At 39.8% G+C, this 67,602-nt stretch overlaps 2 protein-coding genes across 3 annotated transcripts; one reads left to right on the forward strand and one right to left on the reverse strand.

Annotated features, from left to right (window-relative positions):
• The first annotated feature begins 11,320 nt into the window (after positions 1-11,320).
• Positions 11,321-30,453, forward strand: RAB4A (RAB4A, member RAS oncogene family). Its single transcript, XM_060753812.2, has 8 exons — positions 11,321-11,556; positions 18,223-18,303; positions 20,473-20,587; positions 21,090-21,152; positions 22,979-23,133; positions 24,405-24,500; positions 25,316-25,470; positions 26,108-30,453. The coding sequence occupies exons 1-7, from the start codon at positions 11,526-11,528 to the stop codon at positions 25,429-25,431; spliced, it is 657 nt and encodes a 218-aa protein (XP_060609795.1). The 5' UTR covers positions 11,321-11,525; the 3' UTR covers positions 25,432-25,470; positions 26,108-30,453.
• Positions 30,454-33,217: 2,764 nt separating this feature from the next.
• CCSAP (centriole, cilia and spindle associated protein) lies at positions 33,218-55,491 on the reverse strand. Of its 2 annotated transcripts, none has more exons than XM_067465363.1 (3): positions 54,262-55,491; positions 46,505-46,767; positions 33,218-37,729 (listed from the first exon to the last, which is right to left on the reverse strand). In XM_067465363.1, exons 1-3 carry the CDS (start codon positions 54,581-54,583, stop codon positions 37,556-37,558), a joined length of 759 nt encoding a protein of 252 aa, XP_067321464.1. In that variant the 5' UTR covers positions 54,584-55,491; the 3' UTR covers positions 33,218-37,555. The 2 variants fall into 2 exon arrangements, with proteins under 2 accessions (XP_067321464.1, XP_060609794.2); XM_060753811.2 differs by having other exon boundaries at positions 46,505-46,770; positions 54,262-55,489.
• Between the last annotated feature and the right edge of the window lie 12,111 nt (positions 55,492-67,602).

Below are 67,602 nucleotides of genomic sequence, written 5' to 3' on the forward strand. Positions count from 1 at the left end.
GCACAGTAAGCATGGTGATAGCACCACTGTGGTGACATGTTGCAAGAAAGAAGAATGAGCATTTTCAAATAAGATCAAGGCACAATGATGTCATTAAAGTGCCCCGGGGAAATGGCTCATTGCCCCTTGCTCCACAAAATATGTCCCCTTAAAACACTAATTTTATTAGCATCTCATTCCCCAAAGTGATCAGCTGATTTCCTTGCCCACTCTATTCACCTGCCCATTTCAATAATATATTATTTTTCCCTTCAGTGCAGGCAGCCCCCGAGTTACAGACCTCCGATTTACAAACAACTCATAGTTGTAATTCGTATTGGTCTCTCAAAAGTAGATGTGACACATGTTGTGTGGCTTCAAGTTGCGTCCAACTCATGGTGACCCTAAGACAAAACTATAATAACCATGGCAAGATTTGTTCAGGGGTGTATTGCCTTTCCATTCCTCTGAAGCTGAGAGATTGTGATGTGCCCAAGGTTACCCAGGGCCCTTTCACACAGCCCTATATCCCAAAGTATCAAGGCAGAAAATCCCACATTATCTGAAGGTGGACTCAGATAACTCACTTCAAAGCAGATATTGTGGGATTTTCTGGCTTGATACTTTGGGATATAGGGCTGTGTGCATTAAAAAGTTGGTAAGATGCTAGGAAAAATGCATCATGAAGAAAGGCGACTATGAAGAAAAATGACATAATTTGTTTATGAAATTCTTTAAAAAATAGAGTTCAGATAAATGTGGAAACCTTTTGAAGAACCCTCTAATTACATCTTCTACAAATGTGTATGCCAGTTGAAGAAAGTTGACAGGAAGAAAATCAACTGATTTGAAATGTGATGTTTGATACCATGGACTGCAGAAAAGACAAATCAGTCTTCAACTCTCTTTGTAAGTCAAGATGACACAGGGCCCTTCCACACAGCTATATAACCCAGAATATCAGGCAAATAATCCACAATATCTGCTTTGAACTGGGAGAACTTCCACACAGCCCTATATCCCAGAATATCAAGTCAGAAAATCCCACATTATCTGAGTGAGGACTCAGACAACCCAGTTCAAAGTATATATTGTCGGATTTTCTGCCTTGATATTCTAGGATATAGGGCTGTATGGAAGGGCCCTGGGTTATCTGGGTCCACACTGCCATATAATCCAGTTCAGTGTGGATTTTAAACAGAGCAGTCTGAAAGTATCATGTGACTGAAAATATGACTGTTGGAAAAGATGATAATGCTTAATAGATTGGATGGCAATCAGAAAAGTGGGAGACCTGATGGGAAGTCTGACTTGGCCACGGTGGTCCACGCTCTGGTTACATCCCATATAAACTACTGCAATGCTCTCTATGTGGGGTTGCCTCTGAAGACTACCCGGAAGCTACAATTAGTCTAACGAGCGGTAGCCAGATTACTAACAGGAGCGGGGTACAGGGAGCACACTACTCCTCTGTTGCGTCAGCTCCACTGGCTGCCAATGAGCTTCCGAGCACAATTCAAAGTGCTGGTGCTGACCTATAAATCCCTAAACGGCTCTGGCCCAGTTTACCTGTCCGAACGGATTCTCCCCTACGAACCCTCAAGGTTGTTAAGATCTTCTGTAGGGGCCCTGCTCTCGGTCCCACCACCTTCGCAATCGCGCCTGGTGGGGACGAGGGACAGGGCCTTCTCGGTGGTGGCCTCTCGGCTGTGGAACTCTCTCCCAATGGAGATTAGATCTGTCCCTTCCCTCCTGACTTTCAGAAAGCTAGTAAATCCTGGCTCTGGGACATAGCATTCTCAGAATGATTAGCGAGTCAACCACACTGGTGGATGGTGATGAATGTGATTTTATATTGACGATCTGGTTTTATGTATTTATTTGGTTTGTATTTTAATGTATTATGATGTTATTGTGTTATTAGTTTATTTGTGTATGGATTTTCTGTTGTTAGCCGGCCTGAGTCCCGCTTTGGAGGTTGAGAAGACTGGGTTATAAAAGTTCTAAATAAATAAATAAATAAGACCACCCAATGAAGAAACCCATAATCCTAATTTTGCAAGGTCTGAGCAAGGCAGTGATGACTGCGGACCTCAGGGATCTCTCATTCATAGGGTCACCATAAGTCAGTCAACTTGACAACAAATAACATCACATCAATTCAAGCACAAATAATCTTGCTGTTATCCTCTATCAGTTTGAATAGGCTTAGACTTTAGTTTATTGCCCCCATAACCATACTTACCTCCTGTTTTTGTATAAGTTTGCAAAAGGATGAGGTTATTCATGCATGAAGCATGCAAACTGAATGCTGCAAATCTAAGTAGACCCCCAGGGGCAGAATTTGGCTCAGAAAGGAAAAGATGCATATGTATGGAGAGGAGAAAAACAATAACTCCCAGCAGGGCTTTCCCAAAGCAACCATTTTTAAAAAAGGCTTTTTGCCCCTTCTTTGCCATAAACTAAAACAGCTGTTGACATTTTCCTATGGTGATAACAGACTGCAGTCTGTCAAGTTTGAAATTTAGCCAAGAACTTGCACTACGTAATGAGGGTAAGTAAACTGATGTCAGTGTAAAGGTCAAAAATCCCTCTTTCCTCCCTCTTCGTTGCACAGCAGTGTATCATGGGGCAGACATTACTTCATAATAATGGCCCCATCCACTTTACAAAGGACAAGACTTTATCTGAAGAGAGTTCTCAAAACATGTTTTCTGTCTGAATAGAAGTCCAGCAAGTCTGATTCAAATACGAAGACCCATAACAAGGGAGAAACGGGAACTGAAATTGCTCGTCTGCACGTAACCTCCAAAAAAACCAAAAAACTGGCGAGTACACATATATCCCGCTGGTCATTCTTCCTTACAATGGTGAAATGTATTGTATTTCTATTGAGACTGTAGTCATAATTTCTAATTTTCAACCTATGCTTCTAAATTAGAATATGTAAATTGCATGCTGATATGTACCTCTTGTCTTTTCTGGTGATTTATTTCCTTACTCTTTGTTTTGTTTTTCCTTTGGTGATGTTCAAATGACCATCTAATCCAGTGTTTCTTAACCTTCCTAATGCCGTGACCCCTTAGTATAGTTCCTCATGTTTTGGTGACCCCCAGCCATAACATTATTTTCAATGCTGTTTCATAACTGTAATTTTGCTACTGTTATGAATTGTAATGTAAATATCTAATATGCAGGATCAGGCATGTAGCCAGGGTGGGGGGGGGCTCGGGGGGCTTCAGCCCCCCCCCCCCCCGAAATTTTCATGGTGGTTCGCGAAAAGGCCTTATTGGTGCATTATTTAAACTGTTATGTTTATTCATATCATGATCTGATCACCCTACTCAATATATCCCATATGCATGGGGGTATTATTGGGGTAATGATACAAAAGGTTTGCTAGGCTAGACCCTCTTTCACTCAGACTCAGCCCCCCCCCCGAAACTCAGCCCCCCAAAACCCCCCCTGAAAAAAAATCAGCCCCCCCCCCGAAACGAAATCCTGGCTACGGGCCTGTGAAGGATGTATTTTCATTTACTGGACCAAATTTGGCACAAATACCCGATACGCCCAAATTTGAATACTGGTGGGGTTAGAGAGGGGATTGATTTTGTCATTTGGGAGTTGGAGTTGCTGAGATTTATAGTTCACCTACAATCAAAGAGCATTCTGAACTCCACCAATGATGAAATTGAACCAGTCTTGGCACACAGAACTCCCAAGACCAACAGGAAATACAGAAAGGGTTTGGTGGATATTGACCTTGAGTTTTGGAGTTGTAGTTCACTTGCATCCAGAGAGCACTGTGGATTCAAACAATGATGGATCTGGACCTAACGGCATAAATACTCAATATGCCCAAATGTCAACACTGGTGGAGTTTGAAGAAAATAGTCCTTGACATTTGAGAGTTGTAGTTGCAGGGATTTATCGTTCACCTACAATCAGTGTATTCTGAGCCGCACCAACGATAGAATTGTTGCCAAACTTCCCACACAAAACCCCCATGACCAATAGAAAATACTGAATTTTCTGATGGTCTTTGGCGATTCCTCTGGCACCCCACTTGTGCCCCCCCCCCCAGGGTCCCAACCCCCAGATTGAGAAATGCCGATCTAATCCTTCATCTATGTAACATCGTTTTATCAGAACAATCTTTTGCTGTGTAAGAGGACAAAGGCTTTTTGGAGAAAGGTGAGAAAAAACAACATTTTACATGTAAACGGGGTCCCAGCCAAAGGTCACACCTTGTCAGATATTAAGTCTGATTGAGGGGATGTTTTAAAACCATGAACATTGCCCTACAATATTAAGCCAATTTCACTTTACTATAAAAAAGTATTTTAAAAATTAAGATAGAGAAGTACACATTGGGGTTAGAGGCACAGGATCCCTATGAAAGTGAGAAAATTGCATACAACATTCCTTTAACCTGAAGAAATACCTCTCACATTTCGATCCTCCAGCACAATTCTACAGTCAACTTCCTCCCAAAGTGAACTACAGAAACATGTTGGAGAACCTTAAAATGCCTACATAAATGTTTTCTTTAGGAATCTAGTTTCCAGTACAAATTGTGTTTATTCCCTGACTCCATCCTCACTTGCCTATTTTAGGTACAACTTTGATAAAATCTTTTAAAATCTGAAAATGTGAAGGGAAAAAAGGGAGCAGCCCCACCTAGCTACTTTTTCCCTGCAGTCTATGTCTGACTTCAATCTTAACATTAGAGGAAGAGAACAAAATTGGGGGTTCTCTTCCTACTGATAATGTCTAGTTTAATCCTCCTGACATATATGGGTTGTCCAGCTGCATTTTAACCGGAGCACCTTCCAGAAGCAACCCTATGATGCCACCATCAGGATGGCCAGAGAAATGACTTGTGATAGAATTACAAAATCTGGGCTTGCCCACACAGCCCTATAACCCAGAATATCAAGGCAGAAAATCCCACAATATCTGAGTGTGGACTCAGATAACCCAGTTCAAAGCGATATTGTGAGATTTTCTGCCTTGATATTCTGGGATATAGGGCTGTGTGGAAGGGCCCTGGGTTACCTGAGTCCACACTGCCATATATCCCAGTCCAAAGAATAAAATGTGGGATTTTATTCAGCTGTATGGAAGAGACCTCAGACAGAAGTGTTGGTAAAAGTGTTGTTGTTAATAAAAGCCATTTTCATGTATGCTTTTCCAAGATATAGTAATTTATCTAAACTGGTGTTATATGTAGTCAGCCATATTTTCAAGCTATGGGGATTTCAATGACAATCAAGTGCTGGAGTTTAGCCCTGATGTGAAAATTATGTTTGGATGTGTTTTGCCTTCTGAAAATGTCAAGGCCAACCTCACATTGTGAACATATTGATTAATGTTGTTCTATCATTGCTGGGCTTGCAAAGTTAATTTTCCAACTGAGGCAGGAGTAGCAGAATTGTCGCTTTCAAAGGCACGTATTGACAACAACCAAAGCAAAAACTGGGCAGCATCCAATGAAATCCACAATAAGAGCAAGAGGGATGTCTAGGGATAGTCCAAAGATAGTCGTTTATGGGTAGAAAAGTCCAGTGCATTTCACCCTGTGTTCTAGAAGTCTTTCTCATGATGTATATAAAATAATAATAAAAACATAACTATATAGTATCACATTGTACAATCTGTTTTTTTACTTTAGCCTATGCATATTTTCCCATCATACTTAAGAAATTTCTGAACAAGAAATCCCTAAACTGTTTACTGGACATATGAAAACATGTGAACAAAGCCTGAAGGTCTTGTGAACAGGAAAAAATATAGATAACATTCAAGGGCAGATGGATTCAACTGAACCAAAGAGAAGGGGGTGATCTACAAATTCTAGAATATTTCACAAAAGTGGAAAGAGGTCAAGATTGTCATACAGTCCTCCAAGGACCTAAACTTTTAATTTTCTGATCCACATGTGGACAAGCAGCAGTTGTGGGATGAAATATGGACCACAAAGTAAGGACTAATCCCTCTCCCAAATGTAATTCAGCCAGAATGAATTGAACTCCAGACAAAAGACAACTCCTCTGGCAATGCCATGAGCAGCATCAGGACAGGAGACTCAGATTATACCTTAGAGAAGTGGGAGAGATTTTCACCATTCCCACTCCACCATAACCTGCAAGAATCTCAACACTAATAATAGCATCTCAGTGGGGAATCACTAAGCAGTGGAGGAGGTTTTCACCTCTCAAACAACAGAGACTTCTGTTTCCCTACTGCTAACAGTGGGAATCAGAAAGTGGGGGGAATAGTAATTAATTTATAGTAATGGTTTCCAACCTTTAGTCTTCCAGATATTTTGGACTTCAGCTCCCATAACTCCTAACAGCTGATAAACTGGCTAGGATTTCTGTGAGCTGAAATCCAAAACACCTGGAGGACATAAGACTGGGAACCACTGATTTATAGCATCAGTTTCTAAGATTTGTGTAAAAGAATACATGATTACAATCTGTACTCTTAAATAATTATTCTTTTTTTTTAACTTTGGGACTCAAAGCATTTTACAATAAGCTAAAAACATACACAGCTACAAATTCAAAAAATACTTATTAGTTTATAGCATCAGTGTCTAAGGTCTTTGTAAAATGGTACATGGTTGTGATCTACAGCCTAAAGATACATCTACAGAGACCATATAATGCAACTTGAATCTGGCTCAAAAATGCACCTCCAAACTATGGACCTGATCTTTCAGAGGCATGCTGCAAGTCGTCTCTGGTTGCTTCTGGATCGAGAGAATCAGCCGTCTACGAAGACATTGCCCAGGGGACGCCCGGATGTCTTGCAATCCTGCGAGGAGGCTTCTCTCATGTCCCCCTGGGCACACAGAAGACTGGGCGACTTGGAAGGCGCTGAACAGACTGCGCTCTGGCACCACGAGATGCAGAACCAATCTTAAGAAATGGGGCTACAGGGTGGAATCCACGGCATGCGAGTGCGGAGAAGAACAAGCCACAGACCACCTGCTGCAATGCACCCTGAGCCCTGCCACATGCACAATGGAGGACCTTCTTGCAGCAACACCAGAGGCACTCCAAGTGGCCAGATACTGGCCAAAGAACATTTAACCAACTACCAAGTTTGCAAAATCTGTGTGTGTGTGTTTTTTTGTTTTTTTTAATCTGTGTGTTTGTTTTGTTCTGTTAGAATTGTAATACAATGGTATGGTTGCTGATGACACGATAAACAAATAAATCTTTCAGAGAGAGAGCAACCCCTTACAGAGCAGACTATGTCTTAAGACTTACTATGGCAAGAATAAGAGGACATAAGAGCAGGCTTTCTTGGCGGCTGCTCCCAATTTCTGGAACTTGCTGATAGAAAATGAATTTCCTTCTGCAAACAAGAGACTGACTTTTTATTCAAGCATGCCTTTGGCATATAAACTAGTTTGCTGTTGAAGGAGTTCAATGGAATAGGTACTGGCTATGTCTTTCAATGTTCTATTTTAATGTTATGATTTTAATCAATACTTATTGTTAGCTGTATTGTCAAGGTGTCTTTGATGTACTTTTTACTTCCAAGGCAAGGCATGTATGAAATGAATACATTTGTAAATAACCTATTTGTGAATAGAGTTATCTATGTGATTGTGGTACAGTAGAGTCTCGCTTATCCAACATAAACGGACTGGCAGAAAGTTGGATAAGAGAAAATGTTGGATAATAAGGAGAGATTAAGGAAAAACCTATTAAATGTCAAATTGCGTTATGATTTTACAAATTAAACACCAAAACATCATGTCTTACAACAAACAGACAGAGAAAACAGTTCAATACACGGTAACATTATGTAGTAATTACTGTATTTACAAATTTAGCATTAAAACATCTCAATGTATTGAAACAGCTGCGGACCCAGGCAGGAGGGAGACTACGTTGGATGATACAGAATGTTGGATGAAAGAAGGTTGGATAACAGAGACTCTACTGTAATTGTAATACACAAGAAGAAACAATTCTATATCCTCCATATGATTTCATACTAGAAAAAGGTCAGCTCTCAGATCAGAGGTATTTCTTGAAGAAATATGGAACACAGATAGTAGCACTTTGCTGTGGAATAATCTCTGCCAAAAAAAAATGTTTTAGCCTATCCATTTAGTTGTTTGAATTTCACCAAAATAAAAGTATAGTGGTGGTGCTCCATGCCAGGACTTCTTAAAGTTTTGCTTCTCGTGACCTCTTTCCACCCAAATTATTTTATATGCTCCAGGAATATAGGTATATATAAGATAGGTATAAAATCAAACACTGATGATAATAAATCAGAATTTTCAAGGCTTGCTAAACAGGCCGATTTTTCTTTTTGTGACATACAGCTGAAGCATTTGCTTCAAAGTCCACTACAAACACTGCATGGTTTTGTTAAGATTGGTGCAAAAGTGTGGCATTCAGAAACCTTTCCCTTTTGACAACAATGAATCATGGGGACCCCATTTGGGGTTGGACTGACAGTTTAAGAAGCAGTGCTCTATACAGCACTAGGTTAAACCAGGAAGCTCTTAAACATCTTTATCTGCAACAGCTAATGCAGTCTACAAGTAGGACACAATGGCAACAGCTCTCTCCTGCAGTCGCTCTTTGAATTCTCTGTCCTACTGAACTATTTTCTTGTGCTGCCCCACATTTAATATTTTCATACTCCTCTTACAGTTGCAATTTTTATTTTATGCTCGACTCCATACAAAAAGTCATGGCTTTTTGGTAGACACTGACAATGCCTATAGCTATATCTGTGCCCAGAATATGGTCTGGAAGTAATATTTGTTAGGAAGCAAAGAACTAGTTGGAATTGGTAAGAAGGGAGTACCATGTATGCTGAAGTATAAGTTGAATACATGTATAAGCTGTGGACAGATTTCGGGGCCAAAATTATAGATTTTGAGATGACTAGTGAATAAGTCGTGGGTCATTCTGTGAAATGAGGAAAGTGCCACCTTGGCTAACATTTTACAACTCTGGCATTCAAAAGGCCCAGAAGATTAAAGGGGTTAGTGCTTGTTTTAGGTTCCTCCAGAATGGGCCACGCTCTTGCCTTTTGCCCCTCTACTCAGAAAGGACTAGTATTTTAATAAGAGTCAAGTAAGATATACAATAATTACATTGCCCTGTGGATGTGACCCAGATTTTGGGGTTGATTTTTACTGTCTGTGCCCCTGTTCAGAAGATTTCACCTCACTTTCTGTCCCTATGATAAATGGATTTTGAAAAATGTGGAGAATATAATTTTATGAATGGGTTAGTGTCTCAACTTGGGGACTAACAAGGCAGGGCTATCTGTTCCCTGAGGATTATTGTCTTTGTGATTACCCAGTGAATAACCCATCAGGTGGGTCTGGTGCCCATGCCCATTTCTGACCTTACAAATATGCTGTCCCGAATGATGGGATTAAAGAATCCATTACGGGGAAATGGCATTCAGGAAAAACAGTGGCAGAACCTTCCAAATGTGTTGTCGAAACATCAGGAGAGAATGCTTCTGGAACATGGCCATATAGCCCAAAAAACTTACAGCAACCTTCCAAATTTCAGGAAGGGTGCCAGGTGATCGCAAGTCCTTATGGCCACACAAAAGGTTAGCCCAATTCAGGGTCCGGTCATCCTTTGTGAAGTCTGGAATCAATAGAGATGGATTGATTCAGAAGATGATGGGTGCTTGAGTCCTTTGTTGAGGTGGAGACCAGGGAGACACAAGGGGAATCCCAGGTCAAGGCGTGCCAGTGAAAGGTCACCAATGTCATGGTGGTGGCTTCATGGATCCAAAGGTATTTTATGAAATTATAAAACACAAAATATTACAACAAACACACATAAGCAATCCTTTATTGCCTATTGCCTGGGTTTTTCGAGTATGAAGGCAGTGAATCCTCTGGAGCTGGCAGCTGTTGCAAGTCTTCCTCCAGCAAGCCATCGGGACTCAGGGGTTCAGTTGGTGATGTTTGAATCTCCTGCCATGGTCCAAATGAAGACTTTTGCTGAGGTGAGGGATGTCTTGGCTTGACATCAATACGGCAAAAATATTAAATATTTAATTAAACTGCGAATAACATTGTAAAAAAATGTGCTATATTAGGTATTACTCCTAACCATTTGCAATTTTCACCCCAGGTGTTCAGTATTTGTAAATATCTTGAAGTAGTCCTTGCCTTTGGCAGCAATTTCCATACAAAGGTCTATGTAAATATTAATATATGTGTAGGACTTGCTTCTGTTGCCAGCTGTGCTGTGGTTGCTTAGGGTGAAAGCAGAAGACATGGCAATCAATAATATAAAAATACAAAGAGGATGAACAGATACAGGAAACAAAGGACGAAAAGAGGATGTGCTGCATTTTAAAAGAATCAGTGCAGCCTTCAGAAGCAGTTGGGACCGCAGCCCTCAGCATTCCTATATTGGCTATGCTGGGTGCTCCGCAATGTTTGGAGATGTCCCAATAATTTTGATCTACAACCTGTGACATCTTCACGTATTTTTTTAATGTCAGGAATGATTTGAGAAACTGCAAGTCGCTTCTGGTGTGAGAGAATTGGCCATCTGCAAGGACGTTATCCAGGGGACACCCAGATGTTTGATGTTTACCATCCTTGTGAAAAGCTTCTCTCATGTCCCCACATGAGGAGCTGGAACTGACAGATGGAGCTCTACCTGCTCTCCCTGGATTTGAACCTCTGACCTATTGGTCATCAGTCCTGCCAACCCAAGGGTTTAACCCATTGAGCCACTACAATGATAATGTGGGATTTCTAGTTTCCCAAGGGCATCTAATCGTTTGCCTCCTCAGACGCATCTATAGTCTAACGTCACACCACTTTAACTGACATGGCTAGGGTTGTGCAATGGGTTAAACCCTTGTGCTGGCAGGACTGAAGACCGACAGGTTGGAGGTTTGAATTCAGGGAAGAGCACGGATAAGCTCCCTCTGTCAGCTCCAGCTCCCCATGTGGGGACATGAGAGAAGCCTCCCACAAAGATGGTAAATCATCTAAACATCCGTACATCCCCTGGGCAACATCCTTGCAGACAGCCAATTCTCTCATACTAGACGCGACTTGCAGCTTCTATGGTTTCTTCCAACTCTGCTTCCACTGCAGCGGGGGCACGAGCGGTCACGTGGTGCGGGGCCCACTCCCTCCCCGCAGCCCCGCCCCTTTCCAGCAGGGGGGGCGGGGGCAGGAGGAGGAACGCACTTCGGGTTTCAAAACCGGCGCGCACGTGCGTTTTGTTTTGGTGAGAGGGAGAAAGAGCCGTTGGCGGCCCGGCGCGCCTGCGCACCAAGGGAGGCCTGGGGCGGGGCCAAGCGCGAGGAGCTCCGTGCGCAGGCGTAGAGCGGCCCCTTCACGCGCTGCTGCTGGAGGCGCTCTTGGGCTCCTCCTTGCCAAGCTCCCTCCCTCTCTCCCTCCCTCCCTCCCTCCCCTCGCGCTCGGAGCGGGAGGCTTCTCGGGGTGCCCTGGGGCCGCGGCTGAGGCGCCCGAAGGCCCTGCGAACCCCAGCGGCCTCCTCCTCGCGCCCAAGATGTCGCAGACAGCCATGTCCGAGACTTACGGTAGGGAAGGGGAGAGAGGAGAGGAGGGGCTGGCCTTGGCCTCTTCTGAGGGAGGGAAGCAGGGCTGGCGAATGAATGTCTATCCCTCTCAGTGGCCCAGGAGCCCAGTCCTTTCTCTCTTCGCCAATAGTGACCAACCTTTCCCACATCCCTGGACCTGTGGTGGGAATAGGTACCTTTACCTTACAAAGGCCATGACACATCTTTCGCCCTCACGCAAAACAGCATGAAAGCCACAACAGAGCGAGGCCCTTCATGGTGACCTAAAACGCACCAAACGGCTTCGTTGGCTGAGGGGGGAAAGGAGAGGGCCTGAGGCTGTTAGGAATGGTGGGAGTTGAAGTCCAAAACACCCGGAGGGCCCACGTTTGCCCAGGCCTGCTCCAACCCAACTGAACATCATCTGGTACAAAATGCAGGCCCGTGGGCCCATCAACACTGTGGTGGAGGCTCCTCCTTTTGAGGCTTTTAAGCAAAGGCTGGATGGCCATCTGTCGGGAATGCTTTGAATGCAATTTTCCTACTTCTTGGCAAGGGGTTGGACTGGATGATCCATGAGATCTCATCCAATTAAATGATTCTTTATGTAATCCAGATTATGAGTTCCCACCTGTCAGCTCCAGCTTCCCATGTGGGGACATGAGAGAAGCCTCCCACAGGATAATAACACATCCAGGCATCCTCAGGGCACCAGAAGCGACTTGCGGTTTCTCAGGTCGCTTCTGACATGATTTTAAAAAACTGGATCATATGGCAGTGTAGACTGATATAATCCAGTTTTTTAAAATCATGTCAGAAGCGACCTGAGAAACCACAAGTCACTTCTGGTGCCCAGAGGATGCCTGGATGTGTTATTATCCTGTGGGAGGCTTCTCTCATGTCCCCACATGGGAAGCTGGAGCTGACAGGCAGGAACCCATCCCATCTCGCAGTTTAACCCATTGCTCCACCAAGGCTCCACTATATAATCCAGTTCAAAGCAGGTAATCTGGAAGTTTCATGACAGTGATGAGGCCCATGATTCAATACCAGGCATGGGAAAACATTGGCCCTCCAGGTGTTTTGGACTTCAACTCACACAATTCCTAACAACCAGTAGGAGTTGGGAGTCCAAAACATCTGGAGGGCTGAAGTTTGCCCATGCCTGAAACACCATCACTTTTCAATACTTTATAAACAATCTTGCCAATGGAGCCACTAAAAGTCTGCATGAGGTATTTTGTGTGTTATGGTTGGCCAATAAGAGTATTGCACTTTTGTTGATTTTGTTTTATTTTACTGCAAATCCACATTCTCAACAAAAAAGAGGGTGCATGATGTGTCGTGCAAGATTGCTTCCTCCTAAGAGGACCTTGCATATTGCTCCCTGTTCTTTTCCATATCTTTATTTCTGTGCTCTTTTTTAAGGGCTGCTTTTTTCCCCCTACTGGACCAGGAGTGGGAAAAGAGCAAGTAGGAGTGATGTGCATTGGGTTGTTGCTTGAAGAAGGAGTACATGAGAATTGCTTTTCCTGTGAAGCACAGAGCCCTTAAGGCAGGGGTCCTCAAACTTTTTTAACAGAGGGCCAGGTCACAGTTCCTCACACTATTGGAGGGCCGGATTATGATTTGAAAAAAAACCCAACATGAATTCCTATGCACACTGCACATATCTTATTTGTAGTGCAAAAAAAAAAAAACCTCACTTAAAACAATACAATAATTAAAATTAAGAACAATTTTAACAAATATAAACCTATTAGTACTTTAATGGGAAGTGTGGGCCTGCTTTTGCCTAATGAGATAGTATTGTTATTGTTGTTATTGTGTGCTTTCAAGTCGTTTCAGATTTAGGTTGACCCTGAGCGAGGGCCGGGTAGATGACCTTGGAGGGCCGTATCTGGCCCCCTGGCCTTAGTTTGAGGACCCCTGCCTTAAGGGCTTGTGTATCTGTGTATACATTCAGTTCACCTGCTAACTTACGGTGAACCCATCAAATTCATAGGGCTTTCTTTGGGGCAAGGAGTGCTCAGAAGTGGTTTTGCCAGTCCCTTTTTCTGAAATAACAGATAACAGTGCCAGAGTTTTGATGCCAGTCTCCCATCCAAGTACTATCCAAGCTGATCCTGCTTAGCTTCCAAGATCAGATAGACTAGTGCTTTTAGATTAGTTGGGTCCTATGGCATCCTTCATTAAATCAAGCTTATCAGTAATGTGGTCTTTCTCTTTCCCTACTTAGCTTCGAAGATCTCACAGGACAACGTGCCTTTAGTTTATGTAGATCCTTAAAGGACTGCATAATACATATTATTTCAGAAGTTTTTATATCATCCATACATGGTGGGCCAGACCCATAATAAATCTCAGTATTTCTCATCCTTGTTTTCTGGTTCAAGAATACTTTCAAAACAAATATGAGGGAAGGGAGCTTAGTAGTTGTTTATTCATTCAGTCACTTCTGATTCTTCATGACCTCGTAGACCAGCCCAGCTCCCTGTCAGCCGTTGCCACCCCCAGTTTCTTCAAGGTCAAGCCAGTCACTACAAGGATAACATCCATCCATCTTGCCCTTGATCTTCCTTTTTCCTTCCATTTTCTTTAGCATCTTCCCCAAGCTTTCCTGACTTTTCATTATGTGGCCAGAGTACTTCATCTTTGCCTCTAATATTCTTCCCTCCAGTGAGCAGTTGGGCATTATTTCCTGGAGTATGGACTGGTTTGATCTTCTTACAGTCCAAGGCACCACATATGTTATACCACATATGTATAGTATAGTGATAGTGCTGCTACTACAATCTATATCAGACTAGCAAGTGATCCATAATGTCAGAGAGTGTAGAGGCGAATGGTTGCAGCTGTTAAAAAGGTAACTGGCTCTTCTTTGTGGGAAGCTATACTTGAGATGGGAATTTCCTCTTTGTGGGCTTGGAGGTGTGGGCATTTTGAGAAACAAGTGTTACTATCTGCTTGTTTCAGAGTTTAAAAAGATAATATTTAATGAAAAATGTTGGATGTGTATAAGTAGTGTTTCTTCAAAGGGTTAATATTACTGGAAGTGCCCAGTATCTTTATATTTCTAACTATTTACATTACCAAATTGTTAATAGTTCTAATTTTCTTCTTGGTACACAGCATTATCAACTTTCACTTTTTCAGGAATCTCTTGCTAAAAACAATGATACTTTGCATCTGTTAAATGGTTTAGAAAATCTTTCCACTTATTATTTCTAAACCAAGTTAACTGTTTTGCATAAATTGGGTCTGAAGAACTAAAAAAGTGCCTGTATGCTGTACAGTCAAAGGAATAGAGATCCCCTTATTACTGTTTAAATAGTTTAATTTTATAATCCCCTCTATTTCATACTCATTGTAGAAAACTGACAGCAACCCCATTGTAGACAACAGACAGTTGTTTTTTTATTAATTCTATTTCGTCTGTTTTTTGGAGGGAGAACCCACTAGTGAAGTAACATTATTTAGTGAATTAATGTTAATGCTAAATTATTGCATTACTAGCATCATTTTATAGTAAAGTTTTACAACAGGCATCTTATAACATTCATCTCTGTGTTGCTAGGTTCCGTCTTCCAGACAAGTTTCCTAATGTTTCCAGACTGGCTGTGATAATAGTTCTGTTTGGTGGTCTGAGCTGCGTTTTCCTTTTTTAGTTATTCCTAGTAACAACTAGCTTCTCTAGGGTGAGAAACCAGACAGCTCAACAGAATCTTGCAGCTCAAGGGTTCTTTGTTGGTAGGGAAGAAAGAGAATACATCTTATAATGAAGTGCCTTTCAAAGCTTTGTTTTTGTTTGTTTTCTTCTGTAAAAAAGAAGCTGGGAGCAAAGTTGAATCATTTAAACAGCTGAAGAAATAACAGGCGTAAGAATTCCTTTCGCTTCACTATCCAAACAGTAAAATATATAAATCACTTTTCCCACAGTGATTTTGAACATAAGGACTACTTTGAAGCCACTGTAAAATTCATGTGAATTTGTGGCACATTGTAACACATGATATTTTTCTATTTTGTAAAGTTCTGTGTTGGCAGAATATGCAAGGAGACTGATATAATTGCCCTGCACTCAAATAAGATAGTCTTGTTTACAAACATGTCCATTATTTCAGCAACTTTCAGACATGAATAATTGACAGGTTTGTAAACTATATGTACTTCCCTTGGTAGGGGGATAGTATCTCAGTCATATGGCTGCAGCAGAATAGACATGCTATATCCTTAGGAATATTTTAGGTTCAGTATGTAATTCTTCAAGGAAAATAGATTTTTATAACACAGTCTGGCCTTCTGTATTAATTTTAGTACATCTAGTTCTTGTAACCAAAAAACAAATTGCTATTAAAATTGAGAAGTTTTGGAATTGAAGGATTTTACTACTTATGGAGTGAAAAATTGTCATATCCAAAAGATTGCAACCTCTGGTGTGGGGGGACGAGGGTACCAAATAGCAAATTCTATGTGCAGTTAGATCTACCACAGCACATTATTCTTCTATTCCTTACATTTATTATTATTGTTATTGTTATTATATTTATTTATACCCCACTTTATCTCCCCAAAGGGGACTCAAAGCGGCTTGACATAAAAGCATTAGCACATAATTTGAAAGATACAAATATACAAAAATTAAAACAGAATTAAATACAAACAGCAGTAAAAAATCAATTAAAATCCGTTCTCACCAACTGAGCTTGGGATGCAGGTGGAAATGAGAAAAGGACCTCTCGTGAAGATCTCAGGGCTCAGGCAGGTTCATAAAAGGGGATGCAGTTGGCCAAATAACATGGACCTGAACCATCAATGGCTCTAAAGGTCATAACCAGCAGTTTGAATTGTACCTGGTAGCTAACTGGCAGCCAGTGGAGCTGCTGCAACGAGGGTTGTTCCTGTAGCCAGCCCCAGTGAGCAATCAGGCTGCAGTTCTTTGGACCAGCTGAAATTTCTGAGCACTCTTCAGAGACAGCCCCCCAGTACCATGACATGCCTTGGTGATTACTAGTGGATGCTTGTCCTGCTTCCACGTTTTCTGGCGTTCTAGATCTGCCAGGGATTTTCGTTTCAGTGTGGATCTACTTGCTCGAAGATTAGAAATCCATACCAAAATCAGTTTCCAGTCTGGTACAGATGCATTTTGACCGAGCACGAAGCATGTATGTAACACTCTCTGTGTCGTTATCACAGACAGTTGTTCCTGTAATACGCTTGAACAACAAAGCTTTGATGTTCACTGGTCCAATTAATGATGGGTACTGAAAATGTCAGGACCTAACCTACTGAATTAGACCTACCCTACCTCTTTACCCATCAGAATATGGGAGATCTTTTTGTTCCATCCTGTATATATAAAGTAGGCCCCCTATGTGATAAGGTAGTCAACTATTCATGAAAGGATAGGTGGTGTAAAGTCTGCAGATCAGGAAGCTTCACTCAGACATCTATGGACACAGACCATACATTTGGAATGAAGAAAATGTGAACTTCTAGATTTTGGACTGCAGTTCCTTTCATTTCTAGTTACCAAGCATCTTGTAAAGGATGATGGGAATTGTAATTCAGGAAATTTTAGAATGCTGTTAGACTATACAAATATCTCTTCCTGGAATGATTTTGGAATTAAGAATTTTTATTCTTTGACAAGGTACTTCCCCCTATGTTTTATGTTTAATTCCTGGCAAACCTAAAATAGTAAAATCACCAAATGTGATAATCCGTGTTATTTTTACTTTTCTTGGAATGACAATGATCTTGTATCTTATATGTATGTATTGTGGAGAAAACCTATTTGATCCTTTGTTTCCTTTAAAAATAATGTCTTGTGAAGAACACATCTTCAAACTAAAAAGTTTGTGTGCTGCTGCCCTAAAATAGTACAAATACTATTAGTATACTCATGCTTCTTGGCAGAGGGTTGGACTGGATGGTCCATGAGGTTTCTTCCAACTCTGATTCTATAATACTTGATTGTTAAAATACTAAAAATTGGGCTAAAGAAGTTAAAATTTCTAAATGCTGCATTTTATATTAGACGCCTACTTGCGTGACCGCATTTCTGTGTACAAACCCACACGATCTCTACGTTCATCTGGGGAGGCCCTGCTCTCGCTCCCACCTCCCTCACAGGTGTGATTAGTGGGGACGAGGGAGAGGTCCTTCTCCATGGTTGCCCCTCGACTCTGGAACTCCCTCCCCAAGGATATCATCAAGCCCCCACATTGGCAGTCTTTAGGAGGAGTCTGAAAACGTGGCTGTTCCAGTGTGCCTTCCCTGGATAAAGGAAACAATCCCCTGCAAATACTCTGAGAAGCACATTAATTACCTGTTGGGTTGCTCTTTACTTTTGATTTAAAACCCTCCAAATAGAGACATCCTCTGTTCATGTCCATCATTTATTTTTAAAGTTTTAACTATTACATTTGGCCCAGCCATAGGTTTTTAAATTCTTGTGTTTATTTTCTACTTGTGAGTCATATTAATTGTATTGTTTATTTTGTTTATTGCTTGTTATTTTATTACTCCTTGTTGTTTTTGATGTGTTGTTAGGCATGGCCTCATGTAAGCCGCTCCGAGTCTCTTGGGGAGATAGTGGCGGGGTATAAATAAAGATTTATTTATTATTTATGTATGTGTTGAATATACAAAAACACGTTTATCTACTTTTGTTCTTGTTTTCAGATTTCCTGTTTAAGTTTTTGGTAATTGGAAATGCTGGAACAGGCAAATCTTGTTTGCTTCATCAGTTTATTGAAAAGAAATGTAAGTACAATCTAAGAGCTACTTTTCTTCAAGAGAAGTATGGTTCAAACTGATCTTTAACAAAAACCATGGCTAGCAGCAGTTTTGACTCTGTATAACCTAAATTTTCTCTTAAATAATTTGCAAATGAATAAGAATTCATGTTCTGAGGCCCTTTAAATGTTTAATCATCACGTTCAAGCATGGATTTGTCAGTCTGTACATACGATCAGAGTAGTAATACATTAGAGTAACTACAGATCTACTACACAATATCCCAGAGTACTTGTAAGATATCAGTACAAACACAAAACAATCTATGCGTAATGTCAAAGTGTATTATCAAGAAAACATAAAATATTCTATTTACCAAAATCCCCAGTACAAAGCTCAATTCAGTGGTACACAGAAATCAAAAGGAGCAACCGCTCTCAAACATAACAGTTCTGGGTTTGGATAGGGATTCCACTGTGTATAGGCTTCAGGGATATATTCAATGCAAAAAGTCATATAAACAAAGTCAGTATAGAGTCATGAGGCTATATGTAAGCTGAAGACAATAATGGATATGAAGCGTCACTCTCAAAACAATCTTCATGGAAAAGATCCAACTCAAGTCCAGTGAAAAATGGAGCACTGCTTCTCAAATTAAGTCTTCAAAGAAAAGTCCCAATGGCATTCAACAGGGGTGCCCGGGTATTTTTGTACCCTGTTTCGGGGAAAGCAATCCCCTTCCTCAGGAGTTGATAAATTCAGCAACTCTAGACTCTTATCTATAACAAAACATAACATCACATAGAGTAACAAGTATTTTCCAGCACAATTACAGCAGTGAAAATAATGGATACATCAAACATATAACATATACTCACATCATGCCAAGTAGCTAATACAAAAAGTGACTCTGCTAGGAGTAAATTCACACTGCGAGTAGTTCTGAAGGGTCATTCACAGGTTTATAAAGAGTAATCAGAAACTTAAAGGAAACAGCTAGAATTAAGTGACTCGTTAAGTCCTTGAGGGGAAAGGGTTTTCAACTTAAAGATCCAGAACATTTCCCTTTGGGATAATAGTTCTTCCAAATTCATATGGGGTTTTGGTGTGATGCATTCCAGAGCACAAAATTTGAGAGAATTGGATGAATGTTTGTATTGTGTAAAGTGTGAATATAGGAGGGACTCCATAGATAAACATTTAATTCTAGATTTATGTTCAGAAATTCTAATTCTCAGAGGTCTTGTTGTTTTTCCAATATACCATAAACCACAGTCACATGTTATCTACCTTCTAACATGTGACTGTGGTTTATGGTATATTGGAAAAACAACAAGACCTCTGAGAATTAGAATTTCTGAACATAAATCTAGAATTAAATGTTTATCTATGGAGTCCCTCCTATATTCACACTTTACACAATACAAACATTCATCCAATTCAATTGTCTTCAGCTTACATATAGCCTCATGACTCTATACTGACTTTGTTTATATGACTTTTTGCATTGAATATATCCCTGAAGCCTATACACAGTGGAATCCCTATCCAAACCCAGAACTGTTATGTTTGAGAGCGGTTGCTCCTTTTGATTTCTGTGTACCACTGAATTGAGCTTTGTACTGGGGATTTTGGTAAATAGAATATTTTATGTTTTCTTGATAATACACTTTGACATTACGCATAGATTGTTTTGTGTTTGTACTGATAACTACAGATCTACACACTTCATCAGTTTCTTAATAAAATAGCAATGTTTGGTTCTAATTGTAATACAAACAGGTTAACTGGGAGTTTAAACATGGATATAGCATGTGTTGAGCCAAGAGGATGTGGATGGCAGAAAAGGGGAATATACTGCTGTCACAATATTAATACATGACATAGTACTTGTGCATAATCCTTATTGCAAAATTGGTCAGAAATACGGCAAGGTATGTAATGGGTTGAAAATGTATAATGAGTTCCATTTACATATGTTGACAGTTTAGAAGATATACCGAATTATACTTATGTATTTGATGTGTTCCAGTACGTTTAAATTTATGTTACCTGAAGTGAGCAAACAAATTCACTTTTTGACTCTAATAACAATATGAATACTGAATACTGAATGTATTTGTACTTCTAATATACAGAAGTATTCTGTGTGTTTTAGTTATATTTGAATATTTAATCCTGGACTTTTTATTCTAGTTAAGGACGACTCAAATCATACCATAGGAGTTGAGTTTGGCTCAAAAATCATAAATGTAGGGGGCAAATACGTAAAACTACAGATATGGGATACAGCTGGACAAGAACGTTTCAGGTATAGTTTTATTTGATTTACATTTAACAGCATGTGGTGGTTTGTCTGGATACATTGGGTTAAATTTTGGTCGTGTCAGGAGCAACCGCTCTTGTTGTGAGAGAATTGACCGTCTGCAAGGACGTTGCCCAGGGGACGCCTGGATGATTTTTGATGTTAAATAAAGCAGCACACATCGGAGTTTGGTGTGATTTGTGGGAAGAGTCTGTAAGCCATATTGAAAAAGCCTTAAGCTTTAAAATGGATTTAAAATATCCTATATGAAGGGCATTTCCCATAATAACTGCTTCTAGTTATTGTGTGACATCCAAGTGTGTTGCAAACCTAGTTGGAAGAAATTAGTTTACAATTATTTCTTTAAACTTTATAGCTACTCAATTTTGGCCTCATTGTGTTATGTAGTCTTATCAAATCAGCACAGTAAATTTGGTGTTTGTAATTTTATCCTGGTGTAGTACTCAACTTTCTGCCATATTTCAGTGATGTCAACTTTGATTTGTAGGTCTGTAACACGAAGCTATTACAGAGGTGCTGCAGGTGCCTTGCTTGTTTATGATATTACCAGGTAAAACGATATTGACAGCATTGTATTCTCAAGTATGGAGATATGTCTTCTGTTCTTCCTGAGGGTGGACATGTTATCTTTTGCAACTACTGAGAGGCCAGATTCAGCCTTTATAGCCTTTTCCCTCCTCTCTGAGTTAACATAACAAACCTACCATATTTTCTCAAGTCCAGTGCACCATCGAATCTAATGTGCACCCCAGTTTTCAAAACCCTAAAACCCCAAAATATTTGCTGGTGAATAATGTGCAGGGACAAAAAGTGCATGCTTTGTTATTTGGCCAAAAAAGTGTATGTTACAATTATGTCTGCTTAGAATTCTTTCTTTAAAAGCTGAAATAGTAGGACACCAAATCTTCCAGCAATTGAAAGGAAAACCAGAGAAACAGGAAACCTTTCCCTCAAGGAGCCTCTACTGTTTATCATGCCTCAGCTTCCTTGGGTGAAGCTGTGCTGTAGAATAAAAGAATGTTGGTTGCTCACTTAACTACAACTCCCAGGAATACATAGTACTGAGCCATGGCAATTAAAAGTGGCTTCAAACTGCAGTAATTCTGCAGTAAAGATGCATCATAGGAGAGCTATGCTGGAAACCTAAACTTTAGCCTGCAAATCTACTTAGAGCTGCAAACGGGAACCACCAGCAAATCTCATGGAAAATTCCCCAGACTTCCTGGAAGTAATTATGGGGAATAAGTATTCCAAAGACATTCTGCTTACCCTTCATTTTCCCGCCCCCCTGGCTTGCTTGCCTGCTCAAGCCCTGACCCCAGCCCCCCCCCCCCCCCCCAATGGTGGACACTTGGTTTCTAAAAAGTTTACCATTGCTGTCCTAGATGATGTATAAATCATATTTTCTTTATTTCCAAGCTTATATTTCATGTTAACAACAAATACAATTGGTACACATAAACAAAATAGTTCATGATTCTAGAGTTTTCTCAATCATATCTGGATATAAAAAATACCGAAACTGTGATATTTTCACCAGTAAAGATAATGAATTTTGTACTTATAAAGAGGATGAAGATTGCCTTGGAACCATGCATCACTTGCTTCTGAAAATTCATCATTGTCAATATGTTGGATCACCAGTGATTTCTTCCCAGAAGCTTCCTGTGCTCTTAGATGTCAGTTTCATTAGAAAAGTGGTCATGGAATCTATGTTTCAGAACAAGCTCCTCCTCTTTCCATCCATAACTGATCTTGAAAGGAGATCCTCAATGCACCTTAAATAAAATTTTAATCTGCAAATAAATACCAACATAATTTCCTGAATAATTTGCTCCCTTGTCTCAGGAGGTGGTTTTTCTTGAACTTACCTTTAGCAAGTGCACTAAACCAAGTCCAAATGTTAAACTAGTACTAGATAGCTCAGGTACAGTGGCTAGAATTTGGGGACCTTCCATGGGTGCCAAAATCTATCGATGCTCAAGTCCCATTATATACAGTGGCATAGTAAAAAAGTGTGCCTTATTAAAATGTATATGTACATTAAAAGATTTTTCAAGTTGTGAATGGTTGCATCCAAGGATACAGAATTGGTGTATATGGAGTGCTAATTGTATTGTCTCATTGTCGTCTACAAAACTGTTATGCCTCCTCAGCCAATTTCCCTAATTGTGCATTAGCTCTTTTTTAGGTTTTACTTACTGGCAGAAGAAAGCACAACATGTTTTTCTATAGTTGTGTTGATCTGTCGAACTGTGCTTGAATTTATATTGCAGAATTTCATGCTGTTAGCTATAGTCACAGAACTAGTATAATGTATATCTCTGTTTGGAGGCAAGATGTCATTAATGTAACAATACATTTTTTGTAATTCAGTCGAGAAACCTACAATGCTCTTACTAATTGGCTGACTGATGCAAGAATGCTGGCAAGTCAAAATATTGTAATAATACTGTGTGGGAATAAAAAAGATCTTGATGGAGATCGGGAAGTCACTTTCTTGGAAGCATCTAGGTTTGCTCAAGAAAATGGTGAGTATTTTTCATGCTATCTTATCTTTAGGTTTGCCTTTAGTTGGGCTTCCTGAATGTTGTACCCTCCAGATGACTGGTAACCACATTCCAGATGGGACCCTATTGGTCTCATTATCCATCGGCTTTTTCCCAGTTCTTTCTCCCCTTCCCTTCTCCCTCTAGGCATGAATTATAGGGATTCCTGGAAATGTATTGGGCAGATAATGCAGCTTGAACCATCATGGAAATTCTCCCTGAGCTAGTTGCAATGTATAGACTATATTACCAATACCTATCCTAAGCTGTGGGTTGCATATTTGATTAAATAAAGGGGTGGACTGAATTATCATCTGTAAAAATATTCAGTATGTTATAGAGGATTGAGAAGGAAGCTTAAGAAATCTTTCAGCAAAGTTTTCTTAATTCTGCCTGTTCTCAGATTCTTCGGTGCCACTTTTAAAAAAAAACAAACAAGTGGTTTGGAAACTGCAGACATCAGATATTATTACAAGATGACTCTGCAAAACCAAATCAGCTCAAGGGCAGAGTCAGTCAATCAGTCAGTCTATATCTATATCTATATATATTATGGTCATCTCTTTCATAGAGACTTCTATGCTCTATCTTGGAAAGCTTTTTCTGACTTTTTTCTGGTTACAGTTGTTTTTCTGTTTTGTTTAATTTTACCCGTGTTCTTCCTTTTCTACTAACAAGTACCATTCAGACAAGTGAATTAGATACAAAAAGGGATATTCCTTGCATTTGTTTGGTTGATTTATGTGTTACATTCCAATTGTTGTTTTTAAGAGTGGTTTGTTTGTTCTTTTATTAAACTGTCAACTCCCTAAGATTATTAAATTATTTCCCAAAAAAATCTATCCATATATTTTATTGGTATTCATTAGAAGGTCTATTTTTTAAAAAAATGTAAAACGTATTGGCTTCAGTAAAAAAAATTCACAAGCAAAGACTACTTGGGTACTGAACCCTGCTGTCTACATCAGTCCCCTGAAAAAGTGTCCTGGTCCTTTGAGGTCTGTCGTGGAATGGACATATGGAAAAAATAAGTTGGTTATCTTGTGTGAGTAGTGTGTATTATTGCTTATATGTTAATGGTATTGCCAAGAAGTTGCTATATAGTTTGCAAGCAGTTCCCATTAAGTAAAATAGAGAAGATCAGAGTTGCTTGGCTTCAGAAGCACTGCTACATTAGCTGTACCTTGATCATTCTCCTGCTGTCATTTTGAATAATGATGATCTGCCTCCTTTGTCTTTTCTGTCTATTGCAGAGCTGATGTTCTTGGAAACAAGTGCATTGACAGGGGAAAATGTTGAAGAGGCCTTTGTACAGTGTGCAAGAAAAATACTTAATAAAATTGAGTCAGGTACTTAATCACAATTGCACGCTTGAGTAACTTGAGTTAAGCTAATAATAATACCAGATACAGTAGAATATGTGGAATGATGAAGCAGTCCTAGACTAAATGTGTTTTTCCCCATTGCCATAAAATTGCATCAAATTATCAATTTCACCTAAGAGTGTCTTATCAAATATAATAAAATAAGTTCATCCAAACACAAAGGAATCCACTAAAACATATAAGTAGAGCGATTTAGTAACATTTTATTTAATTAGCTGTTATCAGGATGTTTCCCTATTACATTGGTTTTTCATTGTAGATGTAGAAGATACAATGGAACAATGTAAAGCTTTGCATAAAAGAGACAAGAAAGTCTCAGAGAAAAGACAATCAGAAAAAAATAATTCTTAAAATCTTTGTATGCTACATTTCAAATAATGCTAAAAGGTAGGCAATTGCATACTGTTACATGACACTTAAGTATATACTACAGTGTGTGTGTTTAGCATCCTTTGTGGGTCTGCCAACTGCTCCTTTTTAGTATTATAGAAATACTAACATTAGGCATCTTTTAAAGGACTCTTTAACATAATATTCTAAACTTGAGTAAAATTGGAAGATATAGGCAGTAACACAGATGTCTTTAGCCTTTGGCTTGCATTATTACTCTTTATTTCTGCTTCATATATGTTTCAGCTGAGTGAGAAAGTATGTCACAGTAAGTTCTATCCAGGTTCCCCAACAATACTTAAATACAATGATACAGTCAGTTTAATTAAAGTTGTATGTTTTAGATGATACGGATCATTTATGTAACAGTACATTTTCTGTTTTTGTAGGAGAACTGGATCCAGAAAGGATGGGCTCAGGTATTCAGTATGGAGATGCTGCCTTGAGACAGCTGAGATCTCCACGAAGAGCACAAGCCCAGAGTGTTCAAGAATGTGGTTGTTAGAAGCAGAGAACAAATGAAGCATTCGCCTTAAGAAAAAGGGTGAGAAATAGAAATTTGTAGTTCCTTTTTCTGTTACCCGCCCCCCAAGAAAGAATTTCATACCCACTGACTGCATCCACAGATTCCCCCATTCACTACTTGACTAACAAACAGCCAGATCTACTTTCCTCTTTTTTTTAACCTCTCAGAAATAAGTTCTGTTGAATTCAGAAGGGAATATTACAAAATACAGGCAGTCACTGGGTTACAAACAAGATATGTTCTGTAGGTTTGTTCTTACGTTGGATTTGTATGTAAATTGGAACAGGTACATTTTTAAGCATAACTCCACACAATAAAATATCTTTCCTATTTTAAAGTTTTGGAAAGCATAGGGAAGGGTAAACACCCTGTAAAGTTTCTTTTGTTATAGTCCTGTTAAGAAGATTTCACCTCACTCTGTTCCTGTCACTTTTGAATTTTGAAAAATCTAGCTTGTGAAAAAGAAGGATTGGTGAGAAAGCTTAAGTTAAGCTTATTTCCCGTGATAATTCTTCCCTTCCTTGTGGTAGATTTCCTCTCACTTCCCATTGTTTCAGCCCCGTTTGTAACTAGGAGTCAGATGTTTGTAACTCTGGGGCTGCCTGTACACAAGCAAAGGATTTCTTAATGAGCCATATTATTATTTTTTCCCCAGCTGTCTTTGCAAATGAGGTTTCATTAAACAACTGCCATGGCTTCAAGGCTCTGCAATTTTAGAACTTCTTTTTGATTCAACCAAGGAGACTACGTATGGTATTTTTAAAAAAGAAAAAGTACTGTGGAATGGTTTCCAGAAATGTGCACTTGATATAACAAGACTGCCGAAAAGAAAATCTGATAATTCAGTGGACAATACTGAAATGCCTGTATGTAAATGTTTTCTGTTACATGTTTTTGTTATTTCTGTATTCTGTGTATATAAAATGTCACCATTAAATTTCCAAAGCATGATATACTGACATAATATTGCACTAACAGTTGTTTGTTTTTGTTTTTTTTAAAAAACTAAAATTTTAACTTTGATAGGCACTATCATGTTTTTGGTCTTTTTGTACAATGGCTTCTATTTATGAGTTGACATTGAAAGCTACTGGCATTGATTGTCAGTGTTTTATTTGCCACATTTTACAAGGCGCTTACATGATTTATTTTTTGAAAATGGTTAGACCAAGTTTATCTTGAGAAGATAGGTTTTTTTAAATTGAAACATAGCTGTCCTTTAACATATTTCAATCATTTTGTCAAGTATAGGCTACAAAATACACTTGTGAACTCTGAGAACTTACTGCTGTCGGATATTGCCTTGGGAAATTCTTATTCTCTAGATTGTATCTCAGACAGTGCGCTTTGGGTGGAAGATAATGCATTCTTGTTTGGCTGTTCTGTAGCTGTATTTGATGTTGTCAATCACTATTATGATTTTTTTTAAATTAAAACTTCTATATATAAGACTTCTTTCAGGTTATATACTCCTCTGAAAAAAGAAGCAACTTATGAAAACAAGCTCACATGCATTGAAGAGGACAGTTTCTAAATCTAATGAGTTTACAAAATGTGCTCAACTTTCCGTACTCTGTAATCTAGAAATACTATTCTTTAAATGATAGGTATTGTCTAGAAAATGGACTCAAACCTGCACACTCTTTCCATGCCACTGTGAAAGAAAAGCCACCCTCTGCTTCCAAGATATCTAATAAGGAAACTATGAATCATATAGATCCACCTGTAAATATGAAGTCCTGTTTTTGGTAAAGTAGTTATATGTGTGCAATAAAATGATCACTTACATTTATTTCTGTCATATTAAAAAAATCTGAAGGTGACCATTTGTAGTGTGAGTCAACTGATGGTCATAATATAGGTAAACATGGAACCTCGGAGCTGGAAGTGGTTATTTATGATTCCTGAGGTGCTGCTTTGGCACATTGATCTTGGTTGAAAACATCTTGTATATTTAAATTGCTGTATTGGTACAGGTTTTTGGCTGGTTCTATTTGGAAGGAGTATGAAATTTTATATGACTGTCAACTAAGAATTTCATCAGCCTAGGCCTAAAGTAGAGAAGATCATTCCTAGCTAGGATAAATTTAGCCATCACTAAGTATATAACTATCCAAAATGGAAACCGTGAATTTGATTATAATTTGTTTTTCTGAACAAAATTATTGTTCATCTCTATTTCTAAGGTTGTTTCCTTCCCTTTCGAATTAAAAAGGAAGATATACAGAAAAGGCAACAAATGAGTTGGTCATTATTTCTCAAAGAGTGCTATTTCTCAACCAATCATGTCATTAATGACAGTTGATTAGCGATCAATTAATTTGAAGTCACAAAAGTCTGAAAATGCAGACAAAATAACCAAATTTACTACAGAGAACAGAATTTCAGTAAAAGTTCTAGCAGTCATATGCCAAATTAAGTCGAATAACAAAAGCCAACCAGATGCTAAGAGTGGAATTTGGCAGCTTTCAAGACAAAAGTTGCACCAGTCTTATAGGAGATCTGTAGTTGAGACAGAATTACAGTAGGCCCAAACAACTTAATTTTCACTGGCAGAGGCACCTAGAGCAAAGAGACTCGTGGTTACCTGATCTTTTATAAAGGAGCAGGACATTCTTCAAAATGTTTTCTTGTTGTATTTCAGCAATTACACGTTAAGAGAGAAGTCATTTTTATCTTTCACAGTGTTGAAAGTTTAACATTGACATGATTGGAATGAACTGATTGAATAAGCTGCAAACAGGTTGTTCGTTAGAACGGAAAATGTACATTTGAGTGGTCTGAGATCAATGAAAACCTTCGTTGTAAATGGAAAATTCATTGCAAAATTAATATGGAATGCACTATAGTGTTGTAATTGATGCGTACGGGATTGGAGATTCCAATTTAAAGGAAAACAATGAAATCAAAGTGGCTAGCATGCAGTCTCTGTATTGGTGTTATTTGGTACACTGCATGGATGTATAAGGTATACAGCATAGATATTTTGTGATAAATAGGAATTAATTTCAGGGAATATTCTATGTGTGACATTTTTATAATGTCCTTTCTATTCCTACATCTACTCATATCAAAAACAATTCCAAAGACGCTTGGAGGGTAGGCATCCATCTAAGATTTGGCTCTAGCTAGCATTCTCAGTATAAGTGGAAAGCTTCATTGACTCTACTCCTCCCATCCCTCAGTTTTTAATAGTTATTTCACATAACTGTCTTTTAATTGAAGGAAATTTAAAGGGTGTTGTCATGTACTCTTAATTTAGAAGAAATTAGTAGCTTAGTATTATCAAGGGTACTACATTGCAGTTGTCCTAGAACATGCTGTTACTTTTACTTTTGTTCTGTAACACATTCTTCTCACCTTCTGTTACAATAGTACTTCCTATGTGAGGTGACATAGAGCAAAGAGTATGTTCTCTCTTAGTCTTAAAACATAGTGCGTACTGAGAAGCTAAAGTGCCATGCAATTCTACTAAGTAAATGAGGGTAGTGAAAGCAGAACAGATCAACATAGATTTCAAATGCTACTACACAGAAGCTAGCCTGCTTTTCTTTTTCTAGTACTCTGTTGGGCTGGAGAACTCAGGACATCTTGCCTTAATGCTTATGTAGATAGATTTTGGTTCTGTGCATTACTTCTGAGAGAATCCTGTTTCCTCTGTTTTTTCCCTCCTTTATTTTAGTGCAAAAGTAGCTCTTATTAGTCTTCCTCCCTCACAATTAAGAAATGGCTGTTTCCTAATTTTTACCCAAAAAACATTTTAACTGGTATTAAAAGACATTTTAAAAATTATGATTTTTTCCAAAAATGACATGCAATTGCCAGAATACTTTTGGTGTATTACACTAGATCAGTGGTTCTCAACCTGGGGTCCCCAGATGTTTTTGGCCTACAACTCCCAGAAATCCCAGCTAGTTTACCAGCTGTTAGGATTTCTGGGAGTTGTAGGCCAAAAACATCTGGGGACCCCAGGTTGAGAACCACTGCACTAGATAGTGGCAGCAGGAGAAAGAATGCTGTGAATATGAACCCTGCACAGTAGAGGAGGCATTCGAGAAACTGACTCTTAGGAACCAACAGATTTGACTGGCTTTCCTCATCATCAGTGTATACCCCTGGAAAAAAGACAGCCACTTACATACACAATTTTAGGAAACAGCCATCTAAGACTTCAGTCGTATACGGTGTATCTGAATGGAATGCCATCCTGATCACCGAGGCATTAATCCTTCTGTATACATGTATGTATTTCAACCTTTGGCTCTCCAATCTTTGGGGGGGGGGGGGGGTTTGGACTCACATCTCCCAGAATCCCCAAGTATTGGCTATGTGTATTGGGGCTTTTGATAGTTAAAAACCAAAACATTTGGAGAACTGTAGATCTTGTAGTATAAGGACAGGAAACCTTGCTTGTTACATCTACACACAATTCTTACATGTTCTCTGCAAGCTCATGTAAATGCAAGGATGGGAAGAACATGCATGGGAAATTTTGGTATGAGAATTGTTTGTGCCTGTCCCATTTGTTTCCCCTAAAATAGACTTCATAGAGCTTGGCTTGGGAGCTAGTTGAGGAAAGCCAGAAATGTAACATTTCCTGCAAATGCCTCCATTTCATTTTTGTAGGGGAAACATGGGATTGGGATCCCTATGCTTCCCTTGCAGGATATAATTCCATCCTCAGGGCTGTAAAATGGCAGCTGCAATCCAGCAAACTGTTGCTACATGCACTGTCAGTTTGGGTGTGACTCAAATGTGCTAGACTGCTGTCTTTGTTCAATACCCGAAGCTTGAAGCAGAATTATTGAGTCACAAGACAGTATGTATTTGTTTTTAGAGTTTAACTATTTCTAAAAATAAAAGTGTATTTATATAATATTCGAATTCATTAACACATTCAAAATGCATGGTTTCTTTACTGTAAAGTTTTTATTATGCTGCTTAATGTCACCTGAGGAATGTTATTGAAAGTAATGAAATAAAAGGTTTTCTGCAAATTTACTATATGTACGTTTCTTTTCAGCCATACAGCAAACCTGTGGAGCGTTTGGATAGTGGCTTATTTACTGATTAATCTGTCTTTTCCTGCAGTGACCCTTTCAGAAATAGCATCTTCTCTATGCAACACATACATTCATATTTTCTGAATGAAAGCTAAGCTGTCAGTCTTTTAAACCACATTTCTGTGTAAGACAGCCCCTTTGAACCTAAAACAGAAGAAACTGTTTGTCACACATAGTAAATCCATAAACTCAAATTGTACATTGCTGAATTAAAGTAATTTGGCACTTTGACTGTAATAAAGATAAGCACATGACTTCTGAGTGTGTGTATGCTGCAATTTAAGCCTTTAACTTTGAGGATATTAAAGGCTTTCCTGGTAGAGAATGTTTTACAAAAGCTATAGTCTCATTTAGGTTATTTCTGAATTGTAGTAGGTTTTCATTGTCTTACTGATTAATCTGTTTAGAATACATTGTCTCTTAATATGAAGATAAAATCTTTTTTTGTAAAAAAAATTATCTTGTTTCTATAAGAAAAAGGATGGTTAATGAGTGCTTTTTGCTGCAGCACACTTTGGCAAAGAAAAGCAAAAGTTTTCTAAGACTTCTTTGATATGGTCACTTCAAGGTAAAAATCATTTTGAGTTGTGAAAATATGACTCATGTGGACTGTGTTTTAATCATAGGTAATAAAGTCTTAGGGCAATATTATTTGCTTTGATCTGCCTTTTTAAGAAAGAAGCATTCCTCATCAACTAGTTTTTAATCTGCAATCTCTAGCCTAACTCCTTCCTTCCACTGTGTTGAAAGTCTCCTTTATGAAAACAGAAGAAAAATCAGCATTAATGTAAATCTGCTGTTAGAATCTGGTTTGCTGAATTGCACAACAGCATATATTCAAGGTAGATTACTTTGGGCTAGCTTGGTGTGTGGTGTTTACCAATTCTGAATTCAGATCTCTTCCATGTTACCTTAAGGTTGCAATCTTTATTGGCATTGATGCATGTTAACTCGGAAACGAAGTTTTGTTGAAACACTGACAGATCATTTAATAATCACTTTAAATGCTCGTATAAGCATATCTTGGTTTCCTCTAACTTAATTATACATCTAAGTCGACTGCTATGAAAGCTTATGCCACTGACTTTATTGTCTGTGTCTCTACGGTCATATACGGTCTCTTTACATAATAATAATCATCATCTTACATAATAAATGGGAAACTATTTTTTCCTGTTCTGAACATATAGGTAACTTCATTGCTTGTTTGTACAGTACATTATTATAGGAAAGTTCTCAGGCCTTGATATAGCTTCCGATAATTGAGTGCTTCTGCCTAAGCAATCAATATATATTTTAGTTGCAATTAGATCTGGGCTTTCAATTGATGTCTAAATATAATATAGCACAGAACATCAGTCATCAAACCACTTTTCTGAATATATATATATATATATATCAAAGTATTAGCTTTGATAGAAATGGAAAATTCCATTTCTATCCTGGGATTCTACAGAATGGAAAATTTAAAATGGTATTGAACATTTATAAGTGTATAGTGCAGACAAAACAATTTTAAAAGCAGACTTTTCAATGGAAAAATAAAGTGAGGGGAAAAAATCACAATATTTTCCACTGTTCTACTTAGCATAATATTCCTTATGGTGAGTTCTGTATAGATGTAATACCCATACTTTCCTATCAGTTATGTAGTTCTTTTGAATAAAGCTTTTATAACTTTAACTGCTGGCCTAGTTCCTTAAGTGTGATATCTCATGGTTCCTCCTAATGCACATTACCCTTGCTACAATACTCTGCTAGCAGTCCAGCAAAGTGGACTAGCAATCTCTAGAAAGGAATGTTAGGTCCCTCTAAATTCCAGGATCCAAATAGGTATGGCCATTACAATATCCAACTATGCAGGGTAGATTCACTCCTGGAATCAAGTGAGAAGTAGTGAGTGGCAAAGTTTCCCCTTGAGAGAATTTATCTAGTGCAGCAAGAACAAAAATATATTTTAATAAAATCCAATAAAATTTCTATAAACAGGAGTTGAAGTGACAAATGAAACTAAGAAAATGTAGTGATTTCCACTTTTATGTATAAACTAATAGTTGGCAGTGACTGACAGAAAGGGATCTGTAACTTGTACCTCGCTGAATGGTTGAAAAAAAAAGTATTCTAACAGAATGTTCACAAGGCTTTGGTGTTTTAAATATACCAATAACATTTCAATGACGGGTTGCGGTCTTTTTTTCTAATTAGTTCAGTTTTATTTTACGGACTGGTGATTGGGACATTCCAGTGCCCTAAACAAAATTGGATCCAATTTATAATTCTTAATCATTCCGCTTTGAAAATTCTCAAGAAAATTGCCACACTTTCCCCATACTAGTTTGAACTAGTAGTTTCGAACTGGTTTGCAATATTAGCTAAAAACCTTCCCAGTGTTAACTTCTTAGCTGTAAGACCGCAATTATTTCATGTTCCTAAACTTTAGCATAGGTAAATTAGTTGCCACCATCCTGAAATAGAAACCATGCAATGTCAGCCTAATAGCAGAGGACACAATTGCCACTGAAAAGGAGCAGTACGTGGATATTTTTTATTTCCATCTGCAACAGTTCAACATTAGTTTCTGTGGTGTTTCGGAACATTTCCCTCATTGTGGTAATTCAGTAATGTCTTCAATTAGCTGGAAATCATGAGATACACACAACACAATATATCTCAGTTGAATGTCAATGAGCCTTGTGAAGAAATTGTTTTCAAATCAGTTTTATTCACATATACAAAGTCATGGCCAGTACAATTAAATAGAAAGAACACAAAACATATTAAAATGAGTGCTATTTTAAAACACATTCTAAGTCACATATTGCTTCAAGCTTCATTTTTCCAAGCTTTTCTCTAAAGTGATTTCAGTGCTCATGACAGTGAAGTGAAGCAGCTTCCCTTTATCTCTGACCTTTCCTAACCCTTTTCTTTATAGGGATTACATAAAGGAACAGAGACTAACTGAATATATGGCTTTACTATGCCACGTATCTCCACTTGCTAGTAAGGACTTGGGCCTAAAACAGGCACACTTAAAAGATTTTATCCGGTTTGGTTTGGTCACTACCCCACTATTTATTCTTTGGGTTTAGCTTTATTTGTTTGCTTTTTCAAAATAGCACACACCAATATATCAGTCCAACTAATCCATGGACAAGAAAGTTAGCAGAAAAGGGTTGGTATGCTTATCATTAATAGCTAATATGGTGAAAATTTAACCCAAATTACTTTTACATCAATTGAAAAGGGAAATGGTAACTAATACGTTTATTATATTGCCTTATAGAATTACATTAAAAGCAAGACTAAGGGTCTTACCAACCTGAAGCTGAAAAATGCCACCTGTTTTTCACACATACACCATGTCAGTCTTCTGAGCTTGAGAAAAAAGGAAAGGGATTTGTCAATGTTCGAAAACCGAAATGTCTTATCCACTCCAACAAAACCAATTTTCTTGCATTTTCCTGCATTTTAAAATCTCATCTTCTATATCCATCCTTTTAATTCTCACACGGATTCCCATAAAAATCCATGGGTTCCAATTTAAATCCAATTTAAGTTATTTGTTTAGCTTATCAAATGTATTCAAGATTTCTTCTTGTTAGAAAATCTCCAATTTAATTTGTTCAGATGGCTCCTCTGTGAGCTAATCCTAAACCACAATCTGACATATTTTTGAGGTGTAGATATAAACATGTATTCTATTAACATATTACTGAGTAAGCATTTACATGATGTACCTTAGCATGGTATATGCCAGATCAAAAGTGCTTACTTCATTTATATGTGGAAGCACTGAAATGTTGGCTGGTGTGCAGTATTGTAGTTATACATTTGTAATCTAGATTTACAGATTCGTAACTGATCTGCATTCAGTAAGACAGTGCAGTATTACTCTAAACCTACATAACTACCACCTCGAGAGCCAGCAGGAGAGATTGGGAAAATAGGGTCAATTCAAATGCAAGGAGGAAGAAAATCGTGTTGCAAATTTTTGTCATGGCTACATTCACTGGTGAGAGAGATGGAAACGTCCCCTTTACTGGAAGTTGAATGGACTTCCTTTGCCTGATCCACCTGGATCTTAAGGTGGACAGGCAGAGTTGTGCCAGTATACATTGCAGATGTAACTAAGTAGCTGATAAAAGCTATGTGCAAGTCTGGCATATAGATTTGAGTAGATCTCAGATTCAAGTCAATTCTACCTATTGCTTAAGATCAGTCATTTCTCAAGAAAGAAGCCAAGTGCCCATGCAGAGAGGCATGATACCTAAAGGGGGCAGAAATGACCAGGATGCAAATGTTTCTTCAACTGTTTGAATCACAGACATTTTTGTCAACCAGGATAATTCTGCAATGTAGAAAGAAACATGTGTGCCACCCATAGGAGGCAAGGTACAAGTCTCATGTTCAAGTTACTTTACCACCCTGCTAGTCAAATTTAAAATACTGCAATATGTTTAAGAGATGCCCTTTTAAAATCTTCTGATGCACTACAGCTGTGTAATTACCCACAGAAGATATAGCTGCCAATAGGGCAATAAGTTAGAAACACCCCTAGAGTTTTAGAAAAATCGAAGTCAAGAAACTGAAATCTCTGTATGAACCACAATCAGCCAAGCACTATTGCCCTGTAAATATGGTATTTCAAAAAGAGAAATGAGAGCTTTCACATATGATAATTAGCTACTAAAGGTTATTGACTTGTGCTGTGAAGAACACATGGCAATACAAATACAGAGAAGCATGTTTTGGTATTGCATAATATTATCTTACAGTTTCACATCATATATTAATATTACAAAATATTGGTCAGGTTGGAAAAGAAAGCGAGCTCTTTTTGACTGCACCAGAATGGACAGTGTCCTTGATACCTATGAGTGTTTCATGCATTTCATAGCTGAAGGATGTACTGATCTAAATTTAATAAAAACAAAAAAGACATAAACATATGATACAAATTTTCTGAAGATGTGGCAAGGTTTGAGGATGACTACAAAACAATATCTTTATTTCATGATAGTGTCCCTATTTTAAATTACATTAGGTCAGAAGGTATCTCCTTTATATAGGAGAAAACCTGACTTTCTCATCTTTCAAAAGCACCTCCCTTTTCTACACAAGCAACACAACTCATGCCTGAACATCAGATGGACTGATGTACCCTCCTGATAAAGTGATGTAAAGATTAATCATTTTGTAAACTGAAGGTAAGAAATACTGGAATAGTCAAAACAAAACAAGGGACTACAATTCCAACAAAGAGCCCAAGGAAATGCCTCTAAGGTTTAAAGGAGAACAGAAAGCTGAAATAAGTATCAAAATCGTGTGCCAAAAACCAGCAAAGAAACCAAGTTTCTGGCATATCAGGATTTAATCCTACATATTTTTAAATGAGATACTCACATTTGAAGAATGAATACTAAAACTAAACTGCCTCATAAAAGTTTCTTATTACTGAAGCCACCAGATTATGAGATTTCAGGAAACAACTACTATAGCCAAAAAGTTGTTTTAAGCCTCCTGAAGACTTGCCTATTTAGAGCATGAAATTAAACATGACACGGAATCTCGTAATATGTGTCACAAGCTCCAAACTCACTGTTATGTTATCATGATTACCAATGGCTTCATCCTCACATTTACACACACTCATTATTCAGAGAAAAGGGATATGTTGTACATTTTAAAAGTACAGGAAAATCTGCAGTCAACCTGAGTACTGAATATATCTTGTGAAATGCACACTCGTTTAATCAGACTATTAGAAGAATCTCAATTCAGAGTACTAACATTAGTACAACTAAAATGTTACTATTGCAGAAGCTTACCTAACAAAACTGTTTACAAAACATTTCAGTCTATCAAGATGAAACGTTACATTACCACCACCACCTCCACCCAAAATAAAAGAGAAAAAGAATGACATATCAATTTGGGGAACCAAGTCCATGTTATTTACTGCATTACTGAATAGATCTCCACTATTGGTTCATGATTGTCTATGTCATTTGGTTTACAACAGCAAATAAATACAGTTTTAAAAACATAATCAGAGCACACACTTAATCTATTGCACCAAAATCTGATTCCAAATAGCCACAAAATCCAGAATTGGAATGTAAACTAAACATGCCACTGTAGGTTTAGATTTTGGAGATTTTTTCAGAATTCTAAAAAGACTGATTCTATTATTTGATTAATCCTAATAGCTCCTGGTAGTTGCGCAAAAGCTGACATGTGTCTCCATAGCTTGTGATCCACCAAGCAGATGCATGAAAGGAGATAATAGGTCCATTAAAGTTCACCAATGAAATACATGGATGGGGAATATGTTGCCCTCTGAATGTTGTCCTCATTGCTTATGTTTACCACTGGCTATTCCTGATGGATACAGATTGCAGTCCAACAACATCAAGAGGACCACATATTCCCCATCTATAAAACAGGGCATTAGGGTTGCTAGTCATATAGGCTTGATGAAACTCACTACAAGTTTAATTAAAATTGTTTTAAAAGTCAATGGACCCTACATACCTCCTTAAATAATCACAGCATCCTGATTTACAAAGGCTCCTGGCTGCCAATCCTGAGAAAATTGCAATGAAGTCTAACTCTCCGCTTGCCTTACAAGAAAATTAATTTTCCACAGATTGGAGCTGACAAGTTTTAACATTAGAGGGTGGGCTAAATACCTATCAAAATTTCTTTTTGAGTTCTTTCATTTCAAAAATGGGTTCCTTGTACAACCTTCTATGGCTTGCCACTTGAAGGTCATCAGAAGACATCGCTCTTCTTTTTGGAAAAAAGCAGTACAGGGTCTCTATTGCCAAACAGCAACTCTCAGGCTGGAGCCAATTCTCCCCTCTGTCGTTGAGAGAAGCAGCCAAAACACAAACAAGGGTCCCATAATACCTATTTAAAAACATTAGCAGAAACCCTGTATACGCAGTCTGGTATTTTGATGCAGTGTCCTAGTTGTCTTCCAACTCTGTTTCTTGAATTTTGTTTCTTAAAAAGATGGGTCCAGCCAAGTTTTCGAATCACCGAGTTCGTGCTGAATAGCACCTCATGTATTCAGTCATCCAGGGGTTGTCTGCTCCAGAAGATTTCATTCTCCAGGTTTTCTCGACGTCTGCTGAGCGAATCTGTCTCTGAGGCATCTTCCTTTTTTCCACTTGCCTTCTGTTCTTTGCTCTTAATGCAGATTCGTGGATCTAATGGAGACATTTAAATGTCAGTTGCTTTTATAGAACATAAAAATCCCAAGATATTTAAAATGAGACCCAAATACAAAACTGTGTCACCATTTTATTTGTATTACATTGGCCTCCTTTACAGTCCTTTCAGCAGGAAGAAGTGATTTATATTGCTGCACTGATTTTACAACCTGTGGGCGATGCATCTATGAATAATGTTCCCACATGAATAATGTTCTCACCAATGTTCCCTCTTCTTTGTTTATCGGTAGTACACACAGCAGTGATCAATCATATAGAACACTCTCAATAGGGAAACTGTTGCTAGTCTCACTAAAGTACACCTATTGAATCAATGGCATTTATATAAGTCTTGACTTAAAGTAGCCACTTTGAGTCTCTCCTAGTGGAAAGAAAACGTGGGGTATAAGTACCAACAACAACTTGTGAAGTCAGGAGTTTTGGAGCACAATACTCCTCACGATCATGGAAAAAAACAAAGTATGGATTGTTGATGATGCAATCCCAGGAGGCAGCAGAATTGATGAGAAGCAACTGGAAGAGCTGACACTATATGAGGATTTAAAAATCGAACTGCAAAGACTCTGGCACAAGCCAGTAAAGGTGGTTTAGTGGTCAGCACATTGGGTACAGTGCCTAAAGACCTTGGCCTGGGACCTTTCAGCACCAATTGGTGCTGAAAAAATTACTGTCTGTCAGCTGCAAAAGGCCACCCTACTCAGATCTGCATGCATTATTCACCAATACATCACACAGTTCTAGACATTTGGGAAGTGTCCAACGTGTGATTGAATACAAAAGCCAGCATAGTGATTTTGTTTGCTGTGTACTAAACTTGCTGTGTATTGTATAACAATTGCAATCTCACAGTTGATTCACTGGGCCTGTTCTAATTTAAACTGCCAATTAGAAAGTCTCAAACTGTACCATCCAAAAAAAATAGTTCAGAAAAATCAGTATAACTTAAATGGGGACAATGAAAACTATTGCTCTAAGAAACCATGAATTTTTAACTTCCTAGGTACTGGAATCAACTGTAATTTCGTTGGAGAAAAAATATTTTTGTAAGAGTAATACAGCCAGTCCTCCATGTCCACAGATTCTGCACCCACAGATTCAATCATCCATTTCTTTCCCTTAAAAGCAAACTTTGATTTTGCCATTTTATATAAAGGAAACCATTGTACTATGCCATTGTATACAACAGCACTTGAGTGTTTATACATTTTGGTAACCACAGAGTCCTGGAAGCAGATTCCAGCAGATACCAGGGGCGCACTATGTATATTATTTTAGGCACTTCTCATGTAAAGATTTGGGAAGAGGAGAAATGGAAGAGTCTTGCTTCTTTTTTAATAATATTTTTGTGCTGCATCATCAACACTGGTAATTTATTAAAATGCCCATTTATTATCTTGGCTGAGTAATTTTACATGACCAAAAATCCACGTTATCTCTTGCTATCAAGTCCCAGCCTCCTATATTCTTGTTTGAATAGGACATAAAGCAATGGACACTTTCTCTCTGACAAGAAGTATAGGTAATTGTGTTGTCTGTCTCCTTACATCTTTCTCCAAAGCAGACATTCTGAACTGCAGATCTGTGTTGCCCAAAGTCCCAATGACTATTGGTATTTCCATTCCTAAAACCCTGGCAAAAATAGGTAGTTCCATAGCAGAAAAACTTGGACATGCTTCAAATTTCTCATTGTTTCTGGTAGAAAGCACACATTATTACCAGCTGTGAAAAAATCCAATTCTTTTCATCTCACTGCAGTTGGGCCAACAGCAAATCCAAATATACAGATTGATTATTTGCTCCTTTAGTGGAGCAAATAGGTCATTTCTCATCCCATATATTTTAAAGGTTTAATACTGGCTATAGGTTCGTGTGAATGTTCCTCATGGGGGCATGGGATTTAATCTCTACATACTATTAATGTTCATGTTAATAAATTATTTATTATTTATTTTATTATTTCACATGATTATTTGCATGACACTGTAAATCATCATCTTCTCCTGAGAAAATTTATAATATCACAAAGGACTACCACCTCACCTGCTTCATAGGAGTTTTTTTGTTGAGTTCCAGAGCCAGAGAAGCAAATGGCAAAAACAGAAGAATGGCCTGTTGCAGAGTTGCAGAGGAGCATGCTTGCTCCATCAATGTTTAACATTTACACAAATGATCAGCCACTGCCAGAAGGGACAGAGAATTTTATCTATGCTGATGATTGTGTCATCACCACTCAAGCAGGAAGCTTTGAAATGGTTGAACAGATGCTCTCTGAAACTTTAGGCGCTCTTACTGCCTATTACAGGGGAAACCAGCTGATTCCTAATCCATCTAAAGCACAGATGTGTGCTTTTCATCTTAAGAAGCTCTGAGGATTACTTGGGAAGGAATCCCACTGGAGCACTGCAGCACACCCAAATACCTCTGTGAGTCACTCTGGACCGTGCTCTGACTTATAAGAAACACTTTTTGAATATCACACAAAAAGTGGATGCTAGAAATAATCTCGTACAAAAGATGACTAGACCAACCTGGGGGTCACAACCAGATACAGTGAAGACATCTGCCCTTGCGCTTTGCTTCTCTACTACTGAATGTGCATGCCCAGTGTGGAAAGCATCTCACCATGTTAAAACAGAGGATGTGCTCTTAATGAGACATGCCACATTATCACAGGATGTCTACACCCCACACCACTGGAGAAATTACACTGTTTAGCTGGTATCGCACCACCTGACATCCGCCGGGACATAGCAACCAGCAATCAAAGGACCAAGGCACTGACATCTTCAGCCCATCCTCTGTTCGGATATCAGCCAGCAAACCAATGCCTTAAATCAAGAAACAGCTTTCTAAGATCTACAGAGATACTTGCAAGAACACCTCAGCAAGTGAGAGTCCAAAAGTGGCAGGCAAAAACCCAGCACCTCAATCAGTGCCTGAGACTGGATGAGAAACTCCCTCCTGGGCACATAGAAGAGTGGATGACTTGGAAGGCACTGAACAGGCTGTGCTCTGGCACCACAAGATGCAGAGCTAACCTTAAGAAATGGGGCTATAAAGTGGAATCCATGACATGCGAATGTGGAGAAGCACAAACTACAGACCACCTAATACAATGCAACTTGTGCCCTGCCACAGGCACAATGGAGGACCTTCTCACAAAGACATTCCAAGTCAAAGGACATTTAGCATAATGCCAATGTTTTTTTAAATTTTGTTTGTGGTTTTAAATGCATTTTAACTGTACTCTTAATGCACTTCTGACACAATAAATAAAAATTTGCATCTAGAGAATATTTCATCTCTTTTCTTGAGATAAGTAGTTCATCATAAGAAGACCCTTTGCTGTGAACTTTTTCCCCAGAATTATTCATCTGGCATCACCATTTTTGGCCTGGTTTGCCTACCAGATCGAAACAATTTTAAGATATGTGCCATTTTATCCAAATGATATATGATATTTTACTGCTCCTTTGAAGTTTAATTATAGGCTTAAATCTTCTTCTGTAGTAGTCTACCACTTAAAGTTCCAATTACACACAGATCTGCTTGTCTGATAAGAATTTACAAGACACCTTGAGAGATTTATATGAATACACTGAAATTATTATTTGTCAGTTCGTTAGGCAAGTGAGATGTCCAGTCAGCAACTTTTTGGATGATTAATGGTCCTGTCTGCCTATAAAACATTCCTGTTGTAAACTTAACCGCTACTTTAAAGTCTGGAAAGCTTTGAGTATGAATGTTTCTTTTTCAATTCAAGTGGTTACAAAAAAAAATAGAAAGTTGCATTAGATAGACTATATTTGGATTATACTATATCTCAATTAAAAAGCAACTCCTTTATTTTTAGCTCCTTTTGTGTAAATAGGAAAACAACTGTGATGAGATGTGGGCCACCTCAGTAAAGTGGATATGCTTCCTAGCCATCAGAATGAGCAATTCAGATCTAGGGCTGCTCTGGGACATATTTATCCCAGGCTAACCTGCCCAGTATAGACGAAGGCCTGAGAAAGAGAAGTGGGAAAGGTGTGTCCCTCCAGACACTTGTTAGGTTGCAGTATGCATCAGCACTTGCTGCTGCACTCCTACAAGTCATCTTCCAGATCCCAAAACACACCGAAGAGTACATTCAAATGTAAGAATCTACAATTTGTGAAAGTTACTTCCTTCAGTTCAAATGAATTGCAGACATTTTTACAAATCGGACATGTAAAGCAGGGGTACAACTAGTGCAGCCCTAAAGGTGTTGTTGGACTGCAGGGCCCATCAATCCTACCCAGCCCAACCAGTGAGGAATGCTAGGAGATAATTCCATACATACCTGAAGGATCACATATTCACCATCACTGCTATAAAAGAAGGTATAAAAACAACATTGCTTCATTGTCAGACAAGGTAAAAAGGATGGGGCCTTGATGTTGCTGGAATTAACGGGTTTCATCACTCATGACCCCAACTGTAACAGCTGGAGCTGATGGATATTGAAGTTCAGCACTATCTAAAGAGAGCTACAGGCACTTTAACTTTGTCACAGGATGAATATCATGATCTGTTACATCCCTCTGTCTGTCTAAAAAGTCCAAGTATGTCTGTTGATTGGTTGGTTTGTACTGTAAAGGCTTCTTACATGGCTAGGTGGATTCAAACCAAACTCAACACACATTTCCAGCTTAATTTAATTGACAAGTTTGAACTTAAAAAAAAAAAACACCCCTTTTGGGCCCAGAGCTTGGGGGGGGGGGGAGGAACAAAGCAGATTGTTTGTGAGCAATGAAGTGGCCTCTGTACTGAACTGCACTATAGGAGTCTACACTTACCATATAATGCTGTTTCAAACTGCATTTTATGGCTGTGTAGAAGGGGCCTGGGAAAGAAAGCAAATGAAGTAGAACTGGCTGCGGCTAGGTGATGTGTGAATGAGGGAAAGAGAGGGAGGAAGAAAAGTAAAGAAAGGAGATAAAAAGAATTGGAAGAAAAAAGGGACAAAGAAAAGGGGAGAGAAGAGAAGAGAAAGGAAGAGAAAGGATAGAAGGAAAGAAAAAAGAGGGGGGAAGGTGTATAAGGGAAAGCAAGCAAAGAAGGAAAGAAGAAAAAAAGATGAAAGAAAAGAAAGGAAGGAAGAAAAGAGAAAGAAAGTGTATAAAAGAAAGGGAGGAAGAAAAGAACCACAAACAAAATGTAATGTATATACACTAGGCTAAGATAAAAGTAACTGTATATGGGCATTGTCCACTACCCTATCCATCCACTTTTAACATAAACAATCTAGAGAGCACACACGGTGCAGGAAAGTCTATAGATATACACCCTTTGTTATCCTTTCACGCCAGAGCAGCCACTTCTGCCATCTGCTAAATACATTACACTTCATGCCAGTGAGGCAACAACCTTTATTCTTGTCAGAGAACTATGCAGAAATGGCAACGGTGCGGACTGCATAAAGAACAACATGGTGAAAAACTGCAGGCTGGGAGTGGGAGGAACAAGAGGAGGGAAATAGGCTGTATAAACCTCCTTCTGAACAGAACATGTTGTTCTGCAAGTGTGCAGGCCTCTCTGTCCAAGTGAAATGTACAGGTGACAAAAGCAAGCAAGACTCGGACAACCACAGAAACAAACAAGGAACCTTTTCACATTATACAAATGTAGCACAATTTTAAATGCCATGGAACCCTGGACACTCTGACTGAAAATTCACAATACTGCTCCCTAAATTGCATGATCTAGGATTCCATAAAAATATTACCATGGCAGTTTTTTGTTTGTTTTTTCATGTCAGGAACGACTTGAAAAACTGCAAGTCGCTTATGGTGTGAGAGAATTGGTCGTCTGGAAGGACATGACCCAGGGGACGCCCGGGTGTTTTAATGTTTTACCATCTTTGTGGGAGGCTTCTCACATGTCCCCGCATGGGGAGCTGGAGCTGAGAGAGGGAGCTCATCTTCACTCTCCCCAGAATTGAACCTCTGACCTGTTGGTCTTCAGCCCTTCTGGCACAAGGGTTTAACCCATTGCACCACCGGGGCTCCATGGCAGTTAAAATGGAATCATAGCACTAATACTGTGTCATGTTAAAGGGCCCCAGGAATGCCAAATGCCTCCTGCAGATACAGATATGTCTTAGCTAGTGTCCACACAATCAAAATAATGTGAACTCTCCACTCAGCTGCTGCAAGGAGTTCACATGATGCATGGCTTGATTTGCAGTGGAACTGCAGCCTCCAGCCATTACTCCCCAAAAGCAGAGTACGGGACTATCTTTCTGGAGGCTCCAGGGTGATCCCACAGTTTTGGGATCAACCCCATCAGCTGTTCACATCACAAGATTGCTGCACTACTGCCAGCAAGCAGCTTGCTGTGATGTCAAATTCTGGGTGGTGTTGTGTCTATGATTGAGCCATGTGATCAGAAATGCGAGTTTCTTGGAATGAACTGATTGCTGGCACTGACCCTAATGCACTTCCACTCCATCCAACAGCATGCATCAGGATTGGACTGGATGGTCCTTGTAGTCTCTTCCAGCTCTATGACTCTATGATTAGTGACCAAAGAACTCCAGGGATGCTCATGGTGCTGTACTGGAGCAGCTCCAGAGCAATTTACTGGAACGTTTATTTGGGACTTGTAGACCTTGCAAAAAGGTCTGCAGGTCTGTGTATGAGGAAGCATGCACAGAGATACAACCCCTTATCCATGGATTAAATATCCATAGTTCCACATCCACACTACAGTGCAATTGTATGCTATGTTTCTGCCCAAAATGTAATCAAAATATAGGGTTTGTTATTATCCATTTCAGGTATCCACAGGGAGTAGAGGGCTTGTGTCTTGGAGAGGATTTACTATATTTATTAGACATGGTATATTTATTAGACATGGTTCTAAAGTACTTAAAAAACTAGGAGGCGCTGGTGCTCTGCTTCTGAAGTGTTGCTCACGTTCTGATGGTGAAATTTTCAGAACTCTAACATTATGTCATTATTATTTCATTATTGAGGATTTTTATGACAGAGCCAATTAGGAACTGCAATTTATAACAAAATTTTGAAAGTTTTGTTAGCATTCTGAAATTTTCACCACCAAAATTTTAGAAACACTTCAGAAGCAAAGCACCAGCGCCCCCTAGTTTTGTAAGTACTTTAGAACCATGCCTACCCATGCCTCATATTTATATACCACCTTTCTCATCCTGGAAGGGGGGGGGGGGGACAACTCAAGGTAGTTTACAACATATTAATGGCAAAAATTCAATGCCATATACATATACAAGGGTAAAAAATCATAATAACTGAACACTAACATATAACTATAAATTAAAATAATTAAAAATAATTAAAGATAAGATGTAAACAACATTTAATATTCAATTCTTACCTACAAAAGGTTTTTTTAATCGTATATTTTACCATTGTGATAACTGAAATAGATATGTGCAATCCTTCATATCTTCCCTTTTGTCAAGGTGATCCAGCCCTCTGGTCTAATTCTTTCTTTTCCTGTCATGCTTCCTTTGGAAGATTTCAGTATTTTAGACTCTCTTTAATGCCTTAGGGCTAACGCAGTAGGTTTCTCTCCTTCAAAACATCAAGTCCCATTCCTATGCTTAAAACTCAAGCATAGGAAACTTCCCAGAATACCTTTCCAGTCCTTCTCTCCTTCTTCCAAAACTTGCTTCTTCAATGGCAGTTGAAATGGACTATAATAGTGGTGAGGGTTCTGCTTGCCATGCTTTAGTGCAAAGGCTCTAAAGCAGGGGTTCTCAACCTGTGGGTCCCCAAATGTTTTGGCCTTCAAGTCCCAGAAATCCTAACTGCTGGCAAACTGGCTGGGATTTCTGGGAGTTGTAGGCCAAAACACCTGGGGACCCACAGGCTGAGAACCACTGCTCTAAAGAAAGGATTTTGAAAACTATAGAAGCATAAAGGAAGAGAAAGAAGAGAAGAGAAAGTGCTTAGAACAAGGACAGTAGGAAGATGGAACTGTTTCATTCTTTCCTACTTATTCCCCCTCCAATAGAGACACAAACTTTGTGAATTTTATTATTGTAAGCAAGGCAAGACAAGTCATTTTACAATGTTGATCTTAGCTGTGAGGAAGCTGGCGAAAACTGCAGCTTGCAAAGACAATTCATGGTTTAGGGCTTAGTCTATGCAACAAAAAAAACACATGGGTGAATTTTTCATGTAATAAACATTCTCTTCATAGAAATGCTATTTTCTGCTCTTAAAAATACATATGCATTTTTCATGCAGAATAAGTTCCTCAGTGGCACAATGGGTTAAACCCCTGTGCCGACTGAACTGCTGACCTAAAAATCAGTGGTTCAAATCCGGGGAGCAGGGTGAGCTCCCGTTTGTCCGCTCCAGCTTCCCATGTGGGGACATGAGAGAAGCCTCCCACAGGATGGTAAAACACCCGGGCATCCCCTGGGCAACATCCCTGCAGGCGGCCAATTTTCTCACACTAGAAGCAGTTTCTCAAGTCGCTCCTGACACACACAAAAAGTCCTCAACTGGGAAGGTCCTCCTCTATCAAGGATTCTTCTTATCTGTATTTCCCAATATTCCAGCAACTTGCTTTTGACTGTTTTTCAAATATGTTTAAATATTCTTTCAATCCCTATCAATTTTCTAATTTTTGCATTATAAAAAAAGCATCTGACTAGGGAAGCAGCAATGAGGAGCTAATTCCCAGTCTGGAACGTCCCTCTGAGAAACAAGTTTACAAATGAACTTTCAGTTGACTTACTTCATTCTGTGAAGCAGATGCACAGACGTTGTGTGTTTTCTGATTCCCTGTGTCTGTCTGTTTTTCTCCCCAGCCATATAAAGCAAACGGGTGCCTCAACTCCTTTGTTGTTTCTGTTCTCTGAGGACTTTTTGCCCGCCTTCTGTCACCTCGGGCACCCACAGCACTACGACTTGCAGGTGGCTCTTGCTGTTGCCCTTTGGGTTTGTCCGTTCTTTTTGCTGCAGATTTCTTGTCTACTTCAGTTTTCTCTTGCTCTTCTTCTTCTGGAAGAAAACCCAAAAACTCATTTAAGATTGCTATGGCAAATATATTCACTACCAATGAAACTAACTACATCAAGCTAAATCCTTTCACTTTATCTACACCAGGATAGGCACAACATACCGTATATACTCAAGTATAATCCGACTCTAATATAAGCTGAGACACCTAATTTTACCACAAAAAACTGGGAAAACATATTGACTCGAGTATAAGCCGAGAGTGGGAAATGTAGCAGCTATGGGTAAATTTCAAAATAAAAATAGATAGCACTAAAATTACATTAATTGAGGTATCAATAGGTAAAATGTTTTTTGAATATTTACATAAAACTGCAATTTAAGATAAGACTGTCCAACTCTAATTAAGCCATTATTCTAATCTTCTTCAGTGAAAATGTGCTTACATATCCTTCCAGTAATAATACAGTAAAATAATAAATGTAATAATAAAAATAAATAGAGTAAAATAATAAATGCAATAATAGCAATAATAGAGTAAAATAATAAATGTAATAATAATAGAGTAAAATAATAAAAATAAAGAGTAAAATAATGTAATAAAATAATAATAGAGTAAAATAACATAAAGATAACAACAACAGAGTAAAATAATAAATAACTTTGGCTCAAGTATAAGCCGAGGGGGACTTTTTCATCCCAAAAAAGCTGAAAAACGAGGCTTATATTTGAGTATATACAGCAATTTACTGTGCAATGTTTCAATTCCAAATAATTTGACAACAGTGTGACAAAATTATTTTTCTGAAAGTACAAAGTTGCCAGGGTGGGAAGGATACCGAGGCGTGGATATCTGTACAGAAGAAATTTGACTTCTGTTCACTTTTTATTCTCAAATTCGACTGTACATAATTATTTAATTTTAAGTAAACATTTCAAGTGTTTTGCTCCAGATGATAGATTTCAAGGATCCAGTAAAAAACAAAACAGAACCTTCAGGCCTAAAATCCTCCTAGCTTTGATCCATCCTGTAACTCAGTGATAGCAATGACATGACCCACCAAAAATGGTTGAATTAAAATCTGAATCCTCCCTACAGAGCAAAGCCCATGGACGGGATGCCAGCTTCAACCCAACATCCTCAGGAGAACAACATGATTTCCACCCTAAGACAAATAAATCTTTAGCAGGGCATCTAAATACCAACTGTGGATAAACTGCGTACCTTTATTACAAAGACCACAGATAAGACTGTGAAACTAGATTGTTGATAGAAAGGCTGTCTGCCAGTGAACAGAGTTGTATACTATTATAGCAAGGAGTAACACATCTCACTACACAATCATGTGTGATAACAAGATGCTATTCTGTAAAGGAGCACAACTCTCCAGAGCCACCAATTCAGCTGACACAGCAGGGTGATCTGAGGGTGCATTACTGCTTCCTATGTCTAACGTGCAATACTCTGTTCTATTGAAACCACCTCTCTTTTCCCCTCGGCTGAATAAAAAGCTTATGCAATTTTTAAGATTCATGATACCATAGCAACAGCTTATATAAGCCGCTATGTAGCAGTATGAGAATCACCGACATAATTGAAGAGCTCTCTGTATATGCCAAATTCACTGCAAGCATATGGTGCTACTGCCTGTCACTGCTCATCACTGGAAAACAGAAGCAGCTCCATGGACCCTGGATATGGAAACACAGACTCCACCCTGTGATGGTTTTTCCATATTGGAAGGAAGCAGAAAAATCTGAAGCGGACTATCCACAGTGGTTGTGGGGAAAGCAATCTGTTTGAAATCTATTTTTATAAATCAATTAATTTATATCCTAAAAGGTAAAGGTTTCCCCTTGACATTAAGTCTAGTCGTGTCCAACTCTAGGGAGTGGTGCTCATCTCCATTTCTAGGTCACAGTGACAGTGTTGTCCGTAGATGCCTCCTAGGTCATGTAGCTGGCATGACTGTATGGAGTGCCATTACTGAAGCAGTACCTACTAATCTACTGAAGCAGTACCTACTAATCTACTCACATTTGCATGTTTTCGAACTGCTAGTTTGGCAGAAGCTGGGGCTAACTGTGGTAGCTCACCCTGCTCCCCAGATTCAAACCACCGACTTTCAGGTCAGCAAGTTCTGCAACTTAGCAGTTTGAAGCACTGTGCCACCATGGCCCGCTAATTTATTTCCTACCTTTTTCCTAATATGGGATACAAAATGGGATAGGGCTCATTTAAGGGCTGGATATCTTTCTTGTAAAACATTAGTCATTTTGATCAAATGATCCCTTTTGCCTGCTACCTTTCAGTTAAATCAAGAGGAAACCCAAGATGGAAATGGCCAGTGCTATAAAATAACCTCCCCCACCCCCCAAAAGAAACACACAACCAGGAAAGGTCTTGCTTCCAAGGCTTGATTTTGACATCCTCAAAAAGATTAAGGAGCACCTTAACAAGTTTAACTTTGTGAAAATATTTGTAACAAAATAACAAAATTTGTATATTGGCAACTTAGTGCTGCCATTCATTCATATTCAGCTTTCACGGTACTGTTTACTACTAACATGAATCTTGATGGCAGCCAACATGGTATAGAGCAGGCATGGGCAAACTTGGGCCCTCGAGGTATTTTGGGCTTCAATTCCCACTATTCTTAACAGCCTCAGGCCCCTTCCTTTTTCCCCTCAGCCGCTTAACAGGAGGTCACCCCATCTGCAGATTCAAACTGCCAACCTTCTGATCAGCAAATTCTGCAGTTCAGCATTTTAATCCTGTCAGAACCTATCTTGTGCATAATTGGGGACTGTTTGTACAGGCAGGCCACCCAAGAAAACAACATTTGGAGGTTGATGAAATGAACAGTAACTGGGTTGTGAGTGCTGTGCCTGGTATGTTTTCCCATCAGCAAGTAAGAAGATAGAGAAAAGTCACCATACCCATCAACAAAAACCCTCTATGCCAGTGGTTCTCAACTTGTGGGTCCCCAGATATTTTGTCCTTCAACTCCGAGAAATCCTAACAGCTGGTAAACTGTCTGGGATTTCTGGGAGTTGTAGGCCAAAACACCTGGGGGCACACAGGTTGAGAACCACTGCTCTGTGGGGTACAAAGATGCTTCCAGATGTTTGTAGTCCACACAGTATCCTTGGCAGTGAGAAAGATGATGGGACCTGCTGTCCATCGCCTATGTACTACATAGTATACTCATTTGAATGTTGGGCCACGTCACTGGAAGGTCTGAGTTGAAATCCTTGCTCAGACTTGACAACTGACTGAGCAAGTCATGTTCTCTCAACCTCAGAGAAAGGCAATGGCAACGTACTTCTAAGCACATCTTTCCAAGAAAACCTTGTGATAAGTTTGCCTGAAGGTTGCCATAAGTCAGAAACAGCAACAATGATCAGTGCGAGCCTAGTGCTGGGTTTTGTGTGTTGGACTACTGCACTGGGAGACTTCCCTCACCCCTCAAAACCCAGTAGGCGACTTTGGGTAGGTAAACCTCTCTTTGAACAAATTCTATCCAAAAATGCATTTGAAGCTACATAACAACAAAACACCTGGAAGTTCCCCAAGGAGTTTAGGCAGGCCTCCACACTGTCCTCTTTTCCCGTGGATTTGTAAACCTGGACATTCCAGAATGTTTTTGAGAATGACTAGTCCGAGGCCCAGTTTCCAGGTAGCCAGATAGCACTTTGTCCTGCAAAGTGTAGCGGGGGAGGGGGGTGTCGCAAGGAGGTGTCAGTGGGGTCGTCAGAAAACACAGTATTTTCTGTTTGGCATGGGGATTCTGTGTGGGAAGGTTGGGCCAATTCTATCATTGGTGGGGTTTAAAATGCTCTTTGATTGTACTATAAATCTCAGCTACTACAACTCCCAAATGTCAAGGACTATTTTCCCCAAACTCCACCAGTGTTCACATTTGGGAAGTATTTGTGTCAATTTTGGTCCAGATCCATCACTGTTTGAGTGATGCTCTCTGGAGGTAGGTGAACTACAATTCCAAAACTCAAAATCAATGCCCACCATTGATCTTGAGTTTTGGAGTTGTAATAGTATTTTCTGTTGGTCATGGGAGTTCCGTGTGCCAAGTTTGGTTCAATGCTCTTTGATTGTAGGTGAACTATAAATCACAGCAACTACAACTCCGAAATCACAAAATCAACCTCCCTAACTCACACCAATACTCAAATTTGGGCGTATCGGATATTTGTGTCAAATTTGGTCCAGTGAATGAAAATATATCCTGCACATCAGATATTTACATTACGATTGATAACAATAGCAAAATTACAGTTATGAAGTAGCAACGAAAATAATTTTATGGTTGGAGATCATCACAACATGAGGAATTCTATAAAGGGGTTGCGGCATTAGGAAGGTTGAGAAACACTGGTCTAGTTGAATCTCTACTGAAGAAGCTACAATGAAATGTGTTTCTAATTTTTTTATCTTTGCTGTGTTTTAGTATATTGTTTTTGTATTTTATGATGTTTTAGTTGTTATTTTGTCTGTTAAGTTTAATTAGACTGTATTGCATTGTCGAATGTGTTTATCTTGATGTAATTGTCTGTATGGTTTTTGTTCAGCAATTGAATGTTTGCCTTACATATTGGTAACTGCCCTGAGTCCCTTTGGGGAACTAGAGCAGTATACAAATAAAGTTGGTTTTGTTGTTGTTGTTGTTGTTCTTATATGCTCCAGTTGCTCACCAAAATGTTTGTACAAGAGACCACTGCTGTCTCAGCCTTAAGGGCAAAACGGCACTACCTAAAAGAATCCTCCACTTTGTGTGACTGTGGAGCAGAATAGACAACTCTGCATCTGTATGCCTGTCCACTATGCCCTGCCTCATAGAATCATAGAGTTGGAAGAGACCTCATGGACCATCCAGTCCAACCTCCTGCCAAGAAGCAGGAAAACTGCATCCAAAGCACCCCCAACAGATGGCCATCCAGCCTCTGTTTAAAAGCTTCCAAAGAAAGAGCCTCTACCACAATCCGGGGCAGAGAGTTCCACTGTTGAACAGCTCTCACAGTCAGGAAGTTCTTCCTAATGTTCAGATGGAATCTCCTTTCCTGTAGTTTGAAGGTAGGATAAAGAGGAAAAATTGCTGAGGGTACAAACAATGCAGTTGCCTGTTTTTGGTCAAAAGATATTTAATGGCTTGTGCTCCTCCTATTTTTTTGATCTACTCACATTTGCAAGTTCTCGAACTGCTAGGCTGGCAGAAGCTGGGCCTAGCAGCAGGAGCTCATTTCACTCCCCGGATTCGAACTGCCAACCTTTCAGTCAGCAAGTTCAGCAGCAGAGCGGTTTAACCCACTGTGCCACCAGGGGACCCTGAATGTGTTTATCTTGATGTAACGCTCTGTATGGTTTCTGCCTGGCAATTGGAGGTTTCCTTACATGTTGGAAGCCGGCCTGAATCTCTTTGTAGAGACAGGGCACTAAACAAATAAAGTATTATTATTATTAGCTCCAGTTGCTCACCCAAATGTTTCTACAAGACCACTGCTGTCTCAGCCTTAAGGGGAAATAGATTGACCTCCAACAAGTTACAGGAGAGGAGTTGAGGTTGCCCTGGGAGGAGCACACTTCCCCTTGACCTTCAGACTCCAACCTTGTGTACATTCACACTGTAGAATTAAAAACACTTTGACGGCCATGGCTCAATGCTATGGAATCATGAGAGTTGTTGTTCTTGAGACAAGGTCTCCTCTGCCTAGGGGTCTTTCCACACAGCCCTCTATCCTAGAACAGGGTCCTCAAACTTTTTAAACAGAGGGCCAAGTCACAGTCCCTCAAACTGTTGGAGGCCTGGATTATAATTTGAAAAAAAATGAATGAATTCCTATGCACACTGCACATATCTTATTTGTAGTGCAAAAAAAAGTTAAACAATACAATAATTAAAATGAAGAACAATTTTAACAAATATAAAGTTATTAGTATTTCAATGGGAAGTGTGGGCTAGCTTTTGGCTGATGAGTAGGATTGTTGTTGTGTGCTTTCAAGTCGTTTCAGACTTAGGTTGACCCTGAGTGACCTTGGAGGGCCATATCTGGGGCCCGGGCCATAGTTTGATGACCCCTGCCCTAGAATATCAAGGCAGAAAATCCCACAATATCTGCTTTGAACTGGGTTATCCAAGTCCACACTCAGATAATGTGGAATTTTCTGCCTTGATATTCTGGGATATAGAGCAGTGTGGAAGAGCCCAGAGTGCTGGAGTCTCATCAAACTACAACTCCCAGGATTCCATAGCACTGAACTGTGGCAGCTAGTGGAGACAAAATGCATTCATTCCAGAGTGTAGATCAGGCTTGGACAAAGTTAAGCCCTTGAAAAGTTTTGGACTGCAACTACCACCATTCCTAACAGCCTGAGGCCCTTTTCTTTTCCTCTAAAGTGGCTGAGGGGGGGGGGGGGAAGGAAGGAGGCCTGCGGCTGTTAGGAATGATGGGAGTTGCAGTCCAAAACACCTGGAGGACCTAACTTTTCTTGGGCCTGGTCTAGAGAGATAAAAGTAGCCTGAATCCCCCTCCCACGCACCAAAGGAAGGAGCCTGAGGTTGAGGAATGGTGGGAGTTGGAGTCCAAAACACCTGGAGGGCCCGACTGTACTCGGGCCAGGTCTAGAGAGATAGAACTAGCTTGGATCCCGCTCCCACGCACTAAGGGAAGGAGCCTGAGGCTGAGGAATGGTGGGAGTTGGAGTCCAAAACGCCTGGAGGACCCAACTTTGCTCGGGCCAGGTCTAGAGAGATAGAACTAGCCTGGATCCCCCTCCCACGCACCAAAGGAAGGAGCCTGAGGCTGTTAGGAATGGTGGGAGTTGGAGTCCAAAACACCTGGAGGACCCAACTTTGCTCGGGCCAGGTCTAGAGAGATAGAACTAGCCTGGATCCCCCTCCCACGCACCAAAGGAAGGAGCCTGAGGCTGTTAGGAATGGTGGGAGTTGGAGTCCAAAACACCTGGAGGACCCAACTTTGCTCGGGCCAGGTCTAGAGAGATAGAACTAGCCTGGATCCCCCTCCCACGCACCAAAGGAAGGAGCCTGAGGCTGTTAGGAATGGTGGGAGTTGGAGTCCAAAACACTTGGAGGGCTCAAGTTTGCCCAGGTCTGGTGTAGATGCAGCAGGAGAGCCCCTTCTGCCTCTCTCTGTGTGTCTGTGTGTGTGTCTCTCTCTTTCCCAGCAGCTGGGATTATTTCTGATGGCAGAGCAGAGGCAGCTTCCCCGCCACACACTCACTCACGCATTAAAGTCGGATTAAAGCCGATGATCCGGCGGCGACCGGCTGCAATGCAAAGGAGGGAGAGGGAACATGGAGCAGGAGCCTTCCTTCCCTCCCTTCGCTTTGAGCGTCTACAGTGCGGAATTGATGCATTTTGACACCACTTTGGCTGCCGAGAGGCTCAATGCTATGGAACCCTGGGGAAACCACAGCAGTTCAAGTGGGGCCTCTTCCAAGGCGTGGATGCGCCCAAGGTCATTCATTCATTCCTTCCTTCCTTCGCAGGCACCTACCGGGCTCTCCTCGGAGGGGCAGCTCAGGGGCAGCGCTCCCCTCCTCCTCCTCCTCCGGCTCTTCCTCTCCCTGCAATGGCGGGGCTGCAATGGGCGAGGGCGCGCTCCCGTTGCTGCTGCTGCTGCCTCGGCTGCTGCCGCTTCCTCCTCCTCCGCTGTCGGGCTCCCACCCGTCCCAGAACCAGGGCCGGTGCGCCTGTTCCAAGAGGCGGCGGCTGAGCCGGTAACGCAGCAGCTCCTGGTAGCAGGGGCCGCACGCCTCCCACTTGGGCTCCTTGAAGCGCTTCATGTACTCGCTCTTCACGCACCGCGAGGGCACCATCGTACACCCGGGCTGTCCGTCCACACGACACACTGACGTCGGTTTCCCCCCTCCTTCCCAAATGACCTCCTCTTCGCCCCACCCTCCCGCTGGAACGTTTGAACACAAACAGCGCCCGGCCGCGTCCGCCTCCGCGCGCCTTAGCCAATCAGCGCACGAGTTGCGGGCCCTGGGAGGTACGTCATAAAGGAGCCTGCCAGGCGCTTTAAAAACAAAACCAGCTGAAGGAGGAGTGTGGGAGCGGGATCCAGGCTGTTTATATCAGGCATGGGCAAATTTTGGGCATCCAGGTGTTGTGGACTTCGACTCCCACCATTCCTAGCAGCCTCAGGCCTTTTCCTTTTCCCTCTCAGCCTCTTGAGCGAAGGGCCCGAGGCTGTTAGGAATGATCAAGGGTCTGGGGAACAAGCCTTATGAGGAGCGGCTTAAAGAGCTAGGCATGTTTGGTCTGAAGAAGAGAAGGCTGAGATGAGACATGATAGCCATGTGAGGGGAAGGTCATAGGGAGGAGGAAGCAAGCTTGTTTTCTGCTGCCCTGGAAACTAGGACACAGAACAATGGCTTCAAACTACAAGAAAGGAGATTCCATCTGAACATTAGGAAGAACTTTCTGACTCTGAGAACCGTTCAGCAATGGGAATCTCTGCCCCGGAGTGTGGTGGAGGCTCCTTATTTGGAGGCTTTTAAACAGAGGCTGGATGGCCATCTGTCAGGGGTGCTTTGAATGCAATCTTCCTGCTTCTTGGCAGGGGGTTGGACTGGATGGGTCATGAGGTCTCTTCCAATTCTATGATTCTAGGAATAGTGGGAGTTGAAGTCCAAAACACCTAGAGGGAGGGCCCAAGTTTGCCCAAGCCTGCTCCTTAAAAAGGTAAAGGTTTTCCCCTGACATGAAGTCCAGTCATCTCTGACACTGGGGGTTGGTGCTCATCTCCATTTCTAAGCAGAAGCGCCGGCATTGTCCGTAGACACCTCCAAGGTCATGTGGCCAGCATGATTGTATGGAGCGCCATTACCTTCCCGCAGGAGCAGTACCTACTGGTCCACTCACATTTGCATGTTTTCAAACTGCTAGGTTGGCAGAAGCTGGGGCTAATAGTGGGAGCTCACCCTGCTCCCCAGATACAAACCGTCGACCTTTCAGTCAGCAAGTTCAGCAGCTCAGCAGTTATACCCACTGCGCCACCATGAGCTCCCTAGCCTGCTCTATACCATGCAATTAATGCCGTATCCACAGGAGTCCTGGAACCAAATCTCACTGGATACCAAGTGAGACATACATATACACACATGAAGGAAAAGAAGGAATACAAAAATAAGGCTATAACACAGTTGGGTTGCTGTGAGTTTTCTGGGCTGTATGGCCATGTTCCAGAAGCATTCTCTCTTGACATTTTGCCCACAACAATCAAAAATGGGAATTCCAGACAAGAAACAATCAGAGCCAGCTAATCACTTCCCAATAAAGGATTCTCCCAGGCAGGAAGCAGCCATACCTTGAAACTGCACAGCCATTAAATGCTAATCAAGGTGGCCAATTGCAACATTCACACCTGCTTCAAACAGACAAGAGCTCTTTCTCCCACCCTGGACATCCCACAGATATATAAACTCCATTTGCCTAATTTCCAACAGACCTCAAAACCTCTGAGGATGTCTGCCACTGATGTGGGCAAAATGTCAGGAGAGAATGCTTCTGGAACATGGCCATACAGGCCGGAAAACTCACAGCAACCTGGCCTGAGGCTGTTAGGAATGGTGGGAGTTGAACTTCAAAACACCTGGAGGGCCCAAGTTTACCCAGACCTACTCTATACCATATCTACAGTAGTATCTACAGGAGTCTTGCAACCAAATCTCACTGGATACCAATGACTCTCTATATGCATACATGAAGGAAAGGAAGGAATAATAATTTTAAAAAATGTACAAACACAACTGTAAAATAAATGTTCCAGATAACATGCAATATAAGTCATATAAAGCAAACTGACCAAATACATGTAATCAAAATGTACAAGATTACCAAATATTATTGAACTAAAAGTTCCCAAAGCCTTGGAAAACAGGTTAAAAATACTGAGAGAAGGAGCAGTCTGCAAATGTTTGGAGGGGCAATTCCAAGAATAGAAAGAAAACCTACACGCCTGATTCTTCCTTTTCTGCAGTGCTTTTAGTCACCAGATTGTACCACCCACCAACCCAGCTGTTGCCATGCAAGACTCCCCAGATGGGGATCACGTGTGATCACACGCTGTGTGTGCTTTGTTGGATTTTAGGCTGATGGAAACAGCTCGTTTTTTGAGCCAAATTCATTGTGTCAGCAGTTATTGGGGGAAGGGGGAGCCTAGGATCTGGTGGCATCAGAGGCTAGTTGATATATTGCTTTAGGGCCACATAGTATTTGTCAGCAGAGTTCAGTCCCACTTCCCCTGTTCTGGTTGAGCCATACCCTATCTGAAATGTTTGGGATGAGAAGTGTTTTGGATCTGGGATTTTTTCCCCCAGATTTGGAAGTACCTGTATTTTTATATATGAATATAAGATATAGCTTGGAGATCTAGATTCATTTATATTTCATATACAACTGAAGATAATTCCATGTAATATTTTAAATAATGAAACAAAGTTTGTTTACGTTGAAGCAGCAGAAAGCAAAGATGTCACTATCTCAGTCACCCATGTAGACCATTTCGTAGGTTTTTTTGTGTTGTTTTGTGGGGGTTTTTTGTTTGTTTGTTCTTTGGAAAATGGAAATCTCCATAACCTGTTGGAGATTTTATGATCTTTGGAAAGGCATGACCTTGTTAGAAGTCATAACATTTTGAAAAATCATGCCATAACCTCTTGATAAAAAGCATGACCTGTTATATTCATAAACTTTAGGAGGAAATGGCATTCATGCAAGGCAATTAGGTGTCTCCGCTGTTAAACTGATATCCTAAATATGTCTTTGAACAGTTAGGGACAAAGATATGCCAATGCAGAAACACACACACAGAAACACACATATTCAGCAGAGTTTCAGAAGTTTACTTTTTAGTTGCCCCAGAACATCTACTATCCCTTAAAATATGTTTACCTTTAAGTCATGCTCTCAAGAGACAAAAATAAGTAGACTTCCTTAAAAGTAACATAGTTGTTTTACTCACAAACTTCATGTATTCAGAATACAGGTACTTTGCATATCAATCCAGTTACAAATAGGATTTGAAGTAGTTTCTCTGTGTAGGTAACACAGAGGATCATTTCTTCTCTAATCAACAGTCCAAAGACCAAAGCATCTCTCTGTTCTGAGAGTCTAATAGACTATGGATGATTGCGGATTGTGTGGTTTATAATGATAATAATGTTTATAATGCTTTGATGTATTTAATTATGGTTTTTAATTTTAACTCAAATGTATTTTAATTGCATACTGTGGTTAAGGTATTCAATTTTGCCTATCTTTAAGCTACCCTGAGTCCCCTTCGGGGTAGAGAAAGGCGGGATATAAATATTGTTAAATAAATAAATAAAGTCTCTGTTTAGTCTGAAAGTCCAATGGAGTCTCTAAGCATTCTGTTCCTACTGAAATCTAAAGCATACTGTTCCTACTGTCTTCTTAAAAGCATACTACTGAAGTCTTCTGAACTGTATTGTTTCTAAAATGGAGTCTGAGTCCCAAACAAGCCCAGTTCTGATCAAGTCTGCAGCCCCTCGCACAACAAAAATGTTAAAGAAGAACTGCAAACCACTACACACATGTACAACACAGTAAGCAATCTAAATTATATTCATAACAAGTAACTAGTGGAGGCTTGAAGAAGGTTGCTATTTCCAACAATTTTAGATTTTGACATTCTAAGTAAGGGATTCTCAGCTGGTACTGGATAGAAATTAGGGTTGCCAGGTATCCCTTATTATAAGGGATTACCATTGTTTTCGAGTCAGTAAACTTATCTCTTAAAGAGCTGCCAGGTGGCTCTTATTACATGTGCATCTAAGATCAAATCCCGAATGGCAGCTCTTTTCCATTCACAAGTTGATATTAAGCAGCAGCATTTCCAGGGGAACAGTTTGAAGGCAATTAGTACTTTGTTCTTTTCTCTTCTTCTAGTGACATGTAATTCGTTCACCTTTCCATGTATTCTTCTCCCCAGTAATGTCTGCCCAACATGTATTATGTTATATATTTACATTTTATATTTGTGTATATTTTATACTTTCAAATATTCAACATGGGGAGAATATTTTGAAAATATTTTGTAAAATTTTGTAATGAATATCTTCTAAATAAAGGTACATTTAGCTACAATTTCCCATTTTCCCTATGTGTAGTGAATTTTGGGTACTAATGCCAAGGTTTTGTGTGAAGACTCCAATAGGATTAAAATGGGTGTTTTTGACTGGCCAGGCTGTTACTTATACTTTTAATATAAGTTTATGAATACCAAAAGATAACACTATGTAACACAGGTTTTGTTCCTGGATTATAAATGTCCTTTCCTGATTACTTCTATCATAAAAACATGGGAAAAGTTTATTAAACTGCAAAACCCTTGTTACCTTTGTTGGACTCGGATAACCCAGTTCAAAGCAGATGTTGTGGGATTTTCTGCCTTGATATTCTGGGATATAGGATTGTGTGGAAAGGCCTAGGGTTATCTGAGTCCACACCAACATATATTCCAGTTCAAAGCAGATAATGTGGGATTTTACTCAGCTCTGTGGAAGGGGCTTGAGGCTCAGAGAAAATGAGAATTATATCTGCTTCTGAGAACCTTGTTTGACCAAATAAATAGGAAAACATCAACTACCTGGAGTTGTCATTTATTTTTGAAATAGATTATAGGGATCCTATTAATGTACCAAAAAAAGAGAAAGAAAATATTTCAGGGCCCTTCCACGCAGCCCTTTATCCCAGAATATAAAGGCAGAAAATCCCATATTATCTGCTTTGAACTGGGTTATGAGTCCACACTCAGATAATGTGGGATTTTCTGCCTTGATATTCTGGGATATAGGGCTGTGTGGAAGGCCCCCCAGTTGTCAAACCCAGAAGTTGACTTGAAATCCCTTTGGACTTTTTCTTCCTTCCTTCCTTCCTTCCTTCCTTCCTTCCTTCCTTCCTTCCTTCCTTCCTTCCTTCCTTCCTCTTTTTTGAGCTAAATTTTAGCAGCTCCTCGAGAGTCCCTATAGCAGATAACTACTACCCAGACCTGTTCACTTTGCCCATGGAGACACTGCAAGGAACTATAACTGTTCTTGAAGAAAATATCCAGAGGTAACTGTGTTAGCTATGCAGCAAAATACAACAAGATCAATGGCTCATAAGCAGCAATACAACTTTGGGGCCATAAATTAGCATAAAATTATGCAGTCTTTCAAACCTTCACATTAGATAAACATGTTCAAAATCCTAACAGAGAAAATGGTGATGGTGTTAAAGCTTTCCTCACAGGCCTGTGACTCTTAAGTCACCCTTTTTTTCCTGTAGGATTTTTAACATCTTGGTGAAGAAGCTAGTGAAGCTTTGAAAGCTTGCATGATGTATTTCATGCTCTGGAGTTGGTCCAAAAATGGTATCGTTGCAGGTGGTTTTCAGATTTTTGTTGCATCTTTCTGAAGAAGTCACCAGTAACTCTGAAGAGGGGAAACATAGATTATGAGTAAAAGATAGGCGATCTGTGACTTACAAAGTTTGAAGAAAGAATAAAAAAGGAGAGGGATGGAAAAGGAAAGGCAATGAAGGATAAATTAAAACCAATGGAACTCCACCTGCTTAGACTTCTTTAGCTTACTTTTTGCAGACCATCCATACAATGTTATCCAGTTACTGTCACCCTGGATTTTGTCTGTGGCTCTTCCATTTTTCCTTGGAATAAATAAGGCATAGCTTTGATCAGAGCAGCAAAAAGTAGCACCATCTCCACAAATGTAGGTGGCCCTCACACAGTACTCCATCAGCCTTTAAAAGAGTCATAGTTTGATGTGAGCAAAGAGGAGCAACTTGACTTACAACAGCTTGTCGCATTATGACCTCACACTTAGACTCTTCATGACCTTTGCACTGGGGACATTTTATGATCATGTTAGTCTTGGCAGCCCAGTTCAGCAAGTGAATTTAGTCCAATAATGTTGGTGTTCAAGGTGAATTTGAATGGTAACAAAGGAATATAAACTTATTCAGTCCAGTTCAGTTGTTTGAGTTTGTTGACATTCACTTTTCATATAACAGATACAATATACACATTCTAAACAGGAATTATAACAAAGGACACAAATCAGTAGCCATAATAATATACAAGAGCATAGAAACAAATCCCTAGATCATTATTTCTTTCTACAAGATTCAGTGTTTCGGGATGAACCATTTCTCTAGCCTCCCATGAGTCCTATGCAGGCGTAGAGTTTTGTTTGTTTGTTTTGGAACCACAAAAATATGATATAGGAGAAGGAAGGAGGGAAAGAAAGCCTCATGGAATATAAAAATACCTCATTAATCCTTTTCATAATATTTTCCCTCCGTGGCATTGTAGTTGGTTCAAAATGGATGACTACAAGTGATACCAGTCAAAAGGCAACATTTCTGAGTGAAACTGACACACTGAAATAATTTTTGAATGGTAAAGCAATACTTTTGCATGGGTTTAATGTTAGGATTAGGGTCTCCTGGTGATGCAGAAGGTTAAACCATTGAACTGCTGAACTTGTTGACTGAAAGGTTGGCGGTTCGAATCCAGGTAGCAGAGTGAGCTCCCACTATTAGCCCCAGCTTCTGTCAATGTAGCAGTTCAAAAACATGCAAATGTGATTACATCAATAGGTGCCGCTTCTGTGGGAAGGTAATGATGCTCCCTGCAGTCATGCTGGCCACATGACCTTGGAGGTGTCTATGGCCAACTTAGAAATGGAGATGAGCACCCCCACCCCCCACTTCCAGAGTCAGACACAACTAGACAATATCAGGGGAAAAGTTTACCTTTTACTGTTAGAATGAACAATCGGATTTTGGCTGTCATGCAGCTAGTCCATGTTTTCCTTCCTAACAGATTTTATGTAGTGAGAAAAGGAAACAGAAGACATGGTGGAGAAATAAATGGAATAGTTCTAAATGGAAGATGATATTATTGGAATATCTTGCAAAGTTTCATGAGTCAGGGTGTCTGTACAGGAATAATCTTGCCTGGATTCATCCTTACAAAAAAAGAAGGATGGAAACCACATATGAAGAAAACATTTCCACCTTTGAAAATATGTCATTATTGAGGAGGGTGAAAGTTTGTTTTCTACTCCTCTGGAGACCAGGAGACAGAGCAATGGATTCAAAGTTTCCACATAAACATTAGGAAGAACTTCCTGATCATAGGAGTTATTTGGCAGTGGAATATGCTGGCTCAGAGCAGCGTGAAGTATCCTTCTCTGAAGGACTTTAAGCAGGGGCTGGATTAGACAAAGATTTTAACATCTTTGTCTAATGTGGAGCTTTAAAGACTGCATAATTTTATGCTAATCTATGGCCCCAAAATTGTCAAAGGTGCTTTGATTCCGTTTTCCCTGCATGGCAGGAGGGTTGGATTGGATTATCTTTGGGGTCTCTTCCAATACTGTGATTCTATGATTCACCTATAGAAGGTGATTAAATTTTATGAAATGTAATAATAATTCTGGGTTGTTGTTAGTTTTCCAGGCTGTATGGCCCTGTTCCAGAAGCATTATCTCCTGATGTTTTGTCCACATCTATGGCAGGCATTCTCAGAGATTGTGAGGTCTGTTAGAAACTAGGCAAGTGACATTCCACAAATATATAAAGCTCACTTGTATAGTTTCCAGTAGACCCTTCAACCTTTGAGGGTCCCTGCTATAGATGTGGGTGAAACGTCGGGAGAATATGGCCATGCAGCCTGGAAAACTCACAGCAACGCAGTGATTCTGGTCATGAAAGCCTTCAACAACACAACTGAAACATTCACACCTAGCTCCAGAAGACAAGAGTCCTTTGTCCCACCCTGATCATTCCATAGATATATAAACCTTTTCCCTAGTTCCAACAGACCTCACTACCTCTGAGGATGCTTGCCATAGATGCAGGTGAAATGTCAGGAGAAATGCCTCTAGAACATGGCCATATAGCCTGAAAAAACCTACAACAACCCAAAACAATAACAGTTCATTTGTATTTCCATAAGCAAATGCACCCCCAGATTTCAGGGTTGAGTCCTTCCAGTTTAAACTCTGACAACATCTGACAGAATCCTAGGATTTGAAGGTTTAAAATAAGCTCTGAATACTCTGCTACAGAGGACCAGTGTAATAGTTAAAAGGAGCAAAGTATAACTCCCTAACAGAGAATTCTCTGCCTTGTCAAACTACCAATCCCAAATTCAGCAGGATATAGTCAAGGCAATTCATGTGTTCTGTGCCATGGAGATACATTAATGTCTGCTATAACCATTAAAACCCTTGGCACTACTATGTTTCGATCTGGATTCAGATCAGAACATTTTTTGTCCTATTTAAACCCCCTAGATTAGAATAAACCAAGTAACTGCTATCAAGATCATTTCCAGATCTGCCCACTTGAGGTCCTCTTGAGACCTCAAGGTTGTTTTCTTTCCCATAAGGATCCTGGTGTTAAAGTGTCCTCAGTGGCAATCACTTATTACTGTAATATAAGCTCTCAAGGTATCTGTTTTCTCTCCACCAAGTTTATGAAATGACTCACCCAGAACCAGCAGCCTATTGTTTAATTTATAATGCTAACAATCTGAAAGCACTTCCAGATACTTCAGCATAAATTGTATAATAAAATAATTAGAAAGCCATAAAAAGATTGCTGACTGTGGTAGGCTTTTCAACTGCTCGGTTACTAGTGAATGCAATCCAAGATATCTTAAACCCTTTAAATTCTCAAGGATTTCAATGAAAATTTTTCCTAGGCTTAACAGTCCTGATAAAACCATTGAATATAAAGGTGAGCTGTGCTTACATAGAGATGCTCTTCAGCCCTATTCAGATATGATAGAAAACAATGATCTTACAGCCATGTCACACCAATGAGTAACCACTCCCTTTGATGTTACAGAAGAGAGTGAAAATTATACTCTGAAGGATTACAACTCACAGAATCCCCTAATAAGCTTGGCTACTAGGGCTGGGCGGTTTCGTTTCGTAATTTCGTAATTCATTAAAAATTCGGTTTTTTTTTTTTTTTTGGTTACGAAGCGATAACGAACCATTCAGGAGCATCTAAGAAACGAAACGAATTTTTCAATTTGTTTCGTAATTGAATCATAGAATCATAGAACCAAAGAGTTGGAAGAAACCTCATGGGCCATCCAGTCCAACCCCCTGCCAAGAAGCAGGAATATTGCATTCAAATCACCCCTGACAAATGGCCATCCAGCCTCTGCTTAAAAGCTTCCAAAGAAGGAGCCTCCAAATTGCTTCGTATTTGTTTCATATTCGTTTTGAAATCGTTTCGTTATTATTTCCGCATGTCTGAGGCAAGTTTTATAGCTGTTGTTTGTTTAATCAGTGAAAAAAAATTATAAATATCACACCAACAGTCAACAACAGAGGGAGAGGGAAGCTTCAGAAGTTCCCCCTGTCCCATATGGAGGTTTTTTAGCATATTGCGCAGTCGCGCCCGCCATTAACGAATCAATTCGTATTCGTTTTGTATTCGTTTCGTATTCGTTTCGTAATTTTATGAAATTTCGTAAATATCAAACTTTTTTAAAGAAAAATTTCGGAATTCTTTTAAATATCGAAACGCAAAAAACCCCAAAAAACAAATCGAGTTTAGAAACAAATTTTTCCGTGGTTGCCCAGCCCTATTGGCTACTGTAACTGTTCACATTCTGTGTTTCTCTCTCCAAATGTCAACACACAGGGATTGGGACAATGACACAACCAAAGTTGTAAATTGTGGGGGAGTCTGCTAAAACAGACAAAGCAATCTGCTGTAGAAGTTATTCTTCGCACATGTGAGGAACTGAAAGATGAGTCCTATAAGGCCAGGGAATGTTTGACTGGAGCTATTGTGTTACTTGAACCAAAAGTAGATACAGAACCAAAAGCACACACATTTTCCCCCACCCACAATACAAGAAGCCAGGTACGTACATTCACTAGGAGATTCAATGCAAATTAAAAGGAAGTCCTGCTGAATGTGGTGCACAGTGAGAATGTGGGGTTGACTGCCAGAGGTGTGATGGGAAATTATGGCATTCAGGCCTTTAATAGGGCCATTTCTGTGGCAAAAAGTTCCAAGAACAAGTGGATGTGTTGATGTAAAACAATTTCTAGCAATTTTCATTTCTATCACAGACAGCTCTTCCTGTTGTCATCCTCTTGGTCAGTTGAAGCGGAAATCAGGGATAGTAAATTTAAACTTTACTAGCAACATCAATGTGTCTCCATGTAGGAACTTCTTTAATGGGATGGGGGTATGGGGTGGAATAGGGAGATATCACTTGGTGCTGTACCTCAAAGATGATGAATTGTGTTTTTAATTATGTGTTATGATGTTGTTTATGTATTTTATTGTGTATATTTTAACTCTGTTTGACTGGGCTTTGTCCCCATGTAAGCTGTCCCGAGTCCCTTTGGGGAGATGGTGCCGGTATACAAAAATAAAGTTATTATTATAATATTATTATTAAAAAACACAATTTCTTGGGATATCCCTTTGAAAAAGCTGATTTCATTGGTCTATCTGCCTGTCTATCCAGTGATGGACTGGAGTTAAGAATTTTGGTTGCCAGGAGACAAAGGGAGCCCACCCCACAACTATAAGGACATCTTTTCATTTGTATAAGAAATACAGTAGTAAAGTACCTTGGTATCGATAGGGATACCAAGGTTCCTGTTTATAAAGCTATTGTCCTCCCAATCCTGCTATATGCCTGCGAAACATGGACTGTCTATAGACATCACATGCAACTCCTAGAATGATTCCATCAGCGCTGCCTCCGGAAAATCCTGCAAGTCTTTTGGGTAGACAAGCGGACAAATATTAGCGTGCTGGAAGAAGCAAAGACCACCAGCATTGAAGTGATGGTTCTCCGCCATCAACTCCGCTGGACCGGCCACGTTGTCCGGATGCCCGACCACCGTCTCCCAAAGCAGTTGCTCTACTCCAAACTCAAAAATGGAAAATGGAATGTTGAACAGGAAAAGAGATTTAAAGATGGGCTCAAAGTGAGAACTGGGAAGCCCTGGCCCTTGAGCGCTCCAGCTGGAGGTCAGCTGTGACCAGCAGTGCTTTAGAATTTGAAGAGGCATGAATGGAGGGTGAAAGGGAGAAATGTGCCAAGAGGAAGGCACACCAAGTCAAGCCCAACAGGGACTGATTATATTTTTAAGTGTATTGTAAAGTATCCTTGAAAAATTATTTTTAATTAAAAATAATACAACTTAAACTTCTGCTGCATAAAGTAATAATGTTGGAACTTCTATTATATTTTCAAACTACTAGAAGGGCATTAACATTTTGAGCATAATGTCTAATGTTTAAGGGGGGCGCTTTCCATTGGGGGTCTTATGCCAAATTGGGCAAGCTGACATCCAGCCTAGTCCACCACTTTGTCTGTCTGTCTAAATATCTATCTATCTACCCACCCCCTTTCTTTGTATTCCCTTGCAATTTAGAATTGAAGCACAATTAAAGTGAAATATGGTAAAAAAAAAAATCAGAGGCCTGTTTGATTTCCTAAAGGCTTTGCCTTCCAGTGGAGGAAAGCAGAGAGGGGGAGCCAACCCAACTTTATGTGGGAGGGAATTCAACAATGTGAGATCAGCAGTTAAGAAGGCTCTCTCTTTTGTCTTCACCAACTATATCTCCAATGATAGTGGAACGGAAAGAAAATGTTCATCCCAAAGATCTTGAATTTCTGACAGTCTTAAATAGAGACTGAGTTATAGGGCCAGTCAGCCTCAAAGAGCATGAAATACAAGCAGAAGTGGTCCTAAACAAAATCATTCATCGGGACGCAAGAAACTCAGGCATCAGATTTCTCAGAGTTGCACATTTATAAGAGGGCTCAATATAACCATCGAAAAGATGATACTCCCTTATTTTGCTTTGCACTCATTATCCAATTTGTTATTTAGCCTACATGATAAGAGATGGCAATAACAGCTGGGCTGTACGTGTAATGGAGTGTGGGAGGGAGCACAAAATATATGGACGCGTGCTTTTGCAAATCACAGGCTTCATCTCTGAAAATAATGTGTGGGTGGCCTAAATTAGGGAGACGATGTGGAATGGTCACCTGGAAATAAGTACAAATGGGAACAGAGAGCAAAAACTTTGTGTTGCGCTTGCCCTAAAACAGGCCTTCTTCACTCAGCGTAGCTCCCTGACATTTAAGATGGGAATTGAAGGGCATTTGTAAACATGGCAATGGTGTTACAGTTGTGAGTACAGAGCAGTTATGTTTGCGCATTCATAACTACATTACAAGATGCCATCCAGTGTTTTGGGCCTGGATTTCTCTGAAATTTCAATAGATTTGCTTCAAGTGTAAATAAATCTCAGTCCAACCAAATGCAAACAAATACACATACATTTGCTCAATGAAAATAACATCACAGGCATGAAGAGACACATTTCTATCAAAACATATTTTATCAGAAATTTCTGCCAATTTGTGACATAAAGCTGAGTTATAGCACTGCAGAATCACACAACTGAAACAAACCATGGGAAATAAGGGATGTGTGGGTTGGGGACGCAATGTGCTTTTAGAGTCAGACCCTCTCCACTCACCACTTGGGGGAGCACCTTCTTAAAAAGAGATTTATGTCAGTTTTGGCCCTCATATATAGGAAGGCTTGAAAGGAGGATGATCTTCAGCTACACCAGTGTTTCTCAACCTGTGGGTCCCCAGATGTTTTGGCCTTCAGCTCCCATGGATCCTAACAGTTGGTAAACTGGCTGGGATTTCTGGGAACTGTAGGTCAAAACACCTGGGGAGAAACACCTGAGGAGTGGTTGAGAACCACTGAGTTACATCCTTTGGTTCCTGATA

Source organism: Anolis sagrei, chromosome 1 (assembly GCF_037176765.1).
Source record: "Anolis sagrei isolate rAnoSag1 chromosome 1, rAnoSag1.mat, whole genome shotgun sequence".
In the NCBI taxonomy this organism is placed as follows: Eukaryota; Metazoa; Chordata; class Lepidosauria; order Squamata; family Dactyloidae; genus Anolis; species Anolis sagrei.

Excerpts from the sequence above, each read along its gene's own strand:
- RAB4A (XM_060753812.2), top strand. The coding sequence starts at position 11,526 with ATGTCGCAGACAGCCATGTCCGAGACTTACG. Across the intron at positions 20,588-21,089 it reads GCTGGACAAGAACGTTTCAG|GTCTGTAACACGAAGCTATT; the intron begins GTATAGTTTTAT and ends TTTGATTTGTAG. Across the intron at positions 21,153-22,978 it reads CTTGTTTATGATATTACCAG|TCGAGAAACCTACAATGCTC; the intron begins GTAAAACGATAT and ends TTTGTAATTCAG.
- CCSAP (XM_060753811.2), bottom strand. The coding sequence starts at position 54,583 with ATGGTGCCCTCGCGGTGCGTGAAGAGCGAGTACATGAAGCGCTTCAAG. Across the intron at positions 46,771-54,261 it reads GCCCCTCCGAGGAGAGCCCG|AAGAAGAAGAGCAAGAGAAA; the intron begins GTAGGTGCCTGC and ends GTTTTCTTCCAG. Across the intron at positions 37,730-46,504 it reads CATCTGCTTCACAGAATGAA|ATCCACGAATCTGCATTAAG; the intron begins GTAAGTCAACTG and ends TGTCTCCATTAG.